Source organism: Loxodonta africana, chromosome 13 (assembly GCF_030014295.1).
Source record: "Loxodonta africana isolate mLoxAfr1 chromosome 13, mLoxAfr1.hap2, whole genome shotgun sequence".
In the NCBI taxonomy this organism is placed as follows: domain Eukaryota; kingdom Metazoa; phylum Chordata; class Mammalia; order Proboscidea; family Elephantidae; genus Loxodonta; species Loxodonta africana.
In genome coordinates, this window is record NC_087354.1 from 32,088,236 (window position 1) to 32,159,748 (window position 71,513).

A 71,513-nucleotide genomic window follows, 5' to 3' on the forward strand; every position below is an offset into this window, starting at 1 on the left:
AAACAAAATTAATAACTTGGTGGCCAGGGAAAATGCTTATTAAAACAATTATCATCATTAGTTTACTTGTTAGCAAGTTGGGTGTTGAACCTGAAGACGCACTACTTTTATCATTTTCCTCTATTTCCTGCCTCATGGACACCAGTATCACAGCAAAAGAAAACACCACAGAACTACTTCTACATCAAGGGCCCAATCCCAGTGCCCCATGTTTCCATGAATGTTCAGCACATGCACTAGCTTTCTAACCTTTTGTTTGCTATATAAGCTAGCACAACCTCCCTTCCACACATGGTAGCCTTGGCCAGGAAAATGCTTATAAGAGAACCTTTTGCGGGTGGGGGTGGGGAGAGAAAGAGAGCAAGTATTATTGTATCACGAAGGTTGACTTACACATAGGGTAGTCAACTTCCCAATCCCATATATACAAACAGCATTTACTGCCAGGCCACTCCAGTCTAAATTAAATCATTTTAAAAAACAAACTCCATAACAATGTGCTCTGGTACTACAGTCCAGCTCAGAACAGCTCAAGGAAAAGAACATAAGTGGTGGGCCCTGGACGCTAGTGTCCTTAATGGTTCTTGCCAGCCCAGAGCCCCGCTGAGCTCCAGAAGCGCAAGTTCCACTCGTTTTCCACCTTCAATAAAAAACAAACCAGGAAACAACCACCAAATTGAGGTTTCCGAGGTTTTGTTTCGGCTGTGTGCATTTTTTTTTTTTTTTTTTAATTTCTTAACCCAGCATGTGTCCCCAGGCTCAAAGAGAACCTGAGCCTAAGGGTGCGAACTACCCTCGACAGACACCCTTCCAGCTGGCACATGTTACCAATGCCACCTGAGGAGTAGACAAGAGACAGACGGTGCGCCCGGGCCTTCCAGAGAACCAACTCCGACCAGCTTGCCCTACAGCCCCAGCAAATGACGCAGACCAGCAGTTTACTCAGGTGCCAGAAGAGGAGTGAGGAGGCAGAGCCGTAGCCAGGGAGACCAAAGGAAGCAGCTGCCGGAGAAATGCAACGTTAATCAGAGACTGAGCCTGCCGGGTCGGGGGAGGAGGGCCCGGCCTCATTCCGGAGAAGGTCTGGCAGCAGGCAACCCCGACTTCTAAGAGCTATTTTGGTATCTTCTGAGCCTCAAGCTTTTTTCACAAAAGGAATCCTATTCGAGAACAACGTGCAAAGGCTGCAAGGAGCAAGCACCACTACGGACAAACCCTGCACGCGCCAGGCTGTATCCCAAAGCCTGGGCGTCCACTGGGGCCTGCCGGCCGACTGGACATCGACAGGCTACCCGACTGGGCGCCCCTCTCGGCCACCTCCCAGGACTCTGGTCTTCCCTGGGCCCTCTGGGAATAAGGCACGACCGTCATCGCCGATCTGACCGTAGAGGACACCCACCAGACGGGAAAAACCCGAGCAACGTCGCCGACCGAGACGACCGAAGCGAGTAACCCCTCGATGTTAGACCCCATTCACCCCTCACGGGGGGCGGGCGCGGGCCTTCCTACCCAGCTGGCTGACCAGGTGAGCCGAGGTGGCCCCACCACTCCTCCAGCGACTTCGGGCACCTGGCAGGGGCGGATTATCCCACAGGCCCGGTACACACGGCGCTAACCGAGCTTACCAGAGCATCTGCAGTGAACGATTTCACAAGGATTCCGCCACATCAAAAATGTGAAATTGTTCGCTACGGATTAAGTACGCACAAACAAGCCCGGGCTTACCTCGCTTATTGGATAATCCTGTCCTGGCACCTGGCCTTGATCTGGACTGAGGAGTGAATGACCAGGCGACAAAACCAAGGCCACATGCATCCGTCCAGCCGGGCCTTGAGGAGCTAGAGAAGCAAAAGCTAGCGCGGCCTAGGGCCGCTCCCCGCAAGGGCCACCTCTGCGGCCTGCATGTTTCCTAACCCACAGCCCCAGAACCCACCTCAAAGGGTCGACTCCGCGGTCGCCAGCTGCACCGTCTCCCTGCTGCGAGGCTGAGCCACACACGCCGGACCACGCACCAGGGCGCGACCCCTACCTGGCCGCCCCAGTCCCAGAACTCCGGCTCCTCCGCCAATCGAACGTGTGAAGCCACGTGACCTCCCCCAGCCCGGGGAAGCCAGCGCGCGGACGGCACGAGGAGCCTGATCACTCCGCCTTAAAGGAGCCGCGCCCGCGGCCGTCGTGGCGCGGTCCTTGTGACCGTAGGCCCAGCGCGAGAGTCTTCGCCGCCAGCAGCCCCGCCCCGCCTCAGTGGGTGCGAAGGAGACTCGAGACTCACAGGGGGCGCCGCTAGGCGCCTAAGCTCCAGGCGCCCGCGGCTTCGGGTCTCACGTGCGACGGCCGCAAGAGAAAGAAGTGTTCCGGGCCCGGGGCTCCTTCCGTCTGATCAGCTCCTGTCTGGACAGACACCCGAGGCCACAGGGAGTCCACCGTACAGCTTGGAAGCCCCACTGCCGACCCCGGAGGACCGCGGCGCCTTTAAGCCCAAAGGACCTGAGTCACGAGGAGGCTCCCTGCCCCCCTCACCACACACCCCCCTCCACGAGGCCCCACGCCCGCGGGCACGTGACCCACGCCCCGCCCGGGGCTCGCGCGCACTGGGGGCGGAGGGGGGTACGGTGGCGCCAGCCGAGGCTGCGAGCGGACCGTTAGCTGCCGTGGCCGGGACCGCGGCCCCGCCCAGCCCCGCCCAGGCGGGCGGCAGGCAGCTCTTACCAGCGGGAACGCCATGGGGCCGGCGTGGCCCTGCGGGACGGGCGGGCCGGCCGGCCGGCGAGCAGGCGCGGCGAGGGGCACGCAGACACGTGGGCACTATTTTTGCAGCGAGACGCACGCAGCTCCGCACCCCGGGCGGCTTATAAAGCCCCGCGTAGCCGCCCCCTAGCCGGATGCGAAGCACCTGTGTCGGCTCCGCCCGGGCTCCCGCCCCCGCCCCTTCCAGCGGGCTGGCCCGAGGGCTCGGCCGCCCACCCGGGGCTGGACGAGGGCGGTAGGGCGGCCTGCGTACGAGGTTCGCAGCCGCTGTTGGCCACAGCCACCCCCCGTCCGCCCTGGGAGGCCCAAGCCTGAGCGTGCCACTCACCGCGTGACCCTGATCAAGTTACATACTTCCTCTGGGCCTCAGTTTCCCCCTTTATGAAATTAGGCGTGGTTTACAAGCCTCTGCGACACGGCAGAGACGTTTTTTGTCAGTAAAGTCTTGCGCCCACGCTGCTCCTTTTCCAGGGAGCCCGCCAGGGCTAGCGCCAGCCTTGGGCGTCCCTGTCCGAACCTTCATCCCCGGGCTCCAGCAGACGCACACACATTAGATTGGCTGCTTTGTGCGCTGAAAGGGGAATGCGGGTCCCGAGATACCGGAAAGTTCCGAAAGAAACCAGGGTCCTCTTTGGACCGCAGTTTCCTAGGGGGAAATCGCTCCTGACATTCCTGGGCAGATCTCGCACCAGACTGCGAAAAGAAGCTCCAAGGAGAGCGAACGAGGAATAGGGTGGGGGGCATGGGCCTGCCGAGGGGAAGCCCTCCAGAAAATTAGGGGGCGAGAGAGACAAGTGTTGGCTGGGCTGTCGACTGGAAGGGCGTCCTGGAGAACCTGGGGCAGGAGCGGACCGGAAGCCCCAGGCAAGGGCAGAGGCGGCGATGGCATTCCAGGTGGGGAGACCAAGCAAAGGCGGAGAGGGCAGCTGAGCAGAGCGGCTCAGTCTGACCAGGACTGAAGATACCGCGTGCTCAAACGGAAGGAGAGGAGCCCGGGCCAGTTTGTGAAGGGCTTTTTTTTTTTTGCAGACAGAAGAAAACTTGAAGCATTGTGAAGAGAATGGTAGTATTTGATCTCTTTTAAGATGTTCCTGGAGACTTAGAGGTTACCCAGAAAAAAAGAAACAAGGGAGTGGGGTGGGGAGGACATGCATTTATCGAGCGTTACTGTTTTATATGGGTTATTCCATCATTATTATATTTATTAAGCAGTCACGTGCTAGAGGCTACTCCTGGTAGTTGGGAAGTTGGGGCTGCCACCTTGCTGACAGGCTAGTGAGACCAGCCTGGGTGTAATGACTAAGGAGGAGTGGAGGAGGTTCTCTTTGGGGCAGTGGAAGGAGGGAAAGTCAATGGTTTAGCCTAGTATTTCAGAAGAATTAATGGTAGAAGGTAAGAATGGATGCTGGAGTTGAAGTCCACAAGGGGGCTCAGAGTGATAGTTAACCAATCTCTATCTACCGGTTAGTCCTCATGCGGAGCTTTCTGGAGTTGCTGAAGTCATAAGCAGAGAGGGTCATGGATGCAGGGACAGGAGAGAAGGAGGCCCTAGCATCCCCCAGCCATCAGCCGTCAGTACTCAAGATGGCCCATTTCATGGCAGCTCCTGCCCTGAGGCGAGATGACAAGGCAAAAAGGACATGGGAAACCCAGGGTGGAAAGGAGGAGGGTGCTGTCACATGATAGAGCAGCTAGGGTCCCATAACAATGTGTGTGTAAATTTTTGTGTGGGAAACTAACTTAAACTGCAGACTTTCACTTAAAGCACAATTTTAAAAAAAAGGGAGGAGGGGGAAGGAATATAGTACATACAAAAAAAAAAAAAAAATGGTGGCCCATTTCAGCGCCCCAGGATAGGGCATCTCCTGGTTCAGCTCCCTCCTTGCTTCTTTCTCAAGGGGGCAGCACACCCGCAGTCTCACCCTGGTTCAAGCAGCACAGGACAGCTTGCTTGTCCTTTCTCAGTGCCACACCCAGATGCCTGCAGTACAGGAACCTTGTGAGGGTGGATGAGAGCACTGAAAAGGACCAGGGCATGTCTAAAAAGGCAATTAACTGATGAACACATGCAAGAATGAGGTCCTACGGCAGCCAGATCTTTCAAGAAAAGCTGAAAGTAATAGGCTTGTTTAATGTGAAATCTTCCAAATTCTAAATTTGTTCACTAATTCAAATTAAAAGAGCCAAGCCGAGCATATCCAGGGGCCCCATGCAGCTGCCAATTTGTGATCCCTTATTCCCCATTCCTCCTTCCTGACCCCAAAGCTGGGCGTAATAGAATCTGAAACTTGAAAGAGAGCCCAAGAGAAACATGTCTGGGGGCTGTTTTCATGTTTCAGAACTCCCATCCTTAAGAACATGAAGGTATCTTTCAGGTGACTTGGAACAGAAATTTCTGCTTTCTAAAATCCCTCTTCCTAAACTTTTCTGTTGCAGCTAGTAATAATAGCTAACCTTCATTGAGCACTTACTGTATACTTGGCACAGTTGTGAGTGCTTTATATATGTTAACTCACTTTGTGGATGAGGAAACTGGAGCTCAGAGGAGTTATATAACTTGACCAAAGTCTCCCACCTAGACATGGCAGAGGACAAAAACCCAGGCAGTCTCCTGGTTCCAGAGCCTATACCCTTAACTGCATGAGAATAAAACTTCCAGCCCTTTATGTGTATACTTCCTTGTGCCAGATCACAGAACTCAGTGCAGATGAGTGTGCAAACACACAATCATGGCCTCAGGTGTAGGTAAGTCTTTGCTCATTGCCCATACTTTGCCAGGCCTGCAGGTCACACAGGAAGAACAGTACTTCTGACTAGGAGGTGCCGTCAGTCCACAGGGCAGGGTGCAGAGAGAACCAGAGGTGGACATTAAATGACTTGGTCAAGTCCCCACAGCTGGTCAGTGGCAGAAGTATCAGGAACAAATGGGCAGCATTATCCATTCTCTCAGTCAACAAACAGCCTTTGAGCCCAGCTATGCCTGGCACCATCTCTACAGTCAAGCCCCAGATTTACAATACAGGTTTTAAGAGTAACTGTAATTAGTTAGATTGGGTTTTAAACACATGTCCTAGGGATACAGGAGGGACCCTATAATCTTTTATATGCTTATGTATTCAGTGCTTCCCCAGCAGGCAGAGAGCTGAAAGGAGAAAGGAGACTTAAGAGAAAATAATTTCCTGGTTGCAAAAGGTCAGAGGGAGAATTCAGTTAGGAACTCAGGACCACAAAGTAAAGTGGGAACACAGCCCCTGCACTCTGTTTAAGTTTGGCCAAGCTCTGTGCAAAAGAGCAAGGTTCTCTCTTTTTGCATGTGTGTTCTTTTAAGTGGGATAAAAGGGTGGATCAGCCCGACCCTTCATTATACACAAAAATAAATTCAAAGTGGGTTAAAGATATAAACGAGAAAAGCAAAGCTTGGAAATTTTTTAGAAGACAACATGTTATTAGCTGCCTCAAGTGGGTCCCTGACTCATGGCAACCCCATACACAACAAAACAAAACACTGCCTGGTCCTGTACCATCATTATGATCAGTGGTGGATCAGACCATTGTGATTCATAGGGTTTTCATTGGCTGACTTTCAGAAGCAGATCACCAGGCCTTTCTTCCTAGTCTGTCTTAGTTGGGAACCTCCACTGAAACCTCCACAGACAGACGGGTGGTGGCTGTGCGTGAGGTGGATTGGCTGAGAATCAAACCCAGGTCTCCCACATGGAAGGTGAGGAGAATTCTACCACTGAACCACCACCATCCCCAGGAGAAAATAGAATATTTTTATTACTTCAGGGAAGGAATGGATTTTAAAAATAAGAAACAACTAGCACAGAATATAAAGGAAGACTGATAAATTTGACCACACTTGAATTAAAAACTTTGGTTTATTGAAAGATATTTAAAACTAGAAAAGACAAGTCAAAGACTGGAAGAAGATATTTGCAATACTTCTATAAGGGACTAGGTCCCAGAATATATAAGAATTTCTACAAATTAATGAGGAAAATTGGGCGAAAGATGGTATTATGAATTGAGTTGTGTCCCCCTCCAAAATGTGTGTCAAATTGGCTCGGTCATGATTCCCAGTATTGTGTGGTTGTCCTCCGTTTTGTGACCTTAATGTGGCAGCTGCTCACAGGAGAAAGGTGTGACAGTCTGCTTCCGTAAAGATTTACAGCCTTGGAAGTTCTTTGGGGCAGTTCTACTCTGTCCTATACAGTTGCTATGAGTCAGAATTGACTCCACTGGCAGCGGGTTTTTCATGTTAATGAGGCGGGATTACAGGCAGCTATGTTAACGAGGCAGGACACAATCTACAGGATAAGGTTGTATCTTGAGTCAATTTCCTTTGAGATAGAAGCTAGCAGAGAGGAGAGGGACCTCATTACCACCAAGCAAGAAGAGCCAGGAGCACAGCGAATCCTTTAGACCTGGGGTCCCTGTGCTGAGAAGCTCTTAAACCAGGGGAAGATTGATGACAAGGACCTTCTCCCAGAGCAGACGGAGATAGAAAGCCTTCCCCTGAAGCTGATGCCCTGAATTTGGACTTCTAGCTTCCTAAACTGTGACAGAATAAATTTCTATTTGTTAAGGTCATTCACTTGTGGTATTTATTATAGCAGCACTAGATAACCAAGACAGATGGTAACCCAAATGGCCAATAAACATATCAAGAGATGCCCACTCTCAGACCATCATTTCAGGGGACATCTAAGCCAGTTGGCATAATAAAATCTATTAAGAAAACATTCTGCATTCCACTTTGGAGAGTGGCTTCTGGGGTCTTTAACACTAGCAAGCAGCCATCTAGGATACATCAATTGGTCTCAACCCACCTGGACCAAAGGAGAATGAAGAACACCAAAGACAAGGTAGTTTTGAGCGCAAGAGACAGAAGGGGCCTCATAAACCAGAGACTACATCAGCCTGAGACCAGAAGAGCAAGATGGTGCCTGGCTACAAATGATGACTGCCCTGACAGGTAACACAACAGAGAACCCCTGAGGGAACAGGAGAGCAGTGGTATGCAGACCTCAAATTCTCATAAAAAGACCAGACTTAATGGTCTGAGACTAGAGGACCCCAGAGGTCATGGTCCCCAGACCTTCTGTTAGCCCAAGACAGGAACCATTACCAAAGCCAACTCTTCAGACAGGGATTGGACTGGACTATGGGATAGAAAATGATACTGTTGAGGGGTGAGCTTCTTGGATCAAGTACACATGAGACTATGTGGGCATCTCTTGTCTGGAGGGGAGATGAGAGGGTAGAGGGGGTCAGAAGCTGACTGAATGGACATGAAAATAGAGGGTAGAGAGGAGTGTGCTGTCTCATTGGGGGAGACCAACTAGGGGTATATAGCAAGGTGTATATAAATTTTTGTGTGAGAGACTGACTCGATTTGTAAACTTTCACTTAAAGCACAATAAAAATTAAATAAGAAAAAAGGTGACCATTCTCACCAGTAACCAGGGAAATGCAGATAAAATCATGATAGGATACCATTACGCACCTCTCCTATGGGCAAAAATGGAAGAGTCTTGCTATCCTAATAGCAAGGATATCTGTCAGTGAGGGCGTAAAGTGGTTCAGCCAGTTTTTGCTTTTATTGTTTACATTGCTTTAAATTAAGGGATAAGACAACAATGAAGTACCTAGAATGCACTCGTCTTAAGTGTACAGCTCCATGGTTTTTCTTACATATATATATACACACACACTACCCACACGACATACAATCTTTCCAGAACCCATAGAATTCCATCATGCCCCTTCCCACTCAATACCCCCTCCTCAAGTTAACCACTATTCTGTTTTCATCATAGGTGTGTTTTACTTGTTCTAGAACTTCATGTAAGTGTCAGGGCTTCTTTGACTCAACCTAGCATCTGTGAGATTCATCAATGTTGTTGTGTGCTTCAATAGTTTCTTCCTTTTTTATTGCTAAGTAGTATTCCACTGCATTCCATCTATTCTGTTCATTGGCATTCAAATGGTTTCCAGCTTGGGTTCTATTATGAATAAAGCTGTTATGAGTGTGCTTTATGTGAAGTACAGCCATTTTGGCAAACAATTTGGCAACGTCTAGTTAAGTTGAAGAAGTCCCTGAGTGGCACAAATGGTTAGATGCTCAACTACTAGCCAGAAGGTTGGCAGTTCGAACCCACCCAGAGGTGCCTCAGGAGTCAGGCCTGGTGATCTGCTTCTGAAAGGTCACAGCCTTGAAAACTCTATGGGGAAGTTCAACTCTGCACACACGGGGCCCCCATGAGCCAGAATCAACTTGACAGCAACTAACAACAACTATAACCCAGAAATTTTACTCCTAGGTAAATATGTTCGAGGAAACTCAACACGTGTAAAAAGAGGTGTGAGTAAAAATGCCCATAGCTGTGTTGTTCATAATTGCAAAAATAAAGTAACCATCTTAATTTCCTACTAACAGGAGAATGGAGCAATAAATCATGGTATAGTCGTACAATGGAATAGTACGTATAAGTAAAAGTAAGTGAAATAAAGCTAAGTGTATCAACATGGATGACTCTCAAACAATATTGAGTGAAAAAAGCAAGATGTAAGAGAATATATGCTCCAAGATGGCATTTATATAAAATATTAAAACATGCAGTACACCCCTCTCGTGAAGCTCAGTACTATATATTATGTAGGATCACATCTGTGTGGAGCACAAGTACAAAAAATGCACAGCATTGACAAACAGCAAATTTCAGAGTGGTCATTTACTTCAGGTAAAATGAGGGGTACAATTCCTGAAGCCAACTCTTCAGACAAAGAATAGACTGGACTATAAGACATAAAATGATACTCGTGAAGACTGTGCTTCTGAGTTAAAGTAGAGACACAAGGCTAAATGAGCAGCTCATGTCCGGAGGTGAGATGAGAAGGCAGAAAGGGACAGGAACTGGTTGAATGGACACGGGAAATCCAAGGTGGGAAGGAGGAATGTGCTGTCACATTATAGGGATAGCAACTAGGGTTACATAACAATGTGTGTATAAATTTTTGTATAAGAAACTAACTTGAACTGTAAATGGTCATCTAAAGCACAATTTTAAAAAAAATGAGGGGACATCTACAGAGTTGATAAATACCTTGGTTCCTAAGCTGGGTGATCAATACACAGGTGATTGTTATTTTATTCTTTAAACCTGAACTATATCATCATAATTTTTTTAAAGAGAGAAGTGTTGGGGATAATTAAGGGCAGAGATGTGCTGATAAATGTTTAACAATTGGCTGGGGGAGGGGGTGAGTTGTAGCGTTTGCCTATTTCCCTAGCATAAATACTCCCACCAGAGCTGATTTCAAGCTACCAATGTGACATCAACTGGCTCACAACATTCCTGAAAGTGTAACCGTCGATGTCCTGCACAAGCCAGCTCGGCATACCACTCAGTACAGAGTATGGGTACAAAATGCTCTAAAAGCCAGAGCTGGGGACCCAGGCATCCTCTGAGGACAAGCCTGCGTCCAGTTCGACTTATCCTACACCTTAGAAAATGGGTCAAAGGCTGGATTGTATTAGTCATTTATTGCTGTTAAGTAACCCTAAAATGAAGGGGTTTCGAGGTAGATGCTAAGCAGTGTCTCACACAGTTTTTGAGGGTCAGGAGTCCCAGAACGGCTTAGCTGGGTGGGGCTGGCTCGGGCTCTCTCCTGAGGCTGCAGTCAAGTGCTCAGCCAGGGCTGCAGTAATCTGAAGCGCTACTGGGCTAGAGAGCTGCTTCCAAGCTCACTGTTGTGGCTGTCGCTCACATTCATCAACATGTCTCAGGCCCGGCAGTGGGCCTCAACGACTCCCAAGCATCCTCTGCAGTAATGGGGCACTAAGGATGGGGACTCCCAACAGTCAAGGTAAAAAAATGCTGCCCAAAGTGCTTTCTCTTAGTAGACTGGTCGGTGGAATACGGGGCTAGGGGGAGACAAGGGGGTCAAGCCAACACCATCAGGAGAAGATCAGGAAGGTACCCACTGCTGCTTTTCCTCTGGGTGTGCCCACATTTCCCCCTTGTTATCTGTACCCTATCCTGGGCTTCCTCCTTCCAGGCACCAGTTTACTGTCCTTCTTTTGACCCTGGGAGGCAAAGCTGACGAGGAGGTGATGAAGGAAAGGTCCAGCTCGCCCTTATGAGGACCCGTGTCTGTGAGGACCGTCCACCCCAGCTCTCCTGCCCGCACTTCTGAGCCAGGCTCTCTGTACCCAGTGGGCTCTGTGGAGAGTTACAGGCTGGTGGAATGGACAGGACCCATGGGGTCCCAGTGGTCTCCACAGCTCACACCCACTCCTGGCTGGTTGTTGGCCTTCAGCTTTGTCACCACAGTGCCTAGTATGCTATGGCTGCTTGAGGGAGGAAGGGCAGATCTTAGGCAGGCTTTTCCACCATCATCTGAAGCCATAGTAGAAATGGGAGTGACAGAAAGACACGGACGTGGCTGGGGAGTCAGGAGAAGTTAGTGGTGAGGATCCTGGCTGTCTGGGAACCAGGCCCTCTGGTGGGTCAGCATTCTCCTATTTTCCATTTTCTTTCCCAGACAGGCCAGGGAAATTCTGTCACTCTAGTTACATACCAACACTCATCCCCCTGGTCTATGGGCTGTGCTAGGAGGAGGTGACCTCAAGATGCCCAGCAGAATGTGCTGAACTGGCCAGAAGGACTTGCCCTCGCATCTGGATGGACGGGGGCTCAGACATGGGCACAGCATCAGCTGTGCCCTGGGGTCCTTGTAGTGACTTCCGTCACATCTCTAGGTGGAGCTGTTTCTGAGGGTCACTGGCCCACCCAGCTATTGCAGCCACGTGGCCAGAAACTGAAGTCATTTTTCTCCCCTATTTGCCAGGGCACCACTTTGAATCATCCCTCATTGTCTTTTGACCCACTGGGGCATGTGGTTGGGGAATATATTCAGACATCCTCTGTCCCCATTGATGCTTTACCCCATCCTGGCTGGGGACATCTTCTGCCTCTGTGCCAGTCCTGTGCTTCTATCCACTTCCACCCCACTCCTCAATCCATCCTGACCTGTCCACCAGCAGGGTCCTAAGAGTGCTTCCCAGCCTGCTCTGGGATCCAGGCCCCCACCTGGATCCACAGCCATGTGCCAGCTCCCTGGCTGCCCTGTCAGTGCTGCTCATGGAAGCATCCCTTCCTACCAGCCAAGATCCAGGCACCTACTACCCTCCCAGACATTCCACCAGGCATCCCTTCCACTCTCCCAGCCAAGATCCAGGCAGTCTTCAATCAGGCCCCTGAGGCCCTGAGGACATCATGTTACCACAGTAGCAAAGACCAGAGTGAGTGACAAACTACAAGGTATGATATGAGTGGGAAAGAGAGTACCCTGAGGAGAAGCAGGGCCCCCTCAGCTCTTGCATGTCTAGTTGGTCTCTACCAGTTTGCTGGGCGGACCACTGCCCTACCCCTGAGGAGACTCACTCATGAATGTTGACATGGCCACTGTGGGAAGGTAGGACCATGGGAAAAAGTCTTGGAGAAGATGGATTGGGCTGGGATGAGTGCTGAGACAGCTACTCTCCTCCTCCCTCTCTGACCAAAAAACCAAACCCATTGCCATCGAGTCGATTCTGACTCATAGCAACCCTATAGAACAGAGTAGAACTACGCCATAGAATTTCCAAGGAACACCTGGTGAATTCGAACTGCGGACATTTTGGTTAGCAGCTGTAACACTTAACCACTACACCACCAGGGTTCGGCCTGTGTTAAACTTTCCTCTGAACGGAATGGGCCCCTTCTCCCTCCTGGGTCAGAGACTGCTACCCTTGCCTGCCTATCCTCTACCAGCAGTCACTGCCCCTCCCACCCCCGCTGGGTTCCTCCTCCTCCTGCCCAGCTGCAGTCAGGCAGTCTCCCCTGCTCCCCCGTCATGCCTCTGCCTCTTGCCTCTCCCCCTGAGACAAGCATAAGAACCATTTCTTATGAAGAGTTGTTATTGCTAATCTCACAGCCTGGGACATGTTCCAGAGAAACCAACACAGAGCCGTGACCAAGATTCCTGTTCTCTGGATTCTTAAGGTTGAAGATCCCAGTGCCTGTTCTGAGAGGTTCTGGAAATCTGCACTGTGAGCTCCTTGAGGGATGTTAGGGGACCTGCCTTATGCACTTCTGTTCCCACAGACTTCACTCTGGGGCCTTCATTGCAGAATACAGGCTGACATGGAATTCTCCAATGGCCCTTGTTCAAATCTCTAGGAAAACAGCCCCTGTTATCTTTCCCAGTGCTGTGGGCAGCGCTGATTCAGAGGCAAAAGTGAGAATGAGTCTCCCATTCAAGCGGTCGCTGACTGGGTGCATCAGTTCCACCTCAGAACCTGCAGTGATAACAACAGTCATCTCTGGGAGACTCTGGGGCCCAAAAGCTCTCAGAAAAGCAGCAGCCCAGCTGCTCTCTGGTGCCGCCAAGCCCAGCAAGTCCCTGGAGCCAGAGTCAGGGTGTCCCCTGGCACTGCCTTTGTTCTCCCTGAGAGGAGGCACGCCACGCCCTGCTTCCCCTTGTCTTACCCCTGAAGAGGCTTGAGCAGGGGTGTTGAAGTGACAGGGCTGTGGGGGTTTGACCATAGACCTAGTCTTAGCCATGGAGTATCAGAGGCTGAAGCACCCACATCTCGAACTTTCACTGGAACGTGGTCCATAACCCAGTCAATCAAAACGTTCTGTGGGAAAATTGTTCCAAGGTCAAAACCAAGTTTGGGTAACACTGCAAGTTCTAGCCCCTTTCGGGGGGAGAGGTTATCACAATGAACACTAGTGCAATAAAGGCTCTGAGAAGCCTATGGAAAATAAACTTTTTTACAAATAAGATTTGATTTTTAAGAGAACATTTCTTAATATCAGGATGTAAAGATAAAATCAGATGCCTTCCAGGAAAAACAGCTCTTGTTGAGCGTGAGGGTGTTAGCGCTGTCAGATTGACTGGTTACCAAGATTTAAAGCTGAGAAATTTCATTTGTATGATGATCACTGAAGAAAATGCACTGTCCTCTGAGCTTCCTTAACCTAGTAGTTTCATCTGGAAGAGAACTTACTCTTGTTTTTCTTCTGGAAGTTGTTTTATCTGCCGAGCACAATGATAAATAAACAGTATCTCGAGTGTTGTCAAGGAGTTGCACGGTTTAAAGTTTTATCCTGAGCCCACGTACTTCGGAATATAGAATTCACCTTGCCCTCTGAGATTTCCTAAAGGACGTGAATACGGCTTTATTATAAAGGATACAAACCAGGATCGGCACAAAGCAGAGGTGCATAGGGCGGGGTCTGGGAGGGTTCTCAACACAAAGCTTCCATGTCTCAAAAAGGGATGTGCTGCCTTCCCACGTGCACTGATGTCTTTCACCATCAGGAAGCTCCAGCTTATTTCACTTTAAGTCCCTGATTTCTAAACTTATTATAGCATAGACTTTTTTTTTTTTTTGGCAGAACACTGCTAATAATACACCCTTTGGGACCACTTTCCTCACCAGGAAAGGTTCTTAGGGAGGGCCCTGGCCTTCACTGCAACCACCAAAAGGCTTGTCCCGGACGTGGAGGCTCTCTACCCTCCCTACTCTAGTATGTCCATGGAGCAGCCTTTGTTAGCAATGCAGACTCTCAGGTCCCACCCCAGACCCGCTGATAAGAGTCTGCATGTTAGGCAGATCCCAGGGGGCTTGGTGCACAGCAGTTTCAGAAGCACTGCTCTCTGTCTCCTGTTCTTCCCCACCAAACCCTGCCCAGCTGGGTCACCTTCCCAGACGGATGTAGAATGTACCTATGTTTGGGAATCCCATGCCTATATTTGGGGAATTCCCCACATTATGGGTCCTTCATTCCTGAGGCCCAAGAGGGGAACCAAGGGGGGCTGTCAGCCATCCAAGAGGCCTCACTTCTGCAGGGGTTCATAAAAAGCAAGAGGGAGTCCTTCTGGCTTGGCCCCACATCCTTGCTCAGATGTCTCTTCCACAGAGATGCTTGGAGGCTAGGAGTTGGTCACTTCAGGGGTCCAACCAGTCACCCCTGAGAGTCCATCCCAGCCCCCCCGGAAGGTCAGTAACGTTCGTTCACAGGGGTCAACCTCAGTCACTTTTTATACCTCAACCCCACCCCCAACAACTACCTTAGATGGAACCCAAAGGAAAGAAAGTGGAGCCAGCGTTTAGGGAGAAAACATTTTATTGAGACTCTGCTACATAAACAGCTACAGAAAGCTGGGAGGACTGAGGAGCAGCTGCAATCTCCCTCCGCCCAGGCCATTAAAGAACCCATGGGGAGGGAATGGGGTGTGTAGCCTGGTAAGCCTAGAGGGAGAGGCCCGCCTGGATGCTATCGGGAAAGAGGAGATAGATGGGGGAGAGAGAGAGAGAGAGGGGAGCTGACAATCCAGATATCATGGGGGAGGGGCAGGTGGGGGCCAAAGAGGAGGTCACAGCTTTTAGGAGTCACTGGGTCAGAGCCTGTACCACATCTTTGACCAGCATGGTGCCGATCACCATCTTCTCACTGTTGACAGTCAGCTGTGCAGCCCCAGCTGGCCGGGCATCCAGGGTCAGCAGGACTAGGCTCCCGCTGGTCAATGTCCTCCCTGCAAACCTGAGGTGGGGGTAGAGAAAGGGGCTCAGCCGTAGGGTATAGGGCCCCACCTTCAAACTAGCCCCTCCCAAGAGCCCATCTCTTCCCCTCTACTGGTGGCCTAGTACCTGTACTCATCAGATGTCCCACAAGGGACACGACCCAGGTTGGCAGTGGTAGTCACTTTCTGTACCACAATGTGGTCATTCCGACAGGTGTCTGGCAGTGTGAGCTTCTCTGTGATTTCATTCATGCCCGTCAGCTTTCCTGGGGGCAGAGGTCATGATAAGGGCAGAGGCCGAGGTGGGGACTGAGGCTGGCCCCTGGGTCTGCTCCCTGAACACTCTCACCAGATTCTCCTCACACTGGGCTCTCCTCAGGGCAGCTCTGAATCTCCCTCATTGGTCTTGGGGAGGGGGTACTTCCCTTTCAGACCTGGCCCTCCCTCAGGAAGCCTTTGTCACCCTCCCTACCCCATGCCATCAAACCCAGGGCTCTATCCATGTTGTTGATCAAAGATTGATCTGGGCTTCCCCACTGTCAGATATCTGGGGACTCAGTGGCTAGCCAGTTCTTAGAGGTTTCCCACACTCTGGACCCCACACCCTGTGGTCTTTCTTAGGTTTGACCCCCTCCCAGCTGCTAGATATTGAGAGCCCTCACAAAGGTCACTGGTGGATGCTGGACTCCTGGCCAAAGCTCTGGTCCTTGGGGAGACAGGCCAGAGCCCAGTAGTTCCATGAAACCCCCACAGGAGACTCCCAGCAGCAACTTTGTAAGTCCCCAGGCCCTCATAGCATCCCTGCAACCCTCATTTTACAGGATTGACGAGCCCTCTTCCAACCACAAAGTCTAGGTCATGGGCCTGAGCTCTTTGTCCACCCTCCTGCCCACTCACAGCCTTCTTTTCAGCCTCTCCCCCCCTCCACCACTGCTTCCCCCATTCCATCCCTCCTTTTGAGAACTGACACATCTCTCCTGTATCTTCTGTATGCTTCATTCCCGACAAGTAACATTTTCTTGCTCCGGTACCTTTAGTCTCTCCATTTTCGAGTCTTTCCATTTCTAAAAAATTCCTCTCCAGAAGTGAGATCCTTCATCACATCAATGCCCTGTCTCTCCTCATTCGTGGTCAAAGTCCTCCAAAGAGCACTCCATTTCCTCAAGCCCTTGCCTCCCTCAGCCCACTGCAACTGGCCTCTGTCCCACCTTGACAAAAGCCTGTTCTCCCTAATGTTGGCAGTGGCTTCCTGTAGGGTGAACCTGAAGGTCTTTGGTCATCCTGGCCTGCAGATCACCCCAAGGCACTCTCTTGTCTTGTCAGCTCTCTTGGTTCTCCTCCTACCCTTCACTTTACTCTTCTTCTTACCCCTCCCCCTCCATTTTCTCCTGGGAATGCAGAATTTCCTCAAGGTTCTGTTCTTAGCCTTCTTATCTTCCCAGCCATCTCTCTCCCAGAGTGATCTCACTCACACTCACAGCTTCAGTTATCACCTCTACACTCATGACTCCAGCCTAGAAGTGTTGCCTGGGCACAAATCCACATTTTCAATCACAAACTAGATACCGCCTCCTCAATTTCCCAACTGCATTTCGAAATCAGCTTATCCAAAACTAATTCTGATCTTCCTTTTTCCCTTGCCCAACCTGTTCTTCTTTATTCTAGGTCAGGGGTTGGCAAATTATAGCCCTCAGGCCAAATCCAGCTACCACCTGTATGGTCCAATGTTTTTTACATTTTTGAAGGACTGAAAAAAATCAAGATACTAGTACTTCATAATATGTAAACATCACATGAAATTCAAATTTCAGAGTCCATAATAAGTTTTATTGGGACAACCTCATTCATTTATATATCCTCTATGGCTGCTTTGGGGCTACAACAGCAGAATTGAGTAGTTGTGACTGACCGTATGGATCTCAAAGCCTAAAATATTTACTTAAAGGCCCATTACAGAAAAATCTTGCTGACCTGTAGTCTAGGTGAAAGGCATCACCATCCTCTCTACCATCTAAGGCAGAAATTCTAGAGTTAACATACCTATCTCTCTCCCCTCCTCTTACGGTAATTTCCCATGGCTTCCCTCTTTTCATGACTGTCAGCCATCTAAGAGGCCTCATGTCTACAGGGGCTCATCACTTCTTTCCCTTTGCCATGGCTCGAATCTAGATCCTCACCATCTCATCCGAACTACTGCAATCCATAACCTAGTGTTATGGATTGAATTGTGTCCCTCCCCCCCAAAAAAATATGTATTGAATTCCTTGCCCTTGTGCCTGTGGATGTGATCTTGTTTGGATTTTCTTTTATGTTAATGAAGTCATACCAGTGTAAGGTGGGCCCTAAACCTAATCACTTCTGAGTTATAAAAACACTAGAATAGACACAGACACACACACGGGGGAAGATAAGACATCATATGAGGATCATCTATAAGCCAAAGAATGCTAAAGAACCAGGGAATGCCTGGGGCTACTGACAAAGGAAGGAATTGACATGGCTGTGACTCTGATTTGGATTTTTAGCCTCTAGGACTGTAAGAAAAAAAGCTTCTGTTCTTTAAAGCTACCCACTGTGGTAGTTCCGTCACTGCAGTACTAAGTAACCAAGACACCGAGTGGCAGAAATTTAGTCCAAGGTCATACCCCAAGTGAATGGCAGGTTCAGAAGTTAAAGTCAGGACTTATGAAGCCCAATGTTTCTCCCATTTACACTGGGCTGCCTCTTTTTCCTGCTGCAGGCTCTCCCCATTCCAGTGCTAGCTCTGGGGGTTGCTGGATTCCTTTTTCTGAAGCAGACATCTGAACCTGCCTCCTAGCCCTCTCTCCAAAATCTCCAGTGACTCCTTCACTGCCAAGAAAATGAAGTCTGCAGTCACAGTTCCTCTTTAGGCCTCAGCTTTCTCATCTAAGGAGAAGATTGGACCTAATAACCTCTAGGACCCCCTCCGGCTCTGAAATGCTAGGCTGAAAGCCTTGACCATGGCATTCAAAGCTTCCAGGAACTAGACCAAACATATTATTTTCAGCTTGTCCTCAATACTCCCCTGTGCTAGGGGCTGCTATGCCCCAAATCAAACTGTTCTCCTCCTCTCTTCCTGTAAACTTTCACCAGCGCCACCACGCCTTTGCTTGTGTTGATCCCCGAGCTGGGAGGCTGGCCTAGTCTTTCCTTCCTGCCTGAGTCCCAGCTCTCTCCAAAACCTCATTGAAGCATTCCGGCCTCTGGGAAGTCCTTGCTGGGGCCACAAACCACCAGGCCTCCCTGTGTCTGGAGAAGCTGAAGTACCTCCAGCATAGCTGTGTAGTGGAGCTTAATGAACACCAGTGGGTGGCACTGAGCCTCCCCACTGCTCATCCCCATGGAGCACTCACCCTGTTCCTTCTTGAACTCATTCTCACTCATGAACACAGGCGCCATCAGCTCCCCTACAGGTGGCTGAATGCAGACGTAGAACTGTCGGGTTTGGGTGCTGGCAAAGGCGGAAGAAACAAGGAGAGGAAGTGAAGCCAGCATCTCTCCCCCCACTTCCCACTTTATCTAGAGGCAGGAGAAGAGTGAAGGAAGGCCTGGGACTTCCAGGCCCCCCAGATCATGATGTATCCCCCACCTATCACCACCCCCAGTGCTCGTTCATTTTAACTCCGCCTCTTCCCAGCCCACCTCCCACCCTCAGCATGAGTTAGATATATACCACAGCTGGAAGTTGGCTGCCTGTGTTGAGTCACAGAAATTAATGCCCATTACAGCAGTGGTTGATTCTCCAGGTGCCAGGGACTCTGTAGTGGTGGGAGGCAGGGAAAGGGGGCCTCAGCGGGGAGACACCATCACCTGATAGGTCCGGAATTCAGTCTAGCCCCATTCTCCCAATCACCCCTCTATGGAATTCTGGCTTCCTGGTCCCTGGAGACTGTTCCTAGTTTCCTCCTGAAATATAAACACCCTCCCCCAACCTATACCCTTCCCCCACTCACATCAGTCCTGAAACAACCAAGGTCCACACCTTCTGCCTAAGCACCTTCTGCCCTGATTTGGGATTGCTTGTTTCCTAGTCTGTCTTGTCTACTAGGGCATGGATCATGTTAGATGCCATCTGTTGCCCCCAGTCTGGTCCCTGGCCTGGCACAGGGAGGGCATCAGCACCCACAGAAAAACTGAGTCTGCCCAGAGCCTCCTCTTCCACCCTGTCTAAAGCCCTTCCGAACCAATTTCAGGAAACTCCTGGATGCTGATGCCAGCAGGCAGTTTGGGGGTGCCCACACGCAGGCCCTTGATGGGGTTTTCAGAGCTGTTGGAGAAGTGGATGTGGACAGACACCATGTGGGGGTCTCCAGGGAAGGGCTGGCGGCTGAAGGCATATTCCACAGCCAGTCCCTCGCCAGCCACCCGGTGCAGCAGTTCCTGCCTCCCAACACCTGGCACGGGGCTCAGCAGCTAGAGAGGAGGAGGAGAGAAGTGTGGAAACAGGCAAGAAGGAGAGAGCCTGTCCCAGTCCCCACCTAGAGCCACCCAGCAACTGGAACTCAAAGCTATCCCTTCCATCACAGCCCCCATCCCCACTAAACCCAAACCTTAGCTACAGAACAGACATATGCCCCTGTCCCAGCCCAGTCCCGTCCCCATCCCACTTACCGAGGGCACCAGGGAGGAGTCTGTGAGTGTCAGGCCCTCCAGGTCAGTGGCCAGACTGGTGGATACAATTGTGGGGGGAGACACAGCCTGGACACTGGGAGGGGTGACTGTGGGAGGAGGTGAGGAAGGTTCTAATGAGGAATGGAGTCCCTGGGTGGTATAAACAATGTGCTCAGCTGCTAACCAAAATTTTGCAGGTTTGAGTCTACCAAGAGGTGCCTTGAAAGAAAGGTCTGGCAATCTACTTCTGAAAAATCAGTCATTGTAAACCCTATGGAGCAGAGTTCTCTGATAAATACCGAGTTCCATGAGTCTCAGCTGACTGAACAGCAACTGGTACTGGTTATACTGAGGAATAGGCAAAGTGGAGTTGGCTCCAGTTGAACAGGGAACCCAGACACGAGAAGCTGATAGTTCAGCACCATGGACAGTGCAGCAGCCTGGAGGCTCCCAGCAGCTACTCCTCCTGTCCCCCAACCTCAGAACCAGTGAGGTCACCCTGCCGTCCTCTCAGGCCTGAAGAACTGCTCTGTCTGCTCCTCCCAACACCCGAGGAAACTAATCCAGATCGCCCATGGACCCTCCTCAGTCACTCTCCCCATGGCCTCCTCACCCCACCCCATCTACCACACAGACTCACAGTCCTCTAGATCAAGCAGAGAGATCTCCTTGGCTGCAGGGGCACTTTTGCTGCTTGGAGGCTGAAAGAGAACAATGGGATGGGGTTTGGGAAGGGAATACCCTTGCCTGTTCTGAGTTGGGTAGATGATACAGTGGTTGTTGGTAGGGGTGATGGTGGGAGGTGTCTCGATCTACCCAGAGGGCAGGGAGGGCCCTGGCCCACGAGCCCACCCCCTCTCTGCCCCAAGGCTCTCACTGTTTTTCTCCTCCAGGAGGTAGATTCCACCTGCTCCTCCTCAGACTCTGATGTCACCTCAGACTCTGAAGAGCTGCTGCTAGAATCGCTGCCCTCATCTGAGGACGAGCCTTCTCTGTGTCCCTCTGCAACCGTTTTCCTCTTTTTCATCTTCTTCCTCTTGCCTTCCTCCTCACTCTGCTCACTAGAGGAGGAAGTGGGGCTCAAGTGACAGCTCTAAACAAGCCTGTGCCAGCTCTATCCCAGGCCCATTTCTTTCTCTACACAGCTCCTGGGGAACGGCAGGCTTGGCTTCAGAGACCTCCTGCAGCCAGCCAAAGCAGCAACCAGTGAGCTGACCCCTGGTTCTGCAAGGACCCCACTGGCTCATAATAAGGCTCAGGGTTCTTGGGAGACTGGCTAAGGCCAGGTGCCAGCTGTTCTTTTCCAGGGAAGACCCCTGAGTCCCACCAGGCGTGTGCCAGCTCCCCTCTTACCTCTCGCTGCTCCTCCCCTTCTCCTCATCCTCATCGTCGGACTCACTGCTGGAATCCCCAGAGCTGCTCTCACTGCTGCTCTTACTGTCTGATTCACTGTCCGACTCGGGGTCTGGGGAGGAAATGGGTCAGGCCTCCCTACCTTGTCTGCAGGTTTCCTCAGGTCCCGAGCAGGTGCTCTGAGTCCCCAGCTTCAGACTCAGCACTAAAGCCTCAAACCCCTCTCACCTGCCCCTACCCCCAGATGTCAGTGGGAACCCATTGGGACACAGACAGAGTCACATGGGTAAGATCTGCACAAACACACACACTTAGGATATGCACTCCCCTCAGATACATGGGCATGTGTGTTCATGCGTGTGTGCACACACGGTCACACAAGCTCCCGAACGGGTGCATACCCCCTTGAACATTCAACCACATAAGCACATGCACAGACACACACACACACACATCTCCAGTACAGTCAACCAGGAACACACACAGCAGGGCACAGAGGCCCCAGCTCTGCCCATCTCCTCACTGCTGTCTGCTGACTCTGTGGGCCCTGACTCCCCTTCGGAGTCTGAATAGAAGGGCTTCTCCTTCTCCTTTCTCTTCTCCCGATTTGAGCACTTGGTCCATTCAGGAACCTGGAGGTGGGGGGTAGGGTGAGAAGGTCATTTCACAATGACTGGAAAAGGGGAAGGCAAGAGCAGAGCCTTCTTCCCCTTCACCCACCTCTTGTTGGGGCTCTACCTGTCCCCCAAAAGGAATAATGGGGGAAGAGCAAAGAGGCTTTGACAACAGAGGGGGAGGGATGCCACTTACAGAGGGGGCAACACCAAACCACAAGGAAGGGCCCAGGACACAGCCCACGAGGGGAAGGGCAGGGAGGCATGCACTGCACACAGAGGGGGCACACAGCACACAGAGGGGGACCTCAGTGTATTCGCCCAACAGGCCCATGTGGGTCTCAATAAGAGAGAGGTCTTCTTCCTGTGTGTGGGGAGGGTGTCAGGAGAGCTGTGGGGTGTGAGGGCTGTGCTGGCACTGCCAGGGCTCCCTACCACTGCCCACCCCCACTCCACAAGCACACAGTTCAACCCTCACCCCTGCTGACCTCCACATTGCGCACAGACGGGTCTGGTGCTTCCTCTGGCCAGTCTGGGAGCTCCTGGTAGCCGGTGGCCTTGGCATTAAGCAGGTGGGACAGTGAGCCCAGCTGGAAGTGATCCCGGTCTGAGGACAAGGTTAGAGGTCAGGCCAGTAGTGGCGGTGAGGACATGCCCTGGGAATTGTTTCCTAGGTGGGGCCAGGGGCAATTCTGGTTGAGACTTCCTGGCTGAGTAGGAGAAAGGGATGGATGTGTCCCCTAATGGCTCTTCTACCCTGACTCACCTTCAGGCCCACATGCTGTAAGAAAGGTTGTCAGGCCTGACCACAGCAGGGCCTGAGGAGCGGGGGCAGGTGGGACTGGAGGGGAGGGCAGAGTGACTCTGGGCCCATCTGCTCCGGCTCTCCCTGATAAGCAGGTGGAGCCTGAGTCTGGTCTTCTCTACCTGGGCAGTGGGGACTGCGTGCCACCCTGCAGCCAGATCCAGGGAGGAGGCCTAGAGAGGGAGGTGAGGATGGCAGATACAACTACCTCAAGGCTGGCCAGGCTGGCCAGGCTGGGTCCAGGGAAACGGGCATGTCTGGGAAGGGGGCAGTCAGAATGGAGTAGCAGGAGTCAGGGTCAGAGAACTGCCATGTAGTACACAAGACCCATGGCACAGAGACCCATGAGCAGTGATGGTGTCAGGGGAGGGAGAAAAGGACTGTTCTTTTTCCTGGGAGATTTTTCAATCTGCCCCATCCCTTAACATCAACTCCTGATAGTGAGAATGTTTGTACAACTTGAAGAATGTAATCAACGTCACTGAATGATATGTGGAGAAATGAACTGGTATATGTTTTGTTGTGCATATTTTCACCTCAAAAAAAAAAAACTCCCTATTCTTGAGGTCCAGGGGAACTAAGCTATGTGGAGGAGATGGCTTTCCTGCATCGGTTCCAGGCTTCAGTTCTTGGAGTTCAGAGAGCCAGCTGGAGGGCCTTCCTCTCTGAGTCCTCTCAGCGCCCTTGTCAGAGGAAAGGAGCCTTTAAGGGCCAAGCAGGAGAGCAGAGGTGAGCAGAGGCTGGGCTAGGGTTTGGGTTGACCTCCAGGGACCCAGCCCATGTAGTGCTGGGAACTGCGTTCTCAGGACTTTTACAAATACACACCTCTCCTCTGTATGTTGTTTCAGTTCCTGCATTCCTGAGTCCTCGGTATTTAAAAATCTTTATACACATGTTCAGGCCTAGTGTCTGACTGGAGTCCCTGGATGGTGCAAACAGTTAACATGCTTGCTGCTAACTAAAAGACTGGAGGTTCGAGTCCACAGTAAGGTGCCTCAGAAGAAAGGCCTGAGAATCTACTTCTGAAAAATCAGCCATTGAAACCCTATGGAGCACAGTTCTGCTCTGCACCTGTGGGACTGCCATGAGTCAGATCTGATTTGATGGCAACACCTGATGGTCAGTGCCTGATCATCGAGGGCATCAGAGAGGGAGCCAGAGAGGAGAGGAGCCAGGAGCCCATTGTGCCCAAGAGGCAGGCTCAGGTGAGATGATGTTCGTGGTACTTGTGGGTGGATAAGAGTGAGCCCTGATTACTGCAGGAGGGGCCAAAGAGGTGGGCCAGAGGGTTGGGCCAACATTTTCCCAGAAGTCTGGTGCCTGGCTAAGGCCAGGGTCTGCGGCTGGGGGCCTCACAGGAAGGTTACCCTTGATTTCAGCTCCCACCTTTGAAGGATGACTCCAAGACCGGGGCTGGCTTGGGAGCCAGGAAGAGCTTCTTGGCATGGCGGCTGAGGGCTCCACCCTGCTCTGAAGGGACTATGAGCTGCCGGGTGAAGCGAGCTCGGTCACGGATATCATAGTTCTGGTCGTACTTGGCCAGGCTCAGGACATACTGGGTCAGCAGCTTGGTCTGAGGGGACAAGAAGAGGTAAGTCAGGAGTGGTTGGGGGGGAACAGGAGGGCTCTGACCCAGATCATTTAGCGAACACCCCCAAGCAGGGCTTCTAGACCTCACAGTTTGCAGGCCCTCCTTCCTTCTGACTGGCTGCCTCTACACAGGTTTCCCTCCTCACCCTGCCGTTGCTCCAGACTCCAGCACATCTTCTCATCTCTCTGGCCCAGACTCCTGACCCCACTTGGACAACTGCCTTGGGTCAGCAAAAGAGGCTGCCCTCTTGGCCCTGGACTCTGCTCTTCCTCAGGTTTGTGGTCCCTGCTGCTCCAGGCCCTGCTCCTACCCTACCTACCCAGGCTGGGCCAGCCCCTCTACCGTGGGTTGTCATGGTAAGCGAAGGTCTGGAATATTCTGCTAGACCTCACAGTTTTCAGGTCCTATCACCCAGGGAAACCGGATGACAAAAATAGAGAGGGGGAACAGCAGGGACCCCTTAGCAGAGGCTGCCCTCATAGCCAACTGACCACATGATACACTCTGAGCAGCCCAGAGGTCTCGGAGCTCATGACCCTCCCTCCTAGAGGGTTCTAATGAGATCAGAGTAAACTGCATTGTACAGGGTTTGCTGAGGTCATGGAGGGTTCACAGTCTTTGGTCATGGCAGCCACATTCCAGGACCCAAAATCTCAATTCCTGCCCTTGGGCTGGCCTAGTCTAACCTGCCAGGCCTTAAACAAAATGACAGTGGTAGCAGGTGTCATTTACTGAGTGCCTTCTAGTGTTGAGCACTGTGCTGGGTGCTTCACACCATCTCATTTAATCCCCATAGCCCTTCCGAGAGTTAGGTATTCCCAGACCAAACTTACTGCGTCAAGTCAATTCCGACTCATAGCAACCCTACAGGACGCAGTAGAACTGTCCCATGGGGTTTCCAAGGCTGTCATCTTTACGGAAGCAGACTGCCACATCTTTCTCCCACGGAGCTACTGGTGGGTTCGAACTGCCAACCTTTTGGTTAGCAACCATGTGCTTAACCACTGCACCCCCAGGGCTCCTTTGAGGTAGGAATTACACGCCCATTTGACAGAGGAGAGCAGAGTCACTAAGTGACTTGACCAGTTAAGGTGCACTAGGTGCTGCCCCTTCCCCTCACCGCCTACCTGCTGGCATGGGGGTGGCCCCAACCCAAGATGAAGAGAACTATACCCCTGGCAGATACGCAACAACCTCAGGATGTAGCTCTGCTGCAGACCCCGGCCACCTGCCCAGATGCTTTGTGTCAGGGGTTGGCAAACTTTTCCTGTAAAAGTTTCCTTCTCCTCTAGGAGGGAGGGTCATGAGCTCTGTAAAGAGCCAGAGGGTAAATACGGACTATTCACCTCTGCTGTTATAGCACAGGAGCCGCCAAAGACGGTACATAAGTGAATGAGGGTGACTGTGTTCCAATAAAACCACATTTACAAAAAGAGGCAGCAGGTCAGATTTGACCCTTGGGCTGTAGTTTGCCGATCCCTGCCTTGTTTCACTGAGTGGGGCAGTGAGTGTGAGCACTGTCAGGGTGCCTGGTGCCCCCAATACCTTGAAAAGCTCTGCGCATTACATTGTTAGGAAAATCTCCCTGGGGCAACTCAGAGGATCATGGACACCCAAGAGCCTTTTAATACGCTGATGTTCCACCTAAGTTCTACCCTTAGCTATGGTTCCTCTCATGCTATCACCTTGGGAATGACAATGGACCACACAAACCCAAACAGAGACTCACCTGCCCTTATCACCAGCACAGACTGGCCAAACATCGCCAAGCCTGGGGAGGAAGCATGGACCACATCTTCCCGATTTCATGTTCTCCCATCAAAGCATGTCACTGCGGGCCCCTCCCAAAGGGGCAGAAAGGAACATTGCCACTGGCAGACTGGAGCTCATGGTTCCACAGGAGAGACTCTTCAGCAGTGGCCATCAGCCCTACCAGGCCCTTGGGTCCCCAGAACAGCTGCAGATACTTAGTAACACTGCTTACCTGGAAGACCAGCCACCCACCCTTGATTGCCCTCTTCAGAAAGAGGTACTCCAGCTGAGGCCTGCCTGGTGAGGGCCCACAGAATACTGCTGAGGCAGAGTTCCTGGGACCAGAGAATTTGGGTGGCATATCTCAAACTTTACCTGCTTAGAGTTGGTCAGATAGAGCTTGGCCGCCAAGTTGATGACCTGCAGTTTGACGATATCCTCCTCTGCTGTGAAGGACTTGGCCATTTTTCTCAGGACGTCAGGTGCAATCCTGGGGACGTGCTCACAGTACTCGCCAATGAGCCACAGGATGCTGGCTCGGGCCATGGGCACCTGTGGGTGTGGGAGTGCGAGGAGAGCACTGGGGGAGATGTGGGAATGGGAGTAGGAACATGGATCACCAGGGAATCAGCCCTCCTATCTGTGCTGGCCCACTGTATTGTGGGGTTCTGTGGAAATGGGAGTGGGGGACAGTGGGAGAGAAATTAAAAGGTGGGCCTCTCTTGGGCAGGACCTCCCCTCTCCCCTGGGGTTTCATTACCCTGAGCAGAGCCTTCAAGCCCCAAAGTTGGCCAGGGTTTAAAAGACTAATTTTCTGGATTCACTGAACCCTCACTGTTTTGCTGCCATGTCATTCTTCCTGAATCTTCTTTGCTGGAATGTTTTAACTCAGCAGTGCAGCAGAAAAACACAGGATTTGTCATCAGCCACCCCTGGCCAGAGCTTTAAAGAGCAAAAATGGGAGTGGTAGTAAAGGCTGTGGAGCTCATCAAGGGATCACTAAGGGAAGGTGAATTCTGGCAACAAGGCCAAGGTCACACAATCCAGTCTTTCCCCTCCTTCTACCTGAAGACCTTTCAGGACCAATGTGGAAAGTTTGGACGTTGATTTTGATAAGGCTGGAGTATTTAATTACAGGTTGTTAAAGTGATAAGCAGGATGACATTGGCGTGAGGAGGGGAACATGGGGCTGCTCCCTCACCTGGATGTTGTCTGTGAGCTTTGCCAAGTGTTTGATGATCTCCCCGTGCTGTGCTGGCTGCATCTGCAGCAGCTTCTTAATGACGACCACTGACTCTGCAACCACGAGCTCTGTGGAATGGGAATGAGTATGTGGACCTCTGCGCAACAGGTGGCCATACACAGGCAGAGCGACACACCTGCAATACCCCAGACCCTCCTCAGATCCCTGTACTTCTTTAGTGGCCCTCAAAGGGGCAGAAACACCTGGATACTAATCAAGACAGACAGGCTGATGGACACACATTGTGCTTAGACAGATAGGTGGGTACCCACTGGCCATCAGAGTCAGACATGCAGACAGACACCCACTGACCATAAGGCTGGACACTTAGACAAACACTGACCATCACGGTTGGATAGCAGCTGCACCAGCCCATTGAGACAGGTGTCACGAACTCGGCCTATGTTAGTTGCACAGCGCCCAATGGCCTGGATTGTGGCTGCCACAAAGTCTTTGTCCATGCTGCGAATGTACGTCTGTGGGACACACAACAGAGAGTGACCCCCAGGCAGCCAGTGACTCCACAGGCTAGAGGGTAACCTTCAGGCAGGTTGTGACTCCTTACTCAAAGACTCATCATGCCAGAGACTAAACCCTGGGAAGGAAGTAGAAACTACCTTGCCCAGTCCCCCTGCAAGTGATTTCCCAGCCCAAAGCCAGCAGAAGGCATTGGAAGAGTGACCTAAGATAACATGATCTCCAGTTTCGGACTCTCACGATCAGGTTTGACCACCAGGGCGATTCTCACTAGAACAAGGATCTGAATGGCACCTCTCCTGGGCTTCTCTGGCTGGGAGCTGCCCTTGGTCTGTACCTGGAATTCCCGTAGGACAGTAGGGATGTTGGTCTCATTGGCCAGGTTGGTGAGCACTTCCAGCTGTGGGGAGGGGTGGAGAAGATAGAAAATGGGCAAGGTAGTTAGTGGGCTTCCTGTGCTTTCATAACCTTTCAGACCAAAACACACTTCACAGACCAGAAAACAATCCTCAGGACAGCCTGCATCATCCTTGGACTGACGAGGGAGCTGACAGATCATGAAGTTTGTCCAAAATGTAGGAGTTTGCCTCTTAACGGATTCCCTGACAGAGCATGCTTACAACATGACCACATCACTTCCCATTCCCATTAAAAACTTAATGCTTCCTATTGCTTTTAGGATAAAGACTAAAATCCTTACCGCAGTCTGTAAGTTCCTGAATGGCCTGAATGCTGTCTGCCTCTTCAGCTTCATCTCCCACCACTCTCCTCCTTGCCCTCTATGCCCCAGGGCCTTTGCATATGCTGTTCTCTCTGTGTGGAGCAGTCCTTTCCACTCCTATCTGTATTTACCTAGATAATTCACATTCATTTCTCAGGCCCCAGCTCAAGTTTTCCTTGGGGAAAACTTCCCTGACACCCCACCCCTAGACTAGATCATGTTCCCCTATTTGATGCTTATATGGCTTTCTGTACTTTTTCCCTACCATATTACACAAATGGAATTTTACTTTCATTTTGTGATTAGCTGCTTAATGTTTCTTCCTTCCCCCAACTAGATCATAAGCTCCACAAGAACAGGGTCCCTGGTTATTTTTGCTCTCTCTATCTTCTCCCCCTGGATCTAGCAAAGTGAGGATACTCAGTACGTGCTCAGAAAGGGTTAGGAGAACAAACTGTTGCTGAACAAAGACCACTCAGGAATGTGGAGGTGGAGCAGGGGTGGAGTGGAGGTAAGGGCTCCTGCCACTCTTTCTGTGGGTGTATGTTTGCACAAAAGCTTGAGGGGCATGGGGTGGTAGCACTGGGTGGGAGGCAGAAGACTGCAGTGAGAAAAGCATAAGCTTTGGAGTCAGCAGGGTTGGCTACCTTACCCCCGTGTCTACATTTTCATAAAATGGAGGTAGTGTACATTTCATGGGGTTATTAAGAAAATCAAGTGAACTCATATGTGAAGAGTGGCAGGTGTACAACAGGTACCAGGCAGAGGGCAATTCCTTTCCCCATCTCCCCAATTCTCATTAGCTTGCTTGCTTGAACAAACAGATCTGGCTGAGGCAGCCATGGGCTCAGTGCCCCCGGAAATAGGCACCACGTGTGGCCACTGTGAATTATGAAAATGGGCATGTGGGGGTGAAGAAGGGCCAGAAAAGCCTCACATACGTTTGTCCATTACTCACCTTCAGGATCTTGATCTGGGTGGGGTCAGTGGACCTGATGTAGAAGCTCTTCAGGTAGGGCTCAAACATACCCTGGCACAAAAGAGACAGACCCCAGAACTCAACAGCAGCCCCAGGCCTGCCCCTCTTCCAGAAGGCCCACCTCTCCTGACCCAGGGCCCATCCTTTCCTGACCCAGAGCCCACAATCCCTCCTGCCTCATCACTGTCCTCCACTCCTCAACTCTTCCCTCTCAGATCTGACCAGGTCTCCCTTCACTGAGCTTTCCCCTCTCAGCAGCCCTTCAGGATCCAGGCCTTCCTCCTCGGCTTGCATTTAGGGTCTCCTCTTCCTCAGGCTCTGGCCTGGTCCCACGCAGCCTGGCATTCCACCGTCTCTGTTTTCCCCAGGTCCCACCCCCCACAGCGCCCTGGCGCCCCCAGCAGCCGCCCCTCAGAGGATGAGAACAGGCCTTGGTCGCGTGCTCACCCGGCGCTTGATGGACATAGTAGCCACATTCTGGAGCACCACGTACTGCACCTCACTGAGAAGAGACGAAGAGAGGGGTCAGAGGTTACTGGTGCTCCCCGCTGGGGCAAGGGGCAGTGGGTGGGGATAAGAAAGGTGGGCCGAATAGCAGGGAGGGTAGGAGCAGGAATCCTGGTCCAGGAGGAGGAGGGCCAGACCGGAGCCAGTGCAGGAGCAGGTGGAGTAGGTACGGGGCAGTGGGTCGTGATGGGCTAGATCTGGCCTGAGTCACCTAGGAGAGCCTGGGGGCGGGGCCGTGCCGGGGGGCGGGCCGGGCCAGGGGTGTGGGCGGGCCATATCCGTGCCGGGGCGAGGAGGTGCGCACCTGTGGCTGCGCAGCAGGCGCACGAGCGCCTTGGCGATGACGCCCACTTCAGCCTTGGGCGCCAGGTGGAAGTAAAGCTGCGCCACCGCCATGACCACGGCAGCGCTGCGGCTCTGCAGCAGAGGCTTTGTGTTACGCAGCAGCAGCCGGTGGTCCGGGTCCATGACGTAGGGCTTTCGGGCGGGCAGCGCAGTGGCAGCAGCCTCCTCTGGCCCTGGGCCCTTGACCTCGTCCTCCTCCGAGCCGTAGAAGGCTTTCTCGGGGTTCTCCTCTAGGAGGGACTCCTGGAGGGACAGACAGACAGGCCAGCCAGTGGGAGCCTCCCCTGGACAACGGTCCCGCTCACCCCGCCTGGGTCCACTCACGTTCTGGTTGGGGCTCAGGAACTGCGTGCGTGCATAGCGGGTAAGCATGCTGATGATGACCACCTGGCCCCATTCCTCCACGTCGATGAGCAGGTTACAAAGTTTCCGGTAGTTCTTGTGAATCAAGTCGATGCGCTCCGGGCACACCTCCTCAAAGGCCATCACCACGCTGCCAGCCACCAGCTGGGGGACGGGCAGAAGCAAGAGGGTGAACGGGAGAGGCAGATGGGCCCCTGACCCGTACCTTCCCTTCTTCCATCCCTGTGTGCCCAAAATACGCACCGTGGTTTTGTCGGCCAGAAGCTTCTCAATAACCTCTATCAGCTGGTCCTTTTGGTCAGAGTCCAGACTTAGGGAGAAATTGTCAAGGAGAATTTGTACCCCCGCTGCCAGCCTTTCCAATACCTGCCCAAGCCTCCTGCACCCCAGCCCCTGATTATTCATAAAGAGGTGGGACCCCCATCTCCATTGTCCTCCATCTGGGTCATCTCTCCAAACTGCCTTAAATCACCTGAAGGGTAAAAAGAGGGGCTGTCTGCGGGACTTCAGGTGAGGCCAGGAGTGGGATGGGGGCTTGGAAACCAATCCCCAGGAATGAACGGCAGGGGCTGTGGCATACCTGTAGAGTTTAGGGATTGCATGGGCAGCTGTTTTCCGCACGTAGGGTGACATGTCCGAGGCAGCTTCCTTGATGGCCAGCATCATGATGGGTACTATGATGGGCACACGGATGCTAGAGAGGACACGGAGGGCACTGGCCCGTATCAGCTGATTGGGATCCTAAGGGCAGAGGTGGGCACAGCAGTGAAGAGGCACCAAGTGCCCTGTTGGGGTGAGGGTACACCCTCTGCAAGTCACTGTCCCCAGTTACCACCAGCTCTTGTTTCCCTGCCTCCTGACCTGAGCCTGGTTGTTGTGCCATGTGAGGTACCTGGGGGCACTGCTTGGAATACTGACTCTTGGCCCTGGCTTCAGAAATCTGATACCCAAACAGGTATGGAAATAGGCAGCTTCACCTTCAGAAAGAGTGAAAAATTTTCAGAACACCTAATGTTTCCGAAAGAGCCAACCTGATTTACGAGTGGGGGCCCCTTTATTTACGCCTGAGTTGATCGCCAGCAAATGGAAGCTGGTCTCCCTTCCAAATAATTTGTTCTTACATTCCTGCCTCCCAGCAGCCTCTCAAACACTGCTCTTTACCTTGCAGAGCTCAAAGCAGCATATGTAGACCTCTCCTTTTTGCTCCTATTATATACTGATAAGAGCATTAGCCACACTGTACTGAAATCATGGGGCTTTAGGCTATCTTCCCATTATCTTCAGCAGCAGCAGGTGTAAATTACTGTTAATCTTGGAGAATTATGGGCCATAGGAGAGGTGCTGTAACACTAAAGAAGGATAGATGTTACCCTGATTTTCTAAAACGGAAAAAGAGAAGATTCACAAAATCACAGGTGAATTTAGTGGTAATCCCTGGCACAATTCTAGAACTGACTTTTTATTTTTAAGATGGTTTAGAAGTAGGTATTTGAGAAGCAGGAGTCTATATTTTCTTAGAAATAAATCATATTAAGGCAGCTGCTAATGCCTGCTTTTTTTTTTTAGCGTTTTATTTGGAAATGATCATAGAGTCACACGAAGTTGCAAAAAATGTTTCGCTTTTTGCAAGTGTAACTAGACTGGTAGATGTTAGGTTAGTACAATGGACTTGGATTTCAGAAAGGCTTTTCTCAGTCTCTCATATCATTTCCTGTACTGTCATTTTTTTTTTTCTCCTGTATTGCCATTTTTGATGCCAGCCTTTTGTTTCACCTACTATGTAGGCATTTTCGGAGCAGAATTCATGTCTTTTATTTCTGTAACACCCAAACAGCCCTTTTCACATGAAAGGTGATTTTTTTTTTTATTATTATTTTGCTATTGACCAAGCCCCTTCCTGACAGTGTGGGAAAATGCCAGCCAATTGTACAGTTAGGAAAATCCACAGCTTGGTAAAACATTGTACTTGGGGGAGGCTTATGAAGAGATCGGTCTCAACCTAGAAACTGAAGTGGGTTGCCCTGGTCTGAATAGCTTATCAACATCTTGGAAGATGACACAGAATCAGGAGGGACAAAATTAAGATTCAGAATCACCCTGGACTTAGGCCCTGTGGGAAGCCAATAAAATGAAATATAATAAGGTTTCATAGGTGGCTGAAAGGATCAATTACACAAGGATAGGATATTTGGAAGCCTAGGTTATCCTCTTAGCAACAGGAGGCTTGTCCAAATGGAGCCAACCACATGGGTGTGCTGCTAAGAAAGCAAGCATGGCCTTGAAGAAAGAACCCTAGATGGAAACAGCTGGTTCCAATGTGCAGGAAAGGCCAAACAACGACAAAGAAACCAAGTTGCAGAGCAATACGTATATAAAAAAAAAAAAATTTTTTTTTTAGTATGATACAATTTACAAAATGACATATTGTTTAGGAATTCAGAAATAGGTAGTAAAAGAATAAAGATATGCATATAAACAAATACACGGGAAAGATACGTAGGGGGCTTTGGCTGTTTGGTAAATGCTTTGTTTCTTATGTTAAGTATATGGGTATTCATTATATTCTTTGACTTTTTGTAAGCTTGAGATAAATTTTTAAAACTTACAGCAAGGTATGTTTCAATGCAACATAAAGAGTTTTTCAAAAACAGTGATAGTTGCCCTAAGATGACGTGAGTTGCCTTACAGAATGAGGTCCTCATCATTTGAAATGACCTGGCAGAGATGTTCTAGAGCAGAGGTGGGCACACGATGGCCCTTGGGTCAAATCTATCCAATGCCTTTTTGTAAATAAAATTTATTGGAACACAGCCATGCCCACTAGTTTATGGATGCATTCACACTACAAGGGCAAAATTGAGTAGCTGGCATAGTTGACACTGTATTGCTTCAAAGCCTAAAATATTTACTATCTGGCACTTTACAGAAAGGTTTGCTGACCATTGTTCTGGAGTGATCATCGCACTAAATGACCTCTGATTTTCTAAAAGAGTAAAAGGGGCAGACTGTAGAAACTACTGGTAACTGCAAAAGTTGTCTCTGCAAAAATTCCAGAATAACTTTTATAAAACAATGTTTATAAAATTTTTTATAAAATGGCTTAATTCTCATTCAAACAAAAAGGTTTTTTGCCAGTCTGAGCTGGATTCTACGGTTTTGGCTTTAAAAAAAAAAAAAAACTGTTTACCTTATCATTGGAACGCTAAGGTTGCAGAGCTCTGTGAATCAAGGGTCAGAAGTGAAAGACCTGGCCTCTGATAGGCCCAGGTGAATCTGAGCAATCAACACAATAGCATCTAGTAAAGTGCCTGAGGTAAAGGCTGGATGTTCTTCAGCCAGCAAGCCGTAAGTCTATAGGGCCAGAGCAGTGAGGGCACATGAAGAAGGCGGAGCTCAGGAATGAGACTTGAGCAGCTGCCCTTGCAGCTTTCCAGTGAGCTGTCCTTAAAAGGAGTCCCTGGGTGGTGCAAACGGTTAATGCGCTAACCAGAAGGTTGGCAGTTCGAGTCCACCCAGCGGCACCTGGGAAAAATCTACTTCTGAAAAATCTGGGAGCACAGTTCTGCTCTGACACACATGGGATCAGCATAAGTCAAAATTGACTGACGGCCAGGTTTTTTACTGGTTTGGTCTTTCAAAAGGAGATGAGGCAGGTCCAATCAAAAAATAGATTCCTCAGTCCCCGTGCAATTAAGATCTAGGCTCATATACTGTGAGAGCTGGAAGGATCCTTCAAGCAGAACTCTCTTTCCCAAATAAAGTCTTAGAAATGCCCCCTAATATTCATTTGTTTATTGTTATAGTTCAGTGGCAATAACAGGCAGTAAGCATATTGTTGTTAGGTGCCATCTAGTCAATTTCGACACATAGCGACCCTATGTGACAGAGTAGAACTGCCCCATAGAGTTTTCTAGGCTGTAATCTTTAAGGGAAGGAGCCCTGGTGGTGCAGTAGTTAAGTGCTCAGCTGCTAACCAAAAGGCCAGTGATTCAAACCCACCAGCCGCTCTGCAGAAGATGTGGCAGTCTGCTTCCATAAAGGTTAAACCCACTGCCAATCAGCTGATAAGGATCACAGCCTTGGAAACTCTACGGGGCAGTTCTACTCTGTCCTGTAGGGTCACTGTGCTCAGAACTGACACCACAGCAATGAGTGTAGTTTTTTGAATCTTTATAGGAGGTCAGCAGGCCTTTCTTCCGAGGAGCCACTGGGTAGGTTCAAACCGCCAACCTTTAGGTTAGCAGCTGAGCACTTAACCTTGCACCACTAGGGCTCCTTATTAAGCATATATAAAGCAGAACTTTTCATAATGAATTAGGATTCCACAAAACAGTTGGACTCCACTCATCAGTTCAAATCCCTATTTTACTGGTGAAGAAATAGTCTCAGATGCATTTTACTGTGTGTAAGTTATTCCTCAATAAAAAGTTAAAGAAAAAAAGGCCCAGACAGGTCAAGTCAGTACATAGTTTTGCTCAGTTTCTGGGCTTTGTACTATTGATATTGCATAGTTTACATTTAAGAAAACTACTTGCAGCTCACACTTCATATAGAAGTGACTTTCTCTACCAGATCTTAGCCAGACTGTCACCTCATCAGGAAGCACTTTCCAGATTCCCAATCTCAATTAGGTCTCCCCTGTCATTCTGTCATGGCACCCCGTTCTTTTCCTTCACAGCAATTACCGTAATTGGGAATGATATATTTCAATCTATATTTATTGATTGTGGCTCTGTGAGTACAGAAAACATGTCTGTTCTACATCAATGTATGTTACACCAAGAACCTAGTCAATGCTTGGCATAGAGATACCCAAGTATTTGCTTAGTAAATGAATTGTTCATGCAAGTGGTGATGTTTTCCTCCCCACCCCAAAAAAGCAGACCCTGCCAACCCCACCTGCTGGCCACAGCAGACGGAACCAATTGAGACAATCAATTTGCAGTCTACCCAGCAACCTAAAGAATGGCTGGGTATGACAAGATGAGCTAGGTGTTTCAGACTCCCTTCCACAGGGATCTGAACTAAATGTATGGAAAGAATAAGGGGTTCATGGTTATAATCAGAATGGAAAGGTCTGAGATGGAGAGAGCACAGAATGGCTGTGATAGGGACGACTATACCCTTGAGATATCTTAGATTAGCCAAAAAAGCGCAGTCAGTGGAGACTTATCATGCATGCATCTAACATACGTGAATTCAGTTATAGGTCCTGGGAAAAACAAAACGAAACAAAAGGTGAGAATCTTCACAAGTTAAATAGTGTGGGGGATTCTGCCCACAACTCCATTCTAGCTGACTTGAGTCTTCCCACTGTCCCAATTTCTGCCTGCCTGGGAGCATCTACCACAGCAAGGGTGCTAAAGTGTTGATATTTTTTATACCCCTGGATTTCTAAGACAAGCTGATTAGTTTTGCTGGAGCTAAACAGAAGAAAGATTAATATGCTCCAAGTCAAGAGGGATGACTGGCTGTACTGAACTTATTAAGATGGAATTTTCATTGTTTGTTTTGACAAAACATGTATTGTCTTCTGTGTTGATCTTAGAACACAACTTCCATGTGCAAAGCAACTCTCCTGATAGTAAACTATGCTGTTTTCCTCTCAGTAAAAAAAAAAAGAAAAAAAAAAAATTTTTTTTTTTTTTTTACTGGGCTCAGATATTCTAAGTAAACCCTTTTGTTCTCCTTACCAAATTCCAGGTGAAAAGGTTCCCACAGTCATTGTTCACTACAGATACCTGGACTAGGTGAGCCTGCCAGTGCTAAAACTCTGATGCCCAGAGGCGAGGAATCCAGGTCAGCAGCTCCCTCACAGAATCTTGTCTTAACAAGTTTGATTTCTGCCTGGCTGTGGGCTGAAACAAACACCTTTACACCAGTGGGGTTGAGGGAGGGACTTTCTGTTGCCAGTGGCTCACATGGTTCATACCTGAGGCAGCCGTTATCACAGGCTCCTCAGAGGAGGAGAGATAGGTTCCTGGGTACCCACTTCATCTTTCCCATTCCTTCTGAGTGGGCCTCCACCCTCTGACTCTCCCCCTCCCAACTTTAGGCAATAGGAAGGGGCCTCCACACTCTGCCTCCCCCATGCTCACAGCCTCTACCTGGGCCCACTCCTCCAATATGGAGCCAATGAGACCCAGGCTCCAAAGAGCCAAACTGAGACCTCTGACCTTTAGTCCACGCTGGAAGGTGGAGATGGACAGCAAGGCCAGGTCTTGTTGCTCCTCCGCATAGCGTACCAGGTACACATAGACAAGTTTCTTCACCTGGGAGGAGAGCAGGTTTCTAACCAGGGGCTGGTGTCCCACCCCTTGGAATGTCATCACCCCAGCCAGCTGCAGTGAATGGGGAAAGTGTATCCTGGGTCCTTCATCCTGACTCACATGCAGTTCAGTGACAGGTAGACAATGTCTTCTCCTGGGCCAGAGGATATTTCTCAGCAGGTCAGGCCCCCAAGAGCTGAATGGTTCCCTTCCTCACTCCCAGCCCAGCTTGAGTTTATTCCTGGGGGAGGTGGGGATGAGGGATCCTTCCCTGGGTAGTGCTTACCTCTATGTTCTTACAGGCCACATTCTTCACCACAGCGGGAAACAGGTCTGAAGCATTCTTTCCACGGGCAATCATCTGAGGTGGTGGCATCAGAGGAGAGGAGGAAGGAGATAGGCAAAGATACAGCACTGATTAGGGAGGGATCCACAAGGAGCCAAGGAGAGCTGCTCTCTGACACTCAGGCCTTTCCCCCAAGGGAGGTCCCTCCTTCCCCCCTTACCGCCACAATTCTCTTCATGGCCTCCAGCTTGAGTGAATCCTTGTTGGTGTCCAGCATCTCCTTCAGGTCATCATGCCTGGTGGGAGGCACAAGGGGTCAGCTGAGGGCACAAGGGTTTAGGGGATCAATCAGGACCCAGCCAGATAGAAAGGACACAGGCCAGGGAAGGCTCAGGCAGGACCCCAACCAGAGGAGAAGGACCAGAGAGGGGCTGGTGGTGGTGGTGGTAAAGTACAGACCTGAGGACTTGGGGTTGGGAGAAACATGTGAGTCAGCCAGGAGTCAAGAGGAAGGGTTTGGGGTGCCAGTTCCCAAGGGACAGCTGGAGTGCATACAGAGTTACAGACCACTGGCTAAGCCTGAGTAGCACTGAGGGTCTGAGAAGAATGACAGAGCTAGGCACCACCTTCTCCAATTTACAAATGCACACCATTGTACCCTAGGGTCCCCCATACATACACCCACAGTCAGCTCGCACACCCCACAGACACCTACACACCCCAACGCCCCCACCAAACACGTACCACCAACATACCCTCTGCCACCCACATGTATCACAGATGCTCCCACATCTCCCTCAAGACACACCCACACCTCACAGACACACCTACAACCTCCATAATATACCCATAGACACACCTATCCCCACACACAACCAACCAGTAACTAATTGTCGTTGAGTCGATTCTGATTCATGACAACCCCCTGTGTGTCCATGGGGTTTTCAATGGTTAATTTTTTGGAAGTAGATAGCCAGGCCTTTCTCCCGAGGTACTTCTGGGTGAGCTTGAACCTCCGGCTGTTTACTTAGCAGCTGAGCACATTAACCATTAACTCCCACAAAACCCCACCACAGATATATCTACAACCCACACAGAAACACAGTCAGACACACTTCCCTACACAGATACACACTCTCCACACATAAACACCCACAAACCTATAGATACTCACACAGCCAACCTACATACCCCTACAGACACCCACACATTTCCATGGACACACACATCCCCCTACAGGCACACTTACACACATGCCTCACAGAAACAAACTCACTCTCCTAGATGTATACACACACCACAGCCACACCACATACATAACACCTTTTTGACAAACTCGGTCACTCAGCAAAATGACCAGTGGAGTCCTAGTTGAGATCCTTGATGATAAACTCAGGATTCTAAGATCAAATATATCCAGCCTTAGGGGTCTTCTGGCCTCCATCAGAGGGATCAGGTGGGTGTCACTACACAGGCCCAGTGTCCTCACCTGTCACCTGGGCATGGCTTCTCACTGGGCTTTAGTGGGAGGTGGTCAGAGTTTTCCCAGACTCCTAGAACTCTGGGTTTGCTCCAGAGTCCACTTCTTCACACCAGGGTGCTCTCACCACACCCACAAATGCCACAGACCCATGTCAAATGCGCCAGCCCCAGGGCATGCACTGGGGCACCCATACCACTCCTTGGCCACCCAGCCAGGCACATACATTCCAGGCCACTGAAGGTTCCTGGGCAAGGGAATTGAGGGAAGAAGGGACCACTGGGTGTAAAGCAGACAGCACAGGCAGGATTGATGGTCAAACCAAGGGCACCCCTCCCTGCATATACCCAATACAGATAGCAGCATTCCTCCAGGGTGAGACCACCCTGAGTCTTCCCATCCTTGCTCCTAGCAGCTTATATTCCCAAGAGGGAGAGGAAGAGAGAGATGCCAGCAACACCCTAAGGCCATGAAACATGAATGTCCCATGGTCAGATCCCCTTACACTGCTCTCCTCTGACCTGACCCCTGTCCTGGCCTGAGGGACTTCCTGGGGTGCCTGGAGACAGTCAGGGGCTACAACAAGGCATTTTAGGCCAGTCATGCTCACCTCCCCTGACCCACACCCCTCCTCCCCACCCAAGTTTGAATCCACTAGCGGAGAAGAAGCTGGCTAAACTCAGTGTGTGCCTTATCCTGTCCCCAAAATCCACCCAGAGCCCACCCAGCCAGGGCCTGGGGAGAGGAAAAGATCAAGGTGGGACCTCAACTCTCAAATATTTGACCCATCTCCTCCCCTCAGAGTCTGTGGAGGGTTATGCTCCTCATCTGCCCCTACTCATACACTTACCCCCATACTGTGCCTCTGTGTACCCTCCTCCCCTCCCCTCCCCCACCTGCACACACACACAGCCTGGTCCCTAAACACCAGCCCAGTCCTCTTCCCCCTGAGAAGGTGGGACCTGTAGAAGTCTGAGCTGTCAGTGACCCTGGCCTTCCTGGCTGGGTGGGGGGCCAGGGGTCCCTCTATACCGTAGTGGCTGGGTCTGGTTCTGGCCTTGGCCATGCTCTGGGTCAGGACTTTCCAGGGAAGCTTCTGGGGTTGTGTCTTCCTCCAGGGCCTGCAGCTGCCGAAGCTCCTCGGGCTGAAGGGCCTGGTACCAGGGTGGGGGCCCACCTTCGGGGTCCAGCACAGGGCTGGCAGCCTCCTGATCAGCTCCACGGGGCCCCCTAGCCCCTGGCCTCACCACGGACCCTGGGAGCTGCAGGAATTGCTGCATGGAGAGCCAGACCCTTTTCAGGAATGAGACTGAGCTGACCAGGAGCCAGAGCTGCCCTCGTCACTGTCACCAGATGGCCTGCCCCCGAAACTCAGAAACCTGACACTGGCAGGGAGGAAGGCTCTGGTTTCCTCAGCAGTGTTCAGTGGCAAGGGCTCAGGAAGGGGAGGAGGGCAGGACTGGGGACTAGGGCTGCACCAGTCTCAGAGGAGGGGAGGAGAGGACTAGGAGGTCGGGGAGTTGATCCAATGGGAGGTGAGGCCTCAGCTCTACTCCCACGCCACAGCCGGATCTCATCCTCCCAGAACTGCTCTTCCTCAGAAACCTCACATACCCTTCTCACTCTGATTCCAACCCTCTTGATCCTCGCCTGTCTTTCCACAGTCAGTTCCTTGATTTCTTCCTTCCTATTGGCCTTTTTTTTTTATTGGCCTTGTCTCATCTTTACCTTCTTCCTACCTGGCCTAGGCCCCAATCCATCCCTCCAAATGCTCTCTTGCTCATGTACGTGGCCCTCTTGTCCCACTGTCCTGCACTGCCCCTACCCTGCCGGGTGGCTGGCTAGCTTTATACACCAGGAGGATTCCAAATCCCCTCGTCCCTCAAGTCCCCACCCACAGCCTTGCCCTCAATCTTAATATAATTTCACTATCTGCTTCTCACAGAAAATGAAAGGCCTGAGAAAAAATCCTCTGCTGCTCCCTCTCCCAGACTCACATACATCTGCATCTAGGTTCTCCTCTCCTTTCCTTCTCCCTCTGGGGCAGAGTCCTCCCACCCAGCTCTCTGTAACCCTCCCCCGCATCAACGCAGGGCTCTGGAGCTTCTTTTCACTCCCTTCGGTCTCTCCCACACTACTGGCTCCTTCCTATCAGCAGTTAAACTTGCTCTAGTCTCTCCCATCCTGACAATAGACAAAAATAAAATAACCAAACCTGCTTGAACTGATCTTCTCCTCCAGAAACTCTGTCTCTCTTCCCTTTATAGTCAAATGTCTTGAAAGTAAAATTCCCGTTCACTGTGTGTTGTTTGTTTACCTACTATTCCATCCTCTATTCATTTTAATCTGGCTTTAGATGCTGATTAATTTAGGGCTGATGGGTCAAGATGTTTGCAATTTGCATTTAAATGGTTCAGACCTCCCCACGCCACCCCCCAAAAAAACAACTATATGGTTAGAAAAAACAACAACCAAACCAGTTGCCATTAAATCAACCTGAACTCATGGCGATCCCATGTGTGTCAGAGTAGAACTGTGCTCCATGGGATTTTCAATGGTTAATTTATATATACATGGTTAGAGAAAGGAAACATGGCAAAATCTCAAAGATTTTTGAATCTAGATGAAGCATACACAGGTGTTCATTGTATTATTCATTCAACTTTCCTGTATGTTTAAAATTGTTCATAATAGAATATTGGGGGAAGAAAATAACTTAGCTCTTGCTCGCCTCACTTCATGAGAACTGGTCTACCAGGGCAGGCAGTGGGGAGTTTGGGGAGTTGGTAAGGCCTCCTACTTATTAAACCCAGTGGTCATGAAATTTCTTTCCTTGTTTTACTTGAGCTCAATGGGCAATGACGCTACTGACCACTTCCCCCTCCTTGAAGCCACACTTTATTTATTTCCCCCCTGCCTTTTGAGTCACTTCCCCATTCCCTTGAAACACTTCCCCCTTGTTCTCTGGTGACCCCTAATGTTGGAGTCCTCAGGTTTCAGACTTAGGCCTTGTCTGAACTCATCCACTCTCCCTGGATGCTCTTCACTTCCTCAACGTTATTTTCCCCAAATCTGTTCGTAACCTCTTTATTTCCCGTTACAGTGAATATCACCACCATGTATCTAGTTGCCTGAGCTGGTAATCTGAGTCTTATCCCTATCTTCCCAGCCCCCCTCTCCTATCCAATTTATCTTCAGGTCTGTGGCTTCTACCTCCACAGTGGCCCTCAAATCCTCTGCCACTCCTCTAATCAAGGGCTCCTTCATATCTAGACTATCAACTTCAACACACCCCTCGGTCACCTCTGGCCTTCAATCCAGCTCACCTCCAATGTCTCTGTAATCCAGCCTGTGATCCTTCTAAAATGGAAACCTGTTTAGAACCCTTCAAGAGCCCTCCTCCCCGACCTTGGCATTTCCCCACCCTCATTTTGGCCACTCCAGTGGCTTGCACTATGATTCTGGCCACAGGGTACTCGCACCTACTAAATCTGTGGCCTAATGCTCCTTCATCTCCCAGCCTTTGTTCACTCTTTCCTCTGTCTGGAAATCCCTGTCTCTCACCTCCCTGCTCTCCAGAGCCAGAAACAAACTCCTCTCACACCTCCCTCCCGGTGCCCCCACTACTCCGAATTATCATGGATTGTTTCCCCATCTGTGCTCCCCTTTAGAGCAACTTGAGGACAAGGACTGTCTCTTGTTCACAGACCTATCTTCAACCAAACCCACTGAAGTCCAAACAATTTGGACTCGTGGTGACCCATGTGTTACAGAGTAGAACTGCTCCATAGGGTTTTCTTTGCTACAATCTTTAAGGAAGCAGATCGCCAGGCTTTTCTTCTGTGGTGCCACTGGGTGGGTTTGAACTGCCAACCTTTGGGTTAGTAGTTGAGTGCAAACCGTTTTCGTCACCTAGGGACCTCTGGACTTGGCACAGTAGCCCCTTAATAAATTCTTGTTTCAGAATTTAGGAAAGAAAGAAGGAATGAGAATCTAAGATAGGGGGAGAGTGGGAATTTGATACAGGGAATATAGGTGCAGAGCAGAAGCGGGAGTGCCAGATGGGAGGCAGGGATGAGAACAGGGGAACCAGAAGGAGGGAAAACGAACTTGTAGGAGGTGCCAGGCCTGGGAGGTTCTGGGTCTAGGTCCAGGGCCTGCCTTCCTGGAAGGACCCTAAGCTCAAGTTCGCCCACCGTGACCCATCCTCGATGTTGCTTTGGAGCCAACCGGGCCTTTCCCGAAAGAGATGGGGAACCACTGGTGATGAAACCCCACAAACAGGGGAAACCTGGGTCGGGTGGATGGTCGGTGCCGAGGTAGAGCTGTCTGGCCCACCCCCACCAGCCTCGGGAACCCTCCCCCCTTCTCGGGTCCCAGGCTGACCCCTCCAAGAAAGAGTGGTGACGTGAAGGGAGAAGGAGGGGGTATAATGTGGGAGAGAGGCACCGCGTTTGCCAGGGGCCTGCCAAGGGAGGGGGGCCCGCCAAGGGAGGGGGGCCCGCCGCGGGCGTGGGGCTGGGCGAGGCCGGGGCCGGGCAGCCGGGTCGGGGCGCTGTCCATGGTGCCAGAGCGGACCGCGGAAGCCAGGCCCGGGCGCGGCTATGGAGGCCGCGCCCCTTGCCGACCCTCTCGGCGAGGTCCCTCACCGCTTGTAGTCGGAGGAGAAGATGCCGCCGCTCGCCGGGTCGTGTCCATACTCAGGCTCCCCGGGGCCGCCGGCGCCGCCCTTGTCTTCGCTGTAGGCGGGGGCGGCCGACATGGGGCAGCCGAGGGAGGGCTTCCCTGGGGAGGAGGCTGAGCGGCCGGGGCTCGACTGGGGCCTAGAAAGGGAGAGCGGGTCTGACCGCGGAGGTCGGCGGTGCGGCCCGGCCTCTGCAGAAGCCGCAATCTGCGGAGGCGGAGGCTGCGCGCGGATTTATCAATCAGGCCCGGGAGCTGAGTTTCTTAAAGGCGCCGGCGCCCTCGGGGCGGAGGGCGTGTCCGCAGGGGGCGGGGGGCGGTGCGGCAGGGTCTGGCCCGCCCCAATCCTCAGCAATCCCCTCCTCCCCTAAGGACGGTTCTTGTCTTTTAAAGGGACTCTGCACCCCTCCAGGCTTGGAGTGAGCGGAGGCTGCTGGGCTGACGGTAGGACAGCCTTTCGAAGGATGCAATCCACCTGCCCCCATCCATTGACAGCCTGGGCTTGCGGAACGAGTCCTAGGGGCTCCGCTCATCCCAGACACGTGCGCTTATGTTCACCCACCCAGGTGGAGGAAGAGTGAAGGCTGAAGGGAAGCTCGAGCCCGCAAACTGGAGGGTCCGAGGACAGGAAGGAGGCACCGCACACGGAACTCCTTCTCAGATGATCCTTCTGTCTGCCCCCACTTCTCCTTCAGAATCTGGACCTTGGTTTCTAAGCGGGAAGCCGAGAGGCTTCCTGGAGGTAGTGGAATTGGGGGAGGGAGGCGGGCTGGTATAGAAGCGCCCATAGTGGGCTGAGGACGAGAGATGGGGAGAAGATAGAGGACTGTGAACCCCGAGTTCAGCTTTGGAGAACAGTTAAATGGCCCCTTTTGAAACCCTCACACCCACTCAGGAGGATCAGAGGTCCACGCCTAGTCCACCATCACGTCCACCAACACCCAGCGAGGAAAGGAAGGGGTTGGAGGCTGAGTTAGGTTCTGGTGCGACTGCCAGAACTCCTGGGGTCCTGCGAGGTCTCCAGCTCAGCTCCCAAGGCCCGAGGGACCCCTGGGAAGGACAGCCTGGATCAGAGGGCAAGTAATGACCCGAGCAGGAAGAAGGGAGATCTTGTGGTCCTGAGTTGGGTGTGGAAAGAGATGTATTCGGTTGGGTGGCTGAGGTCTCTAGGCTGGGCTTGGGGAATGGAAGAGTCCATAAGGGCTGTGAACTAGGACCCCGGAGGAGTAGCATGGCCAGAACTGGTGGGCCAGGGTGGAACTGGGCGGTTCCAGAAGGATGGAAATTGGCAGGGTAGGTAAACTCAATTGGGCGAATACAAATGGGGCGGGGCCTGAATTTGAGCGTTACCTGTTGGCACAGTGGTTAAGTGCTATGGCTGCTAACCAAAAGGTCTGCAGTTCAGACTCACCAGGCGCTCCTCGGGAACTCTATGGGGCAGTTCTACTCTGTCCTATAGGGTCGGTATGACTTGGAATTGACTCGACGGCAATGGGTTAGTTTTTTTTTGGGGGGGGGGGCCTGAACCTCAGTTTAAGGAATAGTTGTGACCGGGTTCTGCGAGCTGGTGCAGAACGCCTTCCTGGAGTGGGCTTGCTCATAAGGGTTTCAGAAGGGTAGACCCGCGATGAATCGGCATGTCTAGTCTGGTTATGGCGGCTTTGGGCAGATACTGAGTTTGAAGGAACGTGGCCTGGGTGGAAAGGGGTAGAGTCTGAATCTTTCAGGAGTGCGTTAGTTAGCCCGCTTGGGAGGAGGTTGGTGTCCTGCATTGGTAGCAGGGCTGCGCTCACCCAGCCACTGGGCCTCTGATGTATTTGCGGAGATTCCAGGCCAGGAAGTGGGCTGAGCAGACGCAGTGCTGCGCGTGGGGTGATAGAGAGGCGGGTCCGCGTCCATGGCCTCGGGCACGTGTCCCTCCAATGCTGCGCGATCCACACCACCGCGTCTATGCAGTACACGCCAGAGGGAGCGAGAGTGCAGCAGTGGGCGCTGGCCCTGTTTAGACACGACACCTTCCCAGGAGCCTAGAAAAGTGTGGGGTCCACCGCCCTGGGGATTCTTGCCTGCTGGACCGCCAGATGGATGCGGATCAGAGCCAGACTTAGGTCCCAATACCCCAGGCGTCAGACCCTCCAGCCCCAATCTTGTGATCCTGCTCCCCCACTTCCTGGAACCTAGGGGACCTACCCGCATTCGCTATGTGCTCAAACTCCCAACTTCAGACGCCCTCAGCCTAGGACAAATTCTACATCCCTATGTGCCCCGCACATTGGTGGGGCGTGGCTTAGCTGGGCAGCCCCTCTTTGCTGTCCTGGCCTTGGGTTTCAGCTGGAGGCACTCACCCTCGAAGTGTTATGATCTCTCCGTGGCCGCAAGACACGCCCACGTGGGCCCCGCACCAGCGTCCAGTAGGGGACATCAGCCTGAACAGGAAGAGGTCTCCCGGCTCTGGCTCACCGCCCTCTAACTCCACAGCCTCAAAGTGCTGACCCAGGAAGGCCTCAGAGAGGAAGAACTTAATGGTGCTGACTGCCCCAGTCAGGGCTTGGGAAGAGAAAGGGACCAGACAACTGGGCCTTTGTATAGGCTAGGGTGAAGGAGGAGCTGGGTATTTCCGCTGACCATTGTTAGATGATCCACTCAAGGCTCAGGGAGACTTGGCTTGCGGTTGGGCCCAAAAGGGAGTATCTTCACTGCCAGATACCTGTGTCCCAATGTGTAGGAATTCCAGAGCCCTGGACATCATGGGTAAATCCTGCCCTGAGCCACCTCTGAGAACCCCTCAGTTTCCAGCAACTGGAAACTTCTCCCCATTCAACATTGTCTTCCCATTTCAGATTCCAGGCACCCCATTATCTTCCCCTCCCCCTCCTCCAGGGCACCCTTTCCCCAGCCACCTCCTATCTTGGCACTTCCTGGAGGCAAGACCAAGGACTGAGTCTCAGCTGGTACCTGGGTTGAGCAGAAGACCTGAAGAAACAGTGAAACATGGGTGAGATATAGGACCAGGGCAGGCATCTCCTCCCAAATCTGGGTGGAGAAAGACCCCTCCAACAACCCCAGTGGCAAACATCCATTGAGCGGCTGCTCATGTGATCCTTAATACAATCTTAAAAGATGGGTACAGTATCTCCATTTTCAAGATAAGGAAACTGAGGCTCACAGGGGTTGTGCATGCCCGGAAGACTCAAGTAGGGTGACCCCTGTGCCCTGTCTATTAAACTTTAACTATTTACTTCCCTTTCTTCTATAAGGAGGTGAGAAATCAGTTTAGTGCGGTTTCTCCTATTTTGATTGGGAGCAAAGGGCTTTTGGGACTTGGGAGGATGGCCTGGTCCCCTGGACTGAGCCTGAGCTTTAGTCTCAGAGAGGGTCTGGAGAAGGAGGTGAAGGCAGGGTCTGCTGGGCACTGAGCATAGCCCACCAACCTCAGGACTTCTTTGTTGGAAGGAAGGACAGTTGACTTCAGCAGATTTGACCTTGAGTGGAAAAGGACTCATACAGAAGAGGAGGAGGGCTGCCCAAGCCCACGCTGCACCTTTGTGTGATTTTAAAAAGGTGTTCCTTTCTCTAGGAAATGCACAGTCTTCTGCCAAGACATTGACATGACCAGTGAAGTATGGGCAGGATTTCCCCCAACTTACCCCCTAGTCAGGTACCTTTATGCAGTGAACACTCTCCACAACTGTACTCAAAAGGGCTGGTGATGGGGACTGTGTCCTCCCAGAAAGCAGCACCACCCTTAGGCAGGGGTAGCACCCACAGCCACTGTAGGCTAAAATGCAGAGGAAAACTTCTGGGTAGCATGCTGCCAGAGGAGCAGGAGGAAGGCCCTGTGAGTGACCCTCTGAAGCTCAGGGGCACCCCAATGACCATTACTTCATAGCCCTTGCTCTGCTCAAACTCAGGAGGAGATGCCTGCCATGCCCAGAGTGGGAAGGGAGGTGGGAGACGAGCCCAGAGAAGCAGGTTAGGCCCTGGGTATTGTGAAGATGGAGTCAGAACCTTGGCTGGATCAGACGCTGAGAGCGCTAGGAATTCTGAAACCTTGGCAACTTCCCTTCAGCTTGCCTGCATGGAATAAAAGGGGCCATGGCCTTCCTTCCAGGCTGTGTCTAACTAACTGCCCAGTCAGACTGAGGGAGTGAGGCCTAAGACACAAAGGAAGTTACCTAGCTTCTCTCAGCCTCAGTTTCCTTATGTAGAAAATAGAGACCGCATCCCATATGGAGGTGGCACCAAGGCTAGACCAGCTCGGTCAAGCATGTACTTGCAGGCACTAATAGGAATCCTTATACCAAGTCCAGCCTGTGCCCTTGTAACCCACTGACCCCATGGCTCAGTGACCTCTGTCATGAGATACTCCCCTTATACCTCTACCACCCTCTGGGATGCAGCTTGAGGATGACTTTGGGTTATACTGGGAAGAGGCCCCTGTGTGCCCCACCCATGCACAAAGAGGGACCCTGGAAAAGCAGCCTGAATATGATTGAGCCCCTGAGTATAGGGGTGGTGGTTAGTTCAGGCTGAGGGGAGTTGAGGCTGAAAGGTCCTGAACGCTTGGGGTCTCCATTATTTATTTTCATGGAGGGAGCAGAGTCCCGTTCCTCCAGGCAGACTGCCAGCCACTACAATGGTTCACTGTGTTTCTCCTCTTTTCCCTTCTGGCCCAGTCCATAGTATTCTCTACTTGTTTCTGACTGAGTCCCATTTTCCCACAATGGGAAGTATAGAAGACTCAGGTAGGATGACTGACTAATTCCTGTTTGCCTGGGATTTTCTAGGCTTAAACATTAAGTCCCGTGTCATGGCAACCCAGGAAAGCCTGGATCTTTGGTCAACTTAGGCTCAGGTCTTTAGCCTCTTCTGTCCCTCTTGACCTCAGGAGAGTGAAAGGAACACCCAGTCATGTGAATAGCTCTTTTGACCCTATGTCATGCTGTCCTGCAATCCACCAGATGGGAGGGCACCCTGGTTGCTGCCTCCCCCTCCCTCATACCCATTGAGCCAAGCAGAGGTCACAGCCATGGAAGAGGGTGGACTGTGTTGGCTCCTGTTGGAGCAGTGGCCATCACACCTGGGGAGAAGATGAGCTGAGGGCTTCTGCTCCAGTTACCTGGGATTTGAAACTCATCTAGGAAGAAAAGAATCTGTCCTGACCACCTGGCTGATGAGGAGGTGAGAGTCAAGGCCGCCCCCCCTCCCCTCCTTTCCCTCTTAGGCTGTGCTCTCTGCCTGTGGGGTTACTTGTCTGTCTCTCAGGGTGTGGTTGTGCATTTGGTGTGCCCATGGGTCTACACTCAAATGCTGGACACAGGACTGGAAAATCTAGCCCTGGCTGTGCCATTTCTCTTTGTGGGACAGCAAATAAGTCCTTTCCTTTCTCTCGGCCTCAACTTCCTCATCAGTGAGCTGGGACAATAAGTGTGGAGGTCTGTCATCACAAGGCCATTGTGAGGCACTGAGGGCTCTTTGTGAGCTGGACAACAAGAGAAGGGCAGGGCTTGTTTATCTACCTCCTGAACGTGCAGAGTTGGGAGTCAGGGGAGGAGGGAATAGTGCTCTCAGCTCAAAAGAGAACAACAATGAGCCCTCAGAGACTGGCCAGTTCCCGGTGACCTCTGCCTCAGAGCTCTCGGGAATCACCGAGCTGGAAAGGCCCTGGAGGGCAGGACTCCCCACCCACACTCTCCCCTCTGAATGTTCCCTAGTGGGGTGGGGGTGGGGAGGCACTTTGGCCATCCTCAGGCTGGGCCCCTGAACTTTGAGTCGGGATCTGAATGAGGAGACAGGGTATCTGGGTCCACATGTGGTGCTCCATCCATAATGATAACATGTACAGGCAGCCCCTGGATTACAAAGATCCGTTCCTAAATCTGTCTTTAAGTCGAAATTGTATGTAACTATGAATGGTTACATATGTTTATATCTAATGTCAATTAGTCAACTGTTTGTCTTAGTACATATAAATGTATGCATTAAAAACATGAAAGAAACACTTCCAAATACACTAAAACATCTTTAACATAATAATACAGTGATAATAATAATGTTTTGATGCCCATGGCAAAGTAGCACCCATTTGTTATGAACCATTGTATGCACCTCAGATGTTTACTATAATAGGCTTTATGGGGGTTCCTGATGGGTTGTATGTAAGCCAGTCTTTGGTAACCTTGGAGACTGCCTATATTGCCAAAAACTGTGCTAAAGCACCATTTAACCCTAATAACAATGTCATGATAGATACTGTTGTTATCATTCCCATTTTACAGATGGAGAAACCGAGCCTTAGAGAAGTTGCCAAGGTTGCACAGTTAGAAAGTGTCAGAACCAGGACTCAAATCCACGGGGTCTGACTCCAGTGTCCGTACCCTTAAGCGCTACGCTTTCCTGTCTTTCTCATGCTGCCACTACGGGAGTGCCACAAATCTCACCCTCCATCCCTCACCCTACCACCAGGGAGTGCTGACTCCTGTGTCCTTCCTGACTTGGAGAAACAGCCACGCTTCCCCTTGATTTTCATTGAAGCAAGCTAGTTTTCTTCCTAAGAAAGGAAAGGAGCAAAGCCCCGGAGCAGTGAGAAAGAGCCCAGGGACAGAGCTTCCAAATCTCAGGGCACCTGGCCTGACAGCACTGCCAACCCCATTGAGGCTCCTTACTGGGGGGCCTGAGCTCTCCTTCCTCTCATCCTGACTGAGACTTAGAACAGATCAGGAAAGGTGACCCTGCGTCTGGGGGGTGGGAATGACAGGTAGTCTGTCTGGTGCCTGGGCTTTGCCCCTACCCCCAGAGCTGGGCCCCTGCAGGACCTCAACCCATTGGGGTCCTGTCCTGAGCACAGGCCCTGTGAGGCCAGTGTGGTGGCCCTTGGCCCTGTGGTGTGGTCTGGCCTGAGCTTCCAGCCCCTGCCTTCACTCTGTAGGCAAGCCCTGGACAAAGGGTGCCTCTGTGGGAGGCAAGGCTTTGAGGTCGCTACTCCCAGCCAGCCACCTTCTGCCAGAACAAGGGTTGGGGTCTCTCTGCTCGGCAGAGCAGGTGTGTCCCTTGAGCCCCCAGCACACTTGCTCTGGCCTGCCTTCCTTTGGAGAGCCTTTGGCCACCCTCTTCCTCCTGGTGCAGAGTGATCCCACCTGAATCCCAGCTCCTAGCCCAAGCAGCTCACCTTGCAGCAGCCAGGCTCCACAGCTTGCTGGGTGCTTTTCCTCTGTGGCTAGAGCAGAGAGATCTGTCCACCCCTTGGGCAGATAAAGGGGCCAAGCAGGAAGCCCTGGGGTCCTGTTCTGAGTATTGCTGCCTAAGTGACCCTAGTGAGGCCAGTCTGATGGCAGCACTCCCACCCCCAGCAAATCTGGGGCCAGGTGGGAAGCCAGAGACTGAAGGGGGGGTCTGGGGCAGGTAATTGCTACCATCAGCCACCCTCTCTCCCCTCCTTTTGGCATTCTGCTCTTCCCTGGACCTGTCTGTGCCAGCACTGCTTGCAATCTGCCTTCTCCTTTCACTGCCTCCAGGGAGCCCAGATGCCCATCCCCACCCCACTGTGGTCAGAAAACAAAGTCTGTATGATTTCAAACCCTTTAAATTGGTCTGCACTGGTGAAAATACCATGTGCACTTGAAAATGTTTATTCTGCAGATTTAGGGTACAGTATTCTATGAATCAAGAGTCCTGGTGGTACAGTGGTTAAGAACTCAGCTGCTAACCAAAAAAAGTTGGCAGTTCGAATCCACCAGCTTGGAAGTCCTATGGAGCAGTTCTACTCTGTCCTATAGGGTCACAATGAGTCGCAACGAGTTTGTTTTTTGGTTTATTCTATAAATATTAATTACGTTAAGGTGGTTGGTAATGTTCAGACCACGTATGTCTTTACTGATATTTTTGTATAGTTTTTCTATCAGTTGCTAAGAGATAGCTGTTAAAACTTCGGATTATAATTGTAAGATTGTCTATTTCTCCCTTTAATTCTGTCAGTTTTTGTGCCATGGAGTACGTGTGTGTGTGTATAATTCAGGAACATTGATTACATTCTTAAAGTTGTGCAACCATTATCATTATCCTTTTCCAAATTATTCCACCACCATTAACATAAACTCGATGCCTCCTTAGCAAAAACTCCTCTTGCCCCCTTCCTCCCACCCTTGGTAACCACTTATGATCTTCGGCTTCTATATATTTGCTTATTTTATGTACATGAGACCGTACAGTATTTGTCCTTTTGCAACTGACTTATTGTACTTGGTATCATGTTTTCAAGGTTCATCCATGTTGTGGTATGCATCAGGACTTCATTTCTCTTTATGAAGGTGTAATATTCCATTGTATGTATGTACCATAGTTCGTTTATCCATTTATCTGTTGGTGGACATTTCAGCTGTTTCTACCTTTTGGCTATTGTGAAAAGTGCTGCAGTGAACACTGGTGTGCAAGTTTCTGTTCGTATTCCTGCTTTCATTTCTCCTGGGAGGTACATATATTTTATGATTGTTAGATCTTTCTGGTGAATTTAACTTTTTTATTACTATGAGTGTCCCTTCTTACTTTTTGTTTTGAAATCTATTTTATCTAATATTATGCTTAGTATTTGCAGGTGTATCTTTTACCATTTGTTTGCTTTCAATCTATCTCTGTCTATATTTAAAGCGCATTTCTTGTAGACAAAATATAGTTGAGTCTTGCTTTTTCATTCATTTGGACAATCTGTACTTTTCAACTGCACTGTTTAGTCCATAGATACTTAATGTAGTAATTGACACAGTCAAATTTAGGTCTACCATTTAACTATCTCTTTTCTGTTTTTCCCTTCTGATTTTCATTCCTTTGTTCCCCCTTTCCTGCCTTCTTTTTGGAGTATATGACTATTTTATCTATTGATATTTAGCTGTACCTCTTTGGGATTAAAATATAACTATTTAATTTTTCACAATCTACTTAGAGATAATATTGCACCATTTCACATAAAACACAGAAACCTTGTAACCATTATAGGTTCATCTACTGTCACTTCCTGCCCTGTCCTTTATATTTTTCATTTGCATTATATTTGCCTGTATTATAAACCCCTCAAAACAATGATATAATTTTTTTCTTGCTTTAAACTGCCCTGTGCATTTTAAAGAAAGTGAGAAGAAAAAATACTTTTATATTTACTCAGGTAATAAGCATTTCTGATCCTCTTCATTCATTCCTGAATATCTAAGATTTTCTCTGGTTTTCCTTTCAGCGTGAAGAATTTTTTTCAGTCCATTTCTTCTAGTACAGGTCTACTGGTGAATTATCTTTTTGTTTAATCTAAAAATATCTTTATTTTATCCTAATTTTTCTATTGGATACAGAATTCTGTATTGACAGTCTTTTTCTTTCATCACTTTACAGATTTTTTTCCACTCTTATCTGGCCTTCATAGATTCAGCTGAGAAGTCAATGATTACTCAAGTGGTTCTCCAGTATGTCAAGTGTCACTTACCTTTGGCTTTCAAGATTGTCTCTTTATCTTTGTTTTCAGAAGTCTGATTGTGATGTGCCAAGGAGAGGCTTTCTTCATATTTATCCTGTTGTAGTTCCCCGAGATTTTTGAATCTGTATACGTTTGTCTTTCACCAAATTTGGGGATTTTTTCCCCCATTATTTACTCAGTTCAGCTAATACTGTCCTCTTAATATTGTTCAATAAGCCATTTTTTTCAGTCCTTCTTCTAGTCTCTTGACTGAGATGTCTCTTGATATTTCTTTGATTTCACCGACCCTTTCTTCTGACACCTCTAATTTGTTAAACTCCACTCATTGAATTTCTTATTTTTATTTATTTTCATTTCTAGAATTTATACTTTTTAAATAGTTTTATTTTCTCTAATGAGATTACCCACCCATTTATTCTTTATGACTATCTTTTCCTTCAAAATTTTGTAGGTATTTATAACAGCTGCTTTAAAGATTTTGTCTGTGAATTCCAACATCTGGACTGTTTTCTTGTCTATTTCCATTGACTGACTTTTCTATTGACTGTGAGCCACATTTTCCATTTTCCAAAATCTTTTTTCTGTTCCAGAATTCCATCCAGAATACCACATTACATTTGGTCATCATGTCTCTTTAGGTTCCTGTTCTTACCGTGGTTTTGTCATATGCCTAGTGACTAATATGTTGAACATCTTTTCATATGCTTATTTGCTATCTGCATAATCCCTTTGGTAAAGTGTCTGTTTGTGTTTTGCCTATATAATTAATATACCATAAACCTTACCATTTTGAAATGTACAATTCAGTATTTTTTAATATGTTCACAAGTTGTACAACCATCACCATTAATAACAAGATTTTCATCACCCCCAAAACACCCCATATCCATAAACAGTCACTCCTCATTCCCCCTTTTCCCCAGCTTCTAACAACCATTATCTACATTCTGTTTGTATGGATTTGCTTTTTCTAGACAAAAAAAAAGAAAGACATTTTATATAAAAAGAATTATACAATATGTTGTCTTTTGTTTTTGGCTTCTTTTACTTAGCATAATGTCTTCAAGGTTCATTCATGTTGTAGCATTTATCAATAGCTCATTCTTTTATATGACTAAATAGTATTCCATTGTACAGATATACTACAGTTTATTTATCCATTCATCAGTTGATGAACATGTGGGTTGTTTCCTCTTCTTGATTATTATGAATAATGCTTCTATAAACATTAAGGTACAAGTTTTTGTTTGAATGTATGTTTTCAGTTCTCTTGGGTATATACCTAGGAGGGAAATTGTTGGGTCATATGATAATTCTATTTTTAACTTTTTGAGGAGCCACCAAACTGCTGTCCACGGAGCCTGCACCATTTTACATTCCCACTGGCAATGTATGAGGGTTCCAATTAGTCCACATCTTTTCAACACTTTTTATTTTATGTCTTACTGTTTTATAGCTACCCTAGTGGGTGTGCAAATCATTAAGGTTTTGATTTGCATTGCCCTAATGATGTGGAGCACCTTTTCATGTGCTTACTGGCCATTTGTATATCTTCTTTGGAAATGTCTACCCAACATCTTTGCCCATTTTTAAATTGGGTTGTTTGTGTTTTTATTGTTAAGTTGTAAGAGTTCTTTATATACCCTGGATAGTAGACTCTTATCAGATGTATGGATTGCAAATATTTTCTCCCATTTTATGGGTTGTGTTTTCACAGACTTGATAAGTGTTCATTGATGCACAAAAATTTCTCATTTTGATGAAGTCCAATTTATCTTATTTTTAATTTGATTCTGCTTTTGATGTCAACATGTTTATCCTTATGCCAGTATCACACTGCCTTGAATTACTGTAACTCTGTGGTAGGCTTGAAATTGGGAAATGTGACTCTCCAACTTTGTTTTTCTATATCAAGATTGTTCTGACTGTTTAGGGGCCCTTGCAATTCCATATGAATCTTAGGATCAGCTTGTCTACTTCTGAAAAAAAGCCATCTGGAACATTGATAGGGATTGTGTGGGCCCTGTAGATCATTTTGGGGAGTATTCCCATCTTAACAATATTAAGTCTTCCAATTCTTGAACACAAGATATCTTTTTCATTTATTTAGGTTGCTTTTAATTTCTTTCAACAATGTTTTATAGTTTTCAGTGTACAAGTCTTCCACTTCTTTGTGATTCTTAAGTATTCTTTTGATGCTCTTATGAATGGAATTGTTTTCTTAATTTCATTTTTAGGTTGTTCATTTCTGTTGTTGTTGTTAGGGTCAGTCAAGTTGGTTCCGATTCACAGTGAATCCATGTACTACACAACAAAACACTGCCTGGTCCTGTGCTATGCTCACAATAGTTTCTGTGTTTGAGCCCATTGCTAGAGTCACTGTGTCAATCCATTTTGTGGATGATTTTCCTCTTTTTTGCTGATACTCTACCTTACCACGCATGATATCCTTCTCCAGGGACTGGTCCCACCTGATAACATACCCAAAGTACGTGTGACAAAGTTTCGCCGTCCTCGTTTCCCAAGGAGTGCTCTGACTGTACCCCTTCCAAGATGAATTTTTTGTGCTTCTGGCAGTCCATGCTATATTCAATATTCTTCGGTAACACCATAATTCAAAGGCATCAATTGTTTGGTTTTCCTTATTCATTGTCCAGCTTTCGCATGCATATGAGGTGATTGTAAGTATCATGGGTTGGGGTCAGGTGCACCTTAGTCCTCAAAGTGACATCCTCGCTTTTTAACACTTTAAAGAGGTCTTTTGCAGCAGATTTACCCAATGCAATACGTCATTTGATTTCTTGACTGCTGCTTCCATGGGCATTGTTTGTGGATCCAAGTAAAATGAAATCCTCGACAACTTCAATCTTTTCTCTTTTTATCATGATGTTGCTTATTGCTCTATGTCATTGGCCATTAAAGAGATGCAAGTCAAAACCACAATGAGATACCATCTCACTCCCATTAAAATGGCAATGATAAAAAAAAAAAAACTGAAAAACAATAGGTGTTGGTGAGGTTGCTGAGAAGGGGGAAACTCTGCTTCATTGCTGATGGGAATGTAAAATAGCACAACCACTGTGGAAAACAGTTTAGTAGTTCCTCATATACTTGGAAATAGAACTACCATATGACCTCTTCCACTCTTAGATACCCAAGAGACTTAAAAGCAACAACACGAACAGACTCATGTACACCAATATTCATTGCAGCACCATTCACAATAGTCAAAAATAGAAATCTCCATCAACGGATGAATAGATAAACAAGATGTGGCATATACTTACAATGGTAAATTACTCAGTAATAAAGAGAAATTAAGTCTTGATACATGCCTTGAATGAACCTAGAAAACATTATGCTTAGCAAAATTAGTCAATCACAAAAGGAAAATACTGTATGATCTCACTTACAATGAAATAAGCAAATACATAGAAACCAAAGATTATTAGTGATTACCAGTGTAGGGGATCCCTGGGCTGTGCAGATAGTTAAGCACTTGACTAATAGCCGAAAGGTTAATGGTTGGAACGTACCCAGGGGCACCTGGGAAGACAGGTCTGGCGATCTGCTTCTGAAAGATCACAGCCTTGAAAACCCTATGCAGCAGTTCTACTTCGCACACTTGGGGTTGCCCTGAGTCGGAATCAACTCCACGGCAACTAACAACAACAATAACCAGGAATGGGAGGGAGGGAGAAAGGGGGAGTTTATACTTAGGGGGCCAACGCGTGGTGGAGTTTATTTGAAAAAGGATAATGGTGGTGGAATAATTTGAAAAAGGCCAGCGAGAACGGTTGCACAACCTGAAGAATGTAATCAGTATCACTGAATTATACATGTAGAAATTGTTGAGCTGTTGTATGTTTTGTTGTGTATATTTCCACCACAATAAAAAAAAAAATGAAAAAAAACAAGGCTTTGTCCGATTGTATTGTATGCTCAGCTACATAATCTTTACAAGAGGTGCACATAAGAATAAACACAAACAGGACAATGCAGAAGAGCTAAAAGTAAAAAGATTCAAAAAGATATATTAGACAGTACCGGTAAGATCAACAATAAAAAGCTGGTAGTTACATAACAGGCAAAAGCATTAAGAACAAAGAGTCACTACATATTGATAAAAAGAAATATTCATTTGGGGAATAATTCTAAATTGTGTGTACCTAAAAACAAAGCCTCAAATATATAAAGCAAAAACTTGCACCTAAAACACACACACAAAAATTATCAAATAACTTCATAAGTTAAAAAAACATATATATAAAAAAACACAAAAATTCTCAAATAACTTAAGTTAAAAAAAACAAATATATATATAAAGCAAAAAATAGAGAATTATAAGGAGAAGTTGAACAAATAGAAAATCATAATGGGAAATTAACACACCTCTCAGTGACTGATAGATCAATCAGACAAAACAATAAGGCTATAGACTATTTGAACACAATTATTAAGCTCTGTTTATCTAATAGACATGCCACAATTAGAGAATATACACTCTTCTCAAGAATGCATGGGATATTTTAAAAATGTAACTACATACTAGACCATACAGTAAGCTTCAATAAATTCCAAAACCATATTCTTAAGACCTCAATGAAATTCAGTTAGGTCTCAGTAACAAATGAGATTACAGCAATAATGAAAATACTACTTATCAAAACATTGGGGGAGGTGGGTCAAGATGGCGAAGTAGTCAGGTGCTTCCTCTTACAGCGAAGACCCGAAAAAAACAAGTGAATCAGTTATATATGACGATCTAGGAGCCCTGAACATCAAAGATAAAGTTGAGGAGTTGGACTGAGTGGCCGGGGAACGGGAGAGACAGTTCAGAAGCAGCGAGGATTTGCCAGACCTCTCTTGGCCGGCACCCCGCAGGCTGGATCAGGCGGTGTGCACGGGCTGAGGCAAGCAGTATCACTCAGGACACGTTTTCCACACCGGAAGAAACGGAGCAGTGGAGAGTCTGCTCAAGCCTCTGGAACCAAAGAGAGGCAGCGCTGAATCTGTGAAAGTTAAGTGCAAGCGTCTAACCAACCTTGAGGGATCAAAAAACCCCTTCCCCTCTCTGGAAAGTACCTCTCTCCCATTTACCCACCCTCTCCCCAGTCTGCTCAGGTCCCAGTCCAGCCTCAGTGATTGTTGAGCCCCCTGCACAGGCATAAGGGGTCCACAGACTTCGAATGCCTTTCACCCCTGTCTAGAACTATGTGGGCCCATTTCAACAGCGTAGGCCTCATTAGCACAGTATAACAGGATATATACCTGAAGCATATTTTCAACTGCAACAGCTAAGGGGGAGTGGCAGATTGGTGACATTTGATGCCACCCTGACCATTAAGCAGGGTCCTCACCTGCCCACATCAGGGGCTTCACCCACTTCACCTAGACACCTGCGACAGGGGCCAGAGAATAAGTGGTGCCTCCCAGTCCTTACAGTCAACAGCGCTGGGTGCCCAAAGTCTGGCTGCAAAATCCACCCACTTATTTACTCTAGGGAACAGGGATATGCCTTCCACCCAGGCACTCAGGGGTAACCAGCAGCACCCTATCTTGCTCAGCACATAAACGCTTATTGCAACCAGATACCTGTGCCTGCTCCAATCACCCCTACATAGCCCTGCCTGTGTAGGGCTGTAGGTGAGAGCCTGCACGACACACTTGGTGGCCGACAACCTGGACACCTGAGCTGAATCCGCACAAGAAAAGTAAAAAGACTCCTGGGTTCACATACCTAGTAACATCTCTAACCACCTGGCAACAGGATGTGAGAGCTTCAAAGACTCCAGTAATCAAAGTAGCTCATGGACCAGCCTATTTGGGCATATCAAAACAAAACAAGAAGCTAGGACCCACTAAGCAAACATAAAATAAATATAATAACTTATTGATGGCTCAGAGACAACAGTCAGTACCAAGTCACATAAAGAGGCAGACCATGATGGCTTCAGTAAGTGACCCAAAAAAGGACCAAGAAACCTCCTGGAGGAAGAGACAATCTTGGAGTTACCAGAGGCAGAATTCAAAAGATTAATAAACAGAACTCTTTAAGAGATCAAGAAGATCATGCAAAATGCAGACCAAGCCAAGGAACACATAGACAAAGCAACAGAAAAACAAAAGAGGAAGCAAATAACCAGAATAAGAAATGAGATGGGTGATATCACAACAGATCCAAATGAAATTAAAAGAATCATAGCAAAATACTATGAAAATTTGTACTCCAGCAAATTTGAAAACCTAGAGAAACGGACAAATTTCTAGAAACACACTACCTACCTAAACTAACACACACAGAGGTAGAACAACCAAATAAACCTATGACAAAAGAAGAGATTGAAGATGTAATTAAAAAACTCCCAACAAAACAAAACCCCCGGCCTTGCTGGCTTCAGTGGAGAATTCTACCAAACTTTCAAAGAAGAGATAACATCACTACTACTAAAGGTATTTCAGAGCACAGAAAAGGATGGAATACTCTGAAACTCATTCTATGAAGCCAGCATAACTCTTAAAGCAAACCCAGGTAAAAACACCACAAAAAAAGAAAATTATAGACCAATATCCCTCATGAACACAGACACAAAAATCCTCAACAAAATTCTAACCAATAGAATTCAACATATCAAAAAAAAATTCACCATGGCCAAGTGGGATTCATACCTGGTACACAGGATGGTTCAACATTAGAAAAACAATCAATGTAATGCATCACATAAATAAAACAAAAGATAAGTACCACATGATCTTATCAATTGATGCAAAAAAGGAATTTGACAAAGTCCAACACCCATTCAGGATAAAAACTCTCAACAAAATAGGAATAAAAAGGAAATTCCTCAGCGTAATAAATGACATTTATATAAAGCCAACAGCCAACATCATCCTAAATGGAGAGAGAGTGAGAGCACATTAACAAGGCAGCAGGCATGGTGGCAGCGGCTGTGGAGCATCCCTTCCCTCAAGGAGGGTCTCCAGGCCATCTCTTGGAGATGGGCCACGCTGCCCCCCGCCCTCCACGCCCTTCTGCTAGTGGGGGCGCCGCATCCATCTGCTGCACAGGGAGTTGGTCTCTTCCATGGTCATGGCCTCCAGACTGAGCCAGTGGGCATCTGTTCTGGCTTCCCAGCTCCTATGCGGCCTGAGGCCCTGAAGCTCAAAATTGCAGTGGAGGGGAAGTGAGGAAAGAAAGAGGTATCAGAGAGGGTGTTTGGAAGAAATGCATGAGAGTTTAATGACATCCCAAAATGGGCCTGAAGCTTTCACCTCAGTGAGGGTGGGGCTGTGGCCAGGCTCCCAACCCCTCACAGGAAGCCCCGAGCCTTGTGACTTGCCAGTACTGGAGGGTAGAACAGGCTGTGGGATGAATGCAGGGCTTGCTGGGGTGGGACTGGAGCTCTGGAGGCAGCTCCATGAGGGAAGCTCTGACCCAGCATAGGAGAAAGGTGAAATGGTCAAGCCGTGGGTCTTCCAGTCACACACACAGCTTTATCCAGCTTTGTTTCCTCCAGGCCTCCTTCTCTGCAGAGGAATAATCCATAACTGGACTTGTCACAGTGATGAGCACATCAGTAAATCTTAGCTATTATTCTGTGATCATATTTTCAAAATAAAAAAAAATTGGACAAATGAATGGTCTGAAAATAAAAATCCTCCATTTTCACATAATGCTGATTTTCACATAACAACCTGGTATTTGAACCTAACCATGTTGATAAGTGAGGACTGGGTGTATGAGTTTTTCCAGTCTGACTGGTAGGAATAGGCATTATTCTTGGCCCTGTGTGAGCACTGGTATTGCTTGCTCTATTCCTTTTGGGTGGTTCTTTTCCTATCAGGCAATTTCTTCACACTTATGAGCTGATTAGTACTCTGCTGAGTGCTCTGCAGATCTCTAAAGTTCTCTTCCTATGCAGCTCTCTCCTCTCTGGTACCCTGTCCTGAAAACTAACTGCCTTGTTCTCCTTGGTGTCTCAGCTCTGTCTCTTCAACTCAACGAGTTTACTGGCTCTGGATGGGCTTCGCCTCACTGAACCGTGGCCTGGGAACTCTCTCAGGGTAGTAGGTGGGGCAATTGCAGGGCTCACCTCATATTTCTCATCTCTTAGAGGTACGTGTCCTTCATTGCTTGCTGCCCAGTGTCTTGAAAACTGTTGTTTCATATATTTGGTCTTTTTTTTTTTTTGGTGGTAGTCTTGGTTATCTAGTGCTGCCATAACAGAAATACCACAAGTGGATGGCTTTAACAAAGATAAATTTATTTCTTCACAGCAAAGTAGGCTAAAGTCCAAATTCAGGGTGTCAGCTCCAGGGGAAGGCTTTCTCTCTCTGTTGGCCTTCTCAACAATCTTCCCCCAGACTAGGAGCTTCTCCGTGCAGGGACCCTGAGTCCAAAGGATACACTTTGCTCCCCGCACTGCTTTCTTGGTGGTATGAGGTCCCCAACTCTCTGCTCACTTCCCTGTCATTTTATCTCTTGTAAGATAAAAGGTGAGGCAGGCCACACCCCAGGGAAACTCCCTTTACATTGGATCAGGGATGTGACTTAGTAATGATGTTACAATCTCACCCTAATCCTCTCTAACATAAAATTACAATCACAAAATGGAGGACAACCACACAATACTGGGAATCATGGCCCAGCCAAATTGATACACACATTTTTGGGGGGACGTAATTCAATCCATAACAGTGGTGGTATTGTTTTTAAGTGGGAGGGTAAATCTAGTTCCTATTATTCTATCTTGGCTGGAAATAAAACTACACATTTATTGCAATTCTTCAATCAACAATGTGTACCATGTGCTAGACATTTAACTACAAAGTTAAAAGTAGCTTATATTAGAGAACAGGTAATGGTGAGAACAAAAGACCCAATAAGGCAAGTATTACAAATATATGTGCCAAATGCTATTAAAGCTTAATATAGAAGGATAAATTAACCCTTGGTAGTTGTCAAAGAGGAGATATTTGAATAGGGACTTGAAGAATGAAGAAGATTCCTCTGGGGGGGACCATGATTAAGAATTAACTCTAACCATGGTATCCAGTGGCTAGGTAGAAGTACACTTTGAGTTTCATCCAAAGTGAATAATCTGGGTGAAACTGAGGAATCAACAGTGTAAACACCAGAAATAACTTCTGCCATAATGCAATGACTGAAAAATCAAATCGACCTCTGTCTGCTTCCTACATCACAAGCCAGAATTCTTTCTATGAATCAAATCTGCTCACATCACTCACCATTTAGAAATATGATGGGTTCCAAGTATCAACAGTTTTAGTGTGTGAAGTCTAGAAAACACATCACGTGAAGTTTCTCCATTGCTGGATCCTGCGCCTCTCTTTACATTTCATACTTTACCAGTATCAGTGTACTCACATTTCTTCACTCAACCAACCTGTTTTTTCAGACTTTTGAGATCTTTGTTGCTTCTGACTACATCGTCTTTCCCTCAGCGTCTGTTTAGTAAATCTTTCAAAATGCAGATATAAACAATCAGTGTTCAATAACCTTGTCATCCCACACCACTTTGAAAACACCTCAATTGCAGCATGTTCACAAGACATTGTAATAATTTTCCAGCAACACCTGGGGCTATGTCATTCATCTTTATGTTCTGGGGTCTAACACAAAGAAGACCTTGATAAATGTTTAGTAAATTAATGAATAAAAACTGACTGGGCTATGGACAGCTTCACTGGAGAATTCTACCAAACTTTCAGAGAAGAGTTAACACCAGTACTACTTAAACTATTTCAGAGCATAGGAAAGGGATACTCCTGAACTCATTCTATAAAGCCAGCATAGCCCTGATACCAAAGCCAGGCAAAGACACCACAAAAAAAAAGTAAATTACAGACCAATATCCCCCATGAACATAGATGCAAAAATCCTCAACGAAATTCTAGCCAATAGAATTCAACAGCATATCAAAAAAATAATACATTATGACCAAGTGGAATTCATACCAGGTATGCAGGGATGATTCAACATTAGAAAATCAATTAACGTAATCCACCACATAAATAAAACAAAAGAACCACATGATCTTATCAATCAACACAGAAAAGGCATTTGACAAAGTCCAACACCCACTCTTGATAAAAACTCTCAGCAATATAGGAATAGAAGGCAAATTCCTTGACATAATAAAGGCCATTTACACAAAGCCAACAGCCAGCATCCTTCTAAACGGAGACTGAAGGCATTCCCTTTGAGAACAAGAACCAGACAAGGATGCCCTTTATCGCTACTCTTACTCAGCATCATGCTCGAGGTCCTAGGTAGAGCAATAAGGCAAGAAAAAGAAATAAAAGACATCCAAATTGGTAAGGGAGAGGTAAAACTATTCCTATTCATAGATGATATGATGTTATAAGCAGAAAACCCCAAAGAATCTACAAGAAAGCTACTGGAACTAATAAAAGTTTTCAGCAAATTATTAAGATGCAAGATTAACATACAAAAATCAGTTGGATTCCTCTATACCAGCAAAGAGAACTTCAAAAAGGAAATCACCAAATCAATACCATTTACAATAGCCCCCCAAAAGATAAAGTACTTAGGAATAAATCTAATCAGGGATGTAAAAGACCTATACAAAGAAAACTACAAGATGCTATTACCAGAAACCAAAAGAAACCTACATAAGTGAAAAAAGATATCGTGCTTGTGGACAGGAAGACTCAACATTGTGAAAATGTCAGTTCTACCCAAAGTGATTTACAGATTCTATGCAATCCTGATCCAAATTCCAACAGCATTTCTTAAGGAGATGGAGAAACAAATCACCAACTTTTTATGAAGAGGGAACAGGCCCTGGGTAAGCAAAGCGTTACTGAAGAAGAATAACAAAGTGGGAGGCCTCACACTACCTGATTTTAGAACCTATCATACCAGAACAGTAGTCAAAACAGCCTGGTACTGGTACAACAACAGACACATAGACCAATGGAACAGAATTGAGAACCCAGACATAAATCTAACCATCTATGAAGAGCAGCTGATATTTGACAAAGGCCCAAAGTCCATTAAATGGGGAAAAGACAGTCTCTTTAACAAATGGTGCTAGCATAACTGGATATCCATCTGTAAAAATGAAACAGGACCCATACCTCACACCGTACACAAAAACTAACTCAAAATGGATCAAAGACCTAAATATAAAATCTAAAAATATAAAGATCTTGGAAGAAAAAACAGGGACAATGCTAGGGGCCCTAATACATGGCATAAATGGTATACGAATCATAACTAACAATGCCTAAACACCAGAAGAGAAACTAGACAACTGGGTGCTCCTAAAAATCAAACACTTATGCTCATCAAAAGACTTCACCAAAAGAGTACAAAGAGAACCCACAGACTGGGAAAAATTTTTGAATACAACATATCTGATAAGGGTCTTATCTCTAAAATCTACAAGATACAGCAACACTTGAACAATGAAAAGACAAACAATCCGATTAAAAAATGGGCAAAGGATATGAACAGACACTTGACCAAAGAAGACATTCAGGCGGTGTCATGGACTAAATTATGTCCCCACAAAAATATGTGTATCAACTTGGTTAAGCCATGATTTGTAGTATTGTGTGGTTGTCCTCCATTTTATGACTGTAATTTATTGTTGAGAGGATTAGGGTGGGATTGTAACACTTACTCAGGTCACCTCCCTGATCCAAGGTAAAGAGAGTTTCCCTGGGGTGTGGCCTGGACCACCTTTTATCTCTCAAGAGATAAAAGGAAAGGGAAGCAAGCAGAGAGTTGGGGACATCACACCAACAAGAAAGAAGCACCAGGAGCAGAGCACATCCTGTAAACCTGGAGTTCCTGCGCAGAAAAGCTCCTAGTCCATGGGAAGATTGACGGGAAAGACCTTCCTCCAGAGCCAACAGAGAGAGAAAGACTTCCCCCGGAGCTGATGCCCTGAATTTGGACTTCTAGCATACTAGGCTGTGAGAAAATAAATTTTTCTTTGTTAAAGCCGTCCACTTGTGTTATTTCTGTTATAGCAGTACTAGATAACTAAGACAGGTGGCTAGCAGATACATGAGGAAATGCTCATGATCATTAGCCATTAGAGAAATGCAAATCAAAACTACATTGAGATACCAACTCACTTCAACAATGCTGGGATTAATCCAAAAAACACAAAATAACAAATGTTGGAGAGGTTGTGGGGAGATTGGAACTCTTATGCACTGCTGGTGGAAATGCAAAATGGTACAACCACTTTAAAAAATGATATAGTGTTTCCTTGAAAAGCTAGAAACAGAAATACCATGGTGTTGTTGTTGTTAGGTGCTGTCCAGTTGGTTCTGACTCACAGCGACCCTATGTAAAAAAGAATGAAACACTGCCCAGTCCTGCGCCATCCTTACAATCATTGTTATGCTTGAGCCCATTGCTGCAGCCACTGTGTCAACCCATCTATTGAGGGTCTTCCTCTTTTTTGCTGACCCTCTACTTTACCAAGCATGATATCCTTCTCCAGGGACTGATCCCTCCTGACAACATGTCCAAAGTATGTGAGACATAGTCTCACCATCCCTGCTTCTAAAGAGCATCCTGGTTGTACTTCTTCCAAGACAGATTTGTTTATTCTTTTGGCAGTCCATGGTGTATTCAATATTCTTCACTAACACCACAGTTCAAAGGTGTCAATTCTTCAGTCTTTCTTATTCATTGTCCAGCTTTACCATGCATATGAGGTGATTGAAAACATCATGGCTCCGGTCAGGTGAACCTTAGTCTTCAAGGTGACATCTTTGCTTTTCTACACTTTAAAGAAGTCCTTTGCAGCAGATTTGCCCAATGCAATGCGTGTTTTGATTTCTTGACTGCTGCTTCCATGGCTGTTGACTGTGGATCCAAGTAAAATGAAATCCTTGACAACCTCAATCTTTTCTCCATTTATCACAATGTTGCTTATTGGGCTAGTTGTGAGGATTTTTGTTTTCTTTATGTTAAGGTGTAATCCATACTGAAGGCTGTGATCTTTGATCTTCATTAGTAAGGTGCTTCAAGTCCTCTTTACTTTCAGCAAGCAAGGTTGTTGTCATCTGCATATTGAAGAGTGTTAATGAGTCTTCCTCCAATCCTGATGCCCAGTTCTTCTTTATATAGTCCAGCTTCTCAGATTATTTGCTCAGCATACACACTGAATAGGTATGGTGAAAGGATACAACCCTGATACACACCTTTCCTGACTTTAAACTATGCAGTATCCCCTTGTTCTGTTTGAACGACTGCTTCTTGATCTACGTACAGGTTCCTCATAAGCACAATTAAGTCTTCTGGAATTCCCATTCTTCTCAATGTTATCCATAATTTGTTATGATCCACACAGTCGAATGTGAAGTGTCAATGAAACACAGGTAAACATCTTTCTGGTATTCTCTGCTTTCAGCCAGGATCCATCTGACGTCAGCAATGATATCACTGATTCCACATCCTCTTCTGAATCTGGATTGAATTTCTGGCAGTTTCCTGCTGCAGCCACTTCTGAATGATCTTTAGCAAAATTTTACTCACGTTTGATATTAATGATATTGTTTGCTAATTTCTGCATTTGGTTGGATGACCTTTCTTGGGAATAGGCATCAATATGGATCTCTTCCAGTCTGTTGGCCACATAGCTGTTCTCCATATTTCTTGTCATAGACAAGTGAGCACTTCCAGCACTGCATTTCAAGATCTATACTCAAGTACAACATTTTAAGATCTATTCTGAAGTACAACGCTGTCAGTGATAGGATAATATCCATATGCCTACAAGGAAGACCAGTTAACACAAATATTATTCAAATTTATGCACCAACCACCAAGGCCAAAGATGAAGAAATTGAAGATTTTTACTAACTTCTGCAGTCTGAAATTGATCAAACATGTGATCAGTATGCATTGATAATTACTGGTGATTGGAATGTGAAACTTGGAAAAAAAAAAAAAGAAGAAAGATTGGTATTTGGAAAATATGACCTTGATGCCAGAAGTGATTCCAGAGATCACATGGTAGAAATACCATACTATCCAGCAATCCCACTCCTAGGAATAGATCCTAGAGAAATGAAAGTCCTCACACAAATAGTTATATGCACACCAATGTTCATTGCAGCACTATTCACAATAGCAAAAAGTTGGAAACAACCTAAATGCCCATCAACAGATGAATGGATAAACAAATTACAGTACATGCACACAACGGAATACTATGCAATGATAAAGAACAATGATGAATCTGAAAAACATCTCACAACATGGATGAATCTGGAGGCATTATGCTGAGTGTCACAAAAGGACAAATATTGTATGAGACCACTATTACAAGAACTCAAGAAAAGGTTTACGCACAGAAAAAGCATCCTTTCATGGGTAGGGAGGGCGGGGGAGAGGAAATCACTAACTAGATGGTAGACAAGTGTCAACTTCCATGAAGGGAAGAGCAACACACAACAGGGGGGGAAGTCAGCACTACTGGACCAAAGCAAAAGTATAGTAGTTTCCTAGACACATCCAAACACTTTGAGGGACGTAGTAGCTGAGACTGGGGTCTGGGGACCATATTCTCGGGGGATATCTAGGTCAATTGGCATAACGTAATTCATAAAGAAAATGTTCTACATCCCTCTTTGGTGAGTAGCATCTGGGGTCTTAAAAATTTTCGGGCAGCCATCTAAGATACATCTATTGGTCCCATCCCACCTGGAGCAAAGAAAAATGAAGAAAACCAAAAACACAAGGAAAATACTAGTCCAAAGGACTAAAGGACCCCATGAACGAGAGACTTCACTTGCTTGAGACCAGAAGAACTAGATGGTGCCTGGCTATCACCAATGACCGCCCTGACAGGAACATAACAGAGAGTCCCGGATAGAGGAAGAGAAAAACGTAGAACAAAATTCAAATTCACTTAAAAAGACCAGACATAATTGTCTGACACAGAGCCTGGAGGAACCCTCGAAACTATGGCCCTTGGATGCTCTGCTAACTCAGAACTGGAACCCTTCCTGAACGCCACTTTTCAGACAAGATTAGACATGTCTACAAAATGAGAAATTAATACATGTGAGGAACGTGCTTCTTGGTTCATTCAAATATACGGGACCAAATGGGCAGCTCCTGTCCAAAGGCAGGACGAGAAGGTAGGAAGGGACAGGAACTAGATGAATGGACACATGGAACCCAGGGTGGAAAGGGGAAGCATGCTGTCACATCGTGTGGATTGCAACCAATGTCACAAAACAACATGTATATATATAAAATTTTGAATGAGAAATTAACTTGGGCTGTAAACTTTCACCTACAGCACAATTAAAAAAAAAAACAAAGCTGAGAGGGCTAAAGCAATAGGATCCATTTCCGCCAATGAAAAGCACACTTCTAGTGGAAGCATCTTCAGTGTGAATGGGCTAAATGATAAAAGCCCTATGTTTAGAAACAGCTTAACATTTGCCAAGAAAAATTGTTGGCTCTTCCCTACAAGTTCTCTTAAAGGAAGTGATGAGAAGAAAGTTATGCATCAATTTCTTGGTGGTACATAAGATAGTGGTGCATCTTACAATTGATGAAATCTTAGACTGGATGAAATAAAGTATTTGTTTTTTCTTATTGGTTTGGAAAATATTTAATATTTTCTGATTACTAATACTGTGTTGGTTATATGTGTTGCAAATATATTCTAGTATGTGACTCATTTTCTTTGTGGTGTTGTTTGATGATCTGATATTGTTAAGTTTAAGATAGCCAAATTTATATTTTCTGTAATAATTAGCACTTTTAATCTTGTTTAAAAACTCCTTCCCACAACACCCAATACAGGGAAGGTCAGCTCAGCTGGACTGGACCAAAAGCAAAGAAGTTTCCTGAATAAACTGAATGCTTCGAAAGTCAGTGGAGCAAGGGCGGGGGTTTGGGGACTATGGCTTCAGGGGACATCTAAGCCAATTGGCAAAATAAATTCTATTAAGAAAACATTCTGCATCCCACTTTGAAGTGTGGCGTCTGGGGTCTTAAATGCTAACAAGTGGCCATCTAAGATGCATCAATTGGTCTCAACCCACCTGGATCCAAGGAGAATGAAGGACACCAAGGTCACAAGATAATTATGAGCCCAAGAGACAGAAAGGGCCACATGAACTAGAGACTTACATCATCCTGAGACCAGAAGAACTAGATGGTGCCGGGCCACAACCGATGACTGCCCTGACAGGGAGCACAACAGAGAACCCCTGAGGGAGCAGGAGAACAGTGGGATGCAGACCCCAAATTCTCATAAAAAGACCAGACTTAATGGTCTAACTGAGACTAGAAGAATTCTGACAGTCATGGTCCCCAAACCTCCTGTTGGCCCAGGACAGGAACCATTCCTGAAGACAACTCATCAGACATGGATTAGACTGGACAATGGGTTGGAGAGAGATGCTGACGAAGAGTGAGCTACTTGTATTAGGTGGACACTTGAGACTGTGTTGGCATCTCCTGTCTGGAGGGGAGACAGGAGGGTAGAGAGGGTTAGAAACTAGCAAAACAGCCACAAAAGGAGAGACTGGAATGAGGGAGCGGACTGACTCATTAGGGGGAGAGTAGATGGGAGTATGTAGTAAGGTGTATATAAATTTATATGTGAGAGACTGACTTGATTTGTAAACTTTCACTTAAAGCACAATAAAAATTATATATATATATATAAAAAAAAACTCCTTGCCTAGGTGTGTTAATAATAACTGTCATAAGGCTAATTTAAAAAATGTGAGGGTAGCTCATATCCCCACTTTCCCACTTCATCATTCTGACACCAGCCACCCACGTGGCACTTCCTCTCTCACCTTAACTACCCAGAGTTAGGTCTCCACAAGTTAGGACTCTGTCCTTCCAGCCCCTACCAGATAGGCAAATGCCAGCCTCTCTGCTGGCTCTCACTGCCCTGATGGGTTCCATAATTCACCAGAATGACTCTCAGAACTCATGGAGACTACCTATACTTACAGTTATCCATTTGATATAACCAGAAAGATACAAGCAAAGAGATGCATCCGTCAGGCATGATCTGGGAGAGGTTCCTGTAGCACGAGGCTTCTACTGTCCCCAGGGACATGCCTCACCCTCTCCTCTCCATAGATGTTCTCACCAATCCAGGAAGGCCAAAAGAGGAAGGTCTAATGTTCCGTAGTTCTTCGACCCAATGCATATGCATGACTGACTGTATCATGCCCCCCGCCTTTCTTGAGGTCTGTTGCCAGGGTGAGGCTTATGCAGCCCCTATTTGTTCACACTGTTTAAGTGTTACCTTTGTCCCACACTAGGTGAAAAAGACTTTCTCCTATTTTTTAAAGTTTTTATTTAGCTTTAATTCCATATAGAATTATGTGTGGTATGAAATAGGGGCCCAGTTCATGATTTCCCTCAATTTGATAGCCAATCATCCCAGATACATTTACGGAACAGCTGTTCCTTCCCCCCATTGGACTTCAATGCCACCTCTGTCATACCAAGTATCTGTATGTATGGGTCTGTTTCTGGACCCTCTACTCTGTTCTGTTGGTCAGTGTGTCTAATTCTGCACCAATACCACATCGTCTTAACTATTATAGCTTTATACTGAGATTATCTATCTGGTAAGGTAAGGCCTCCCAGCTTATTATTTAAGAGCATCGTGGCTATTCTTGGTCTTTGCTCATCCATTTTAGAGTTTGTCAAGTTCCATAAAAACTTCTTGGGTTTTTACTGTAATTGAATCAAATCTATGATCTTTTTGGGATTATTTGCATTTTTAGTTTTTTGGGTAGATACTTTAAGAACTCTAAGTAGCAAGGTTATCACCTAACCTTGAAAAATCAAGAAATAGAGAGCATCTATTAACTCTGTGCTATGGAAAGTGAAGAGCTGACTCACTCACAGCACCTACTCCCATCTCCTCCCTTCCAAATCTGTTGTTTTTGGTTCTTATATTGATCATCGTTTTTTAGTGGGTTATATTGACCATCTAGTTAACGATCTTTTGCGGTGCAATGAATTGCTATTATATGGCCTTTCTAGCCATGGTCCTATAACTTCCACAAAATGATTGGGTGGAACTATGCAAATAAGGTGCTTGTGCCCCACCAAGGGGATTAGACAGGCTGCTAATACAAATAAGGCACATGAAACCCTTGAAGGGTGGGACTATGCAAATAAGGTATATGGAGCTCTTGTAGGGGATTGTCAGTGTTGCCATTCTGCTAGGTTTAAAGGGAGCCAATCCCAGAGGTTAGAAGAGGACCTCACTACCATCAAGAAGTCAGGAGTGGAGCGTGTCCTTTGGACCCAGGATCCCTGTGCTGAGAACCTCTAGACCCAGGAGACAGAGCTGTAACTAACACTAGAGATAGCGCAAGACATTGAGAAGCGGTGGCAAGCATAGCAGAGAAATGGTGACAGCAGAATCAGGAGACCAGCTCAAGACAGCATGCTGGGCTTCCCAGTCCACAAAGCATGGCAGAGCTAAAGGGGCCTATTGATCCATGGAGCGAGAGAACAGAGAACCTTTGGGCAGGAGGCTTCCTGGCAGAGTGGGATGCCTCTAGCACTTACCAGCAAAGCTGAAGAGCTTTGTAACACTTGACGGACCAGGGCA

The 71,513-nt window shown here is 48.0% G+C and overlaps 1 protein-coding gene across 3 annotated transcripts; it reads right to left on the bottom strand.

Moving 5' to 3' along the window:
* Positions 1-14,740: 14,740 nt before the first annotated feature.
* AP3B2 (adaptor related protein complex 3 subunit beta 2) lies at positions 14,741-43,509 on the bottom strand. Of its 3 annotated transcripts, XM_064267180.1 has the most exons (27): positions 43,397-43,509; positions 37,488-37,563; positions 37,268-37,342; positions 36,889-36,984; positions 31,293-31,453; positions 30,956-31,022; positions 30,674-30,856; positions 30,309-30,592; positions 29,945-29,999; positions 29,477-29,548; positions 28,135-28,197; positions 27,664-27,796; positions 27,279-27,388; positions 26,453-26,629; positions 24,121-24,307; positions 22,418-22,536; positions 22,237-22,293; positions 21,839-21,947; positions 21,316-21,427; positions 20,840-21,023; positions 20,603-20,663; positions 19,963-20,069; positions 19,536-19,764; positions 19,025-19,109; positions 18,705-18,802; positions 15,458-15,596; positions 14,741-15,350 (listed from the first exon to the last, which is right to left on the bottom strand). In XM_064267180.1, the coding sequence occupies exons 1-27, from the start codon at positions 43,507-43,509 to the stop codon at positions 15,200-15,202; spliced, it is 3,303 nt and encodes a 1,100-aa protein (XP_064123250.1). In that variant the 3' UTR covers positions 14,741-15,199. The 3 variants fall into 3 exon arrangements, with proteins under 3 accessions (XP_064123250.1, XP_064123251.1, XP_064123252.1); XM_064267181.1 differs by lacking the exon at positions 22,237-22,293; XM_064267182.1 differs by lacking the exons at positions 22,237-22,293; positions 36,889-36,984.
* Positions 43,510-71,513: the final 28,004 nt, after the last annotated feature.

Coding starts and splice junctions, on each gene's coding strand:
- AP3B2 (XM_064267180.1), bottom strand. CDS start 43,509: ATGTCGGCCGCCCCCGCCTACAGCGAAGACAAGGGCGGCGCCGGCGGC. Junction 29,549..29,944: donor CTATGTCCATCAAGCGCCGG/GTGAGCACGCGA, acceptor CTTTTGTGCCAG/GGTATGTTTGAGCCCTACCT. Junction 22,294..22,417: donor CGTCTGTGCGCAATGTGGAG/GTCAGCAGGGGT, acceptor CCCCACACACAG/GAAGAAGACCTCTCTCTTAT.